Raw genomic sequence first — 69,507 nt, 5'->3', positions numbered from 1 at the left:
TTGTGGTGAGTATCTCCATTGTTGTTAATGGCCTTTGTTAAGGGCTTTATATTTACAGTACATTTTGTGGTAAACTATATTAAGTTATTTTTAGGTGAGGCTTACTGTGCGTGCCACTTTTATGACACATGCTGCTTCTATATCATCACATTTCCATCTGTCTTCAAGTGAAGATCACATCCAAGAATGTGAAGCTGATGAATGTTGAACTCTAGAGAACTTAAACTAGATTTATTTTAAAGAGGGAAGAAACACTACAAGACCATCACAGAGTCACATTTAAACGTGCAATAACTGATTCTTTTGGCAGTGGAAACCAGCAGTAAACACGACCTGGACATACAGTATTATCACCTTTTAAGTTGATATGGCAAACTGTTAGTAAACAGTTGCCTATTTACACATTCAATAGGCACGGAGCAACATCAGCAGGAATATTTGCCTCTTTAGCTGCTAAATGTTCCACTATGAACAGGTAGTGTACAGTGGGTTTATAGAGGTTTTTCTCTCAAAACAGCTGCCTGCTGCAGCCGAAAACATTTTTTTCACGTTTTAATGTTTTAACATTTACCCTTTTAATCCTTTTGCACTATATGAAGTGTCACAAACAAACATAATCGGGCTGTGGCAAGTACACACAAATTTGTTTGTGCAAATCTGTTGGTTTTGACTTCATGAATATACAGTCATCTTTAGGATTCAACATGCTTTTGAAATCAATTGAAATTGAAATCAAACTATCAAAAGCAGCATGAAAAATATTGCATCACTTGTCAACGTTTTGAGGGCTCAGAAGTTCCTCTGAGTGACACCTAAACTCATCTTTGACAGAAAAAAAAGCCACCACGCACAGAAACAATTCTGTTCAGACCAGAGAAAGTGATGATAAGAGCTGGCGACCTCAATGTGCATCTCACAGTTGAATTCCCTCAGGGTAGAGGGGCTCATCGCCCCTTCTTGTTCCCCCCATCAGCTATACACACACACGCACACACACACACCCCTGCAATACACACACTGACACACACATACACACAGGCTGGGAATGCTGGGGAAAATAGCCCTCATTTATTATTGCCACACTCCCTCGTCTCGTCCCCTCGGTTCAGCGGGTGCGCCGCCAAAGCACGTCTTCCACCGCCAATGTCACACAATTACCTCTTAACTGCTCAAACAAATAGAGCGACCCAGAGAGTGACATCAAATCAAAACTGTCACAGGTGATTGAGTCTAGTCATCAAGGCAGCCCGCCCGCTACCTGTCAGGAGAGTGAGGGAATGAAAGGAAGAGGGAGAGAAGAGGGAGAATGTGATAGCAGCTTTATAATAGACCCCTAATAATGTATAAACACCCCCGCTCTCTTTTTTGCTCCACTCATATTAAAGTTGGGCACAGAGTGCACGATGCCCTCCTTTTCAGCCGCTCCGTTCCCTCTCGGGACTCAGGATGGAGAGAAATGGCTGTGAATGGAGTAATGATAGGGAAAATGATAGAGGGGAGATTGAAATTTCCATCCTCTCTGAACCATGCCGGCTCTGCTGCTGAAAAGACATTGGCTGCTAATGGGGTTAGATCACACGCATGAGAGTTTGAGGCCTGAGTGATGTTAGCTGTTGATTCTCCAGACACATATTGAAACAACACTTTGAAGAGGAGAACTCCCTTAAGGTTTGGGCATAGAGTGATAGTCCCCAGACCCCAGATTCCAGCAAACAGTTTGGACTTCACTCTGCACAGGAAATCACAGGTGGATCCAGACAGCAACTGAAGGTCCTCGTGCAGCTGTGATACAGAGGACGCAGATAGGCGAATGGTGCAGCAGAGAGGAAAAAACAAACAAACAGAGAAATAAAGAGCCCGAGCAAAGGGTTGAGCAAGAGCAAGCCAAGGGGACATTAGGGACATGATGATGTTGTCAGTGTCTGATGTAAATTGGAGAATGACACAGTCAACAGACACGGCTGGCTGCTCGCCGTGGCAACACGCCGGGGCCGTGACACTGACAAATGGAATATTTCAAAGGACTTAATCAGAGGAAATGGGGTTTGGTCTGCAGGTGACACGAGTCCCGCTCCAGCGCTCACAAAAAGAAAACTGATTGCCTGCCTTGAAACCCCCACCATCTCTCTATTGCTCTGTGTGTCTGTCTGTCTCTGCTGCCCATCTGACTCTCACTGTTTCCCTGTCCTCACTTGCCTGTGTTACCATGAGCATGTAGTACAATTAGATTCAATCAGAGGTAGCCTGTGGAAGCTATGCCAATAAAGCCAGTGCAGAACTAGATTATACAGTAGATAGTTCTGCAGAAGTTCTGTATAGTTTGCTCTGTAGACTTGAAGTGGCTACATTTAAGCAAAAGTCAAAGAAGAAGAAAAGGGCGGCTCTGTGAGGTTATACTTAGACACAGTGGTGCTTTGAGCTAAATGCCAATGTCAACATGCTCACAATAACAATGCCAACAGCAATGATTCACCATCTTAGTTTAGTGTGTCAGCAACATTTGCTAATTTGCACTAAACACAAAGTACAGCTGAGGCTGATGGGGATGTCGTTAGATTTGCAGGCATTTGGTCAAAGTATCAGACATATGATCATTTTGAACTAATGATGGCGTGAGAGTAAAAGTCAGGAGATCACAAAAGTTAGTGCAATTCATTCCGACGGAGACATGAATGTATGTAGCAAATTTCATGTCAATGCATCCAACAGCTGCAGAGATATTTCGCTCAGAAACACAAATGTAAACCTCACGGCGGCGCTAGAGGAAAAGTCAGGGGGTCAGCAAATTCTGTAGGATACATCATCTGGGAACAATGAAAGTCTGTAGCAAATCAAGACCTCAAGCAGATGTTTACGTGTTTCACTAAATAAGTGAATAATTAGACCAGCTGGTGGCGCTGGATGTTCAGTCATGGGATAACTAAAGTCATTGGGATTAATATCTGCACCAAAGTTCACCACAATCCATCCAAAAGTTGTCAATACGTTTCACTAAAAACCAAAAATGTCAACCTCATGGTGGCATTTGAAGGAAAGACGGGATCACCAAAGTCACTACGGGACCATGTATGTACAAAATTTCATGGTGATTCACCCTAAAGTTGATATATATTATATATGATATTTCAGTCTGGAGAAAAGACATCCATCCCTACAGTCATGCTGCTAGCATAGCAGTTGTATTAGAAGTATTAAAAAGTCAACACAAAGCCACATATATTGTGGTACACTGACATGTACTTTGTGAGTACAATGCTAACGTAGTAATAAAGGATGCACAATAACATTGTGTCCCTACACACTGTGCTTTGCTCGTCTTACTGCGCCGCAGGTTACAACACAGAGGTAGATCAACAGTGATAGATCTCCCTGCTTATAACCCGGGGAGAGGTGGGGGCATCCTGGCCGACGCAGGGGAAGGACAGCAAGAGGAGGGGAAACAACATTAGCAATAACAGATGAGGAGATGGAGAGAACACCTCTAAAAAGAAAGTTTATTTAATTTATGCAGGCTACGAACTGAGAAGAACACAGTGTTAGTCCTGAGGATTTTAACATTGTTTAGACTCTCCTGCTGGTAATTAGCCTTGTTCAAAACTGCCACCCAGAAAGTAGCAGCAAAAACCCAAAAAACTGAAATCCATCTCCTAACTCCTTTGTTTCCAGGACCGGGCATGGCAGTGCCACCAGAAGCTGCATGCGTGTATGAGATTGGTGATTTGGTGCCTCAAGTCCAGTAGCCCCACGCCGGGTATGAATCACGGCAAGGGGCCGCTGCCCTGTCACAGCGGCTACAGATCAATGATAATTACCACCTTGACATGAGTACGCTTATTACTGAACAGGATCAGGGACAGGGGCCCGAGCTGTGGTGGCCGTAGGGCCCGATCGATACTCCAGGAATAATGGCTCTCTGGGGCCCTAGATTGGACTTTGCCACTAAACAAGCCATTACAGTCGCACGCATGACAGCTTAGGTCTAGATATGCGTCCTAACTCTCCTTCTCCTGGAGGCTTCTCTCTTAGAGCCCGCCTCACTATGGCTCCCACATGCCTCAGTACTCAATCTTGTCATGGACTGTTATGGGCAGGCGAGACACATGCCTCTGGCTTTGAGACGTGTTAACCAGAAGTGAGTGATTATGGGAAGCATGCTTCTACAACACAATGTGCTCCTGTGCCGGTGAAAAGGGCCTTGCAATGTGACCTGGTGATTGCCACTGAGTATAGAGATCAAACACAGCTGCACCGGTGTGTGTACACATGAACATACCCGCACACACACACAGGCACAGGCAAACAAAATACACACAAAAGCAAGCACATCAATGCGTATAAGTGATGCTGATCCGTCTATGGCAGCCCTCATCTTCTTTTCTCTTTGATTTTTACCATTTCCCTCCTCCAGATCCCTTGTTTTTTTCCCTCTCCTTTTTTAATCCGGTCATACCTGTAATCGGGCTCTGCGACAGGAAACTTCAGAGAATCAATTAGTCCTCGCCTCATCCGGGAGCCAAGACGATTCCTCTCGACTTGAGCCGCAAACTCCTTCTATCAGGAGTCATTCTGCCTGCCTAACACCCAGACTCCTCTCTCCTGAGCCCGGATAGGTTTGACTCTAAGCCTCTAAAACGTTGACAACCCAAAGCGCCTTTCTCTCGGCAAGCCCTAACCGCCTGCCTCACCCCGGCCCCTTCTCCTCTTTCTAACCGTCGTTGCTGCTAAATAAAGAAGGATTTGTTTTTCCTCCACAGCAGAACTGTGATAATGATGCAGCGTTGTGGTGTTTCATCCACAATTTAATAAACAGTCCCTTTTAAAAGAATACAAACTACATCTTGCGTTGAGGCTCGATAAGAGTGGATGTGATAGGAGAAGCTGGTGACTCCGGGCCTTCCTTTGTCCCGGAGAAGTTAGCCGCTGAAGAGGCAGCATTGTGGACGGTGTTGTTTTTAAATGCTGCCGCATAGCACAAAAGGAAATGCAAACCTGGGACTCTTCTGCTGGCTACAGCAGGCCCTCGAGTGGAGTCTGGAACAAACAGAACATTGAGGGGTCAGATTTAATCCCCCCGCCCCTGCCTTTTGTATTCAGATTAAAGACTAAGGAGGATTTGCAGGAGCCTGGAGTCTCTTGTTAAAAGACTGTGTTCTCCACTTAACCTGCAATTTACCTGTCACTTAAGCCTGCTGCAGCGATCATCCACACCTCTCGTAGTGAAAGCGGCTGTTATTTTTCTGGGTTTTTTTCTCCACAACTCTGATGAAAGGCTTTATGTTCACTTGAGCATAATGAATTCCCTGACAGATGCTGATTAAAGCAGCAGCGGTTTGTGAGAGATACTTAACACTTTAGAAATAAGCACTAGTGAGGTTGCCACTAGTGTGTACACACATGTACACACACGTCTACTTGTAATAAACCAGAAATCACTCCTTGACCACTCGGGCTGTTCTTGATGAGGTTGAGGCTTGTATTCTCTAGAGTGCCGTGAAAGAGATGCCTGCAGGACGCAGAGCCGAAACACATTGTGAAGCTTCTCGACTTGATTTGTATTGCCAACCCTCCTCATCTGCTCTACTGAAAAATCCTGCCATGGAAACCTGACCTTCTTTTTCCCTCCATAACCCTCTCCCAGAGGCCAAACATGATTCATCTCCCCGAAACTAAGTCAGGGGAATGAATGAAACTGCCGCCATCATTCTACCCCCACCTCATCCATTTCATCCTCTCCTGTGAGTTGTCTTGCCCTCCGCCGGACGGCCATAACGCCCCTCTAAATCTTCCTCCTGAACAGAACTTGCTGGGTCCACGGCAGCAGTAAAGTGGACCATTCATTTTCACAACACAGCCAAAAGGAGTAATGGAAGTGATGTTGAGACATTATCAGTCACTCACTGGCTGCCAAAGCTCTATGAGCCGCTCCTTTTTTTTTTTTTTAAAGCATGTGCAGATGCCCACCAAACAACCGCACAGCTCTTGATGGAGCTTTACACGAGTCTTTGATACGTCCCTTAATCTCCACTAAACTATCCCACTGGTTTTAACACCCTTACGCATTAGCCTATGTCTTATAACTTAAGAGTTTATCGTTACGCGCTAAATTTAGACGCCCTTTCTTAAGACTCAAGGCAGCTTGGAAGCTGTGTGCATACAGCGTGCAAAAATTATAAACCTTCCGAAACATAACAAAGGGTGTGAAAATGTTCATTGTTTTAGGAATCAGCACCTTCTGCCATTGAGCCACAACAGATTAAAACAGTTTGGAGGAACAATCATCTGGATGGAGGAGATAACTTTTCACTTGGTTTGCGTGGACATTCAAATCCAAAAGAAAGCAAAACTCTTGCAGTAAGCTGGAAATGAAGCGCAGGACCAAAAACAAAAGTCACTCATATGCTGAAACCCTCTTCTTGATTTCTTTGTGTTAAAGAGGATCACTGTCTGTGTGCCTTATTTATAGAACGTTTCCCGTCCTCTGTCTACTGCTCTCTCCTTTTCCTCATCCCCTTTTTTCTCCCCTCTCAACCAAGCCGGTTCTCTCTGGTGCCCCGTGAGAGTTGCCGTCTTTATTCTGGAGAAACCCACCTGTCCGCCTGCACATCAAACCCATCCCCGGTGGGCTTCAGTGTTAAATTCCAAACTTAAAACCCATTACTGAGCCATCAGCTCACTCGTAATGCTGTCTAACGACCTCATTTCCCTAAGTGTCAGCCCCGTCTGTCACCAGAGGCCCTGTCAGCTCGGCCGCCCATGTCCGAGGGTCCCGGGTGCTCTGAGGCATCACTGCCATCGCAGTGCACCTCGTCTCAGCCTGTCCTCATCAAAAACAGGATAGAACGCTCAATCTCTGAAAATATGTCAAGGCAAAGTGACTGGGGACACAGGGGGTAAGAGACTTTGGAATGAAAGTGCTGGGTATTTCATTTACCATATCCACTCTATTAGTCAGAGCGGCACAGTCAATCAGGGCCCCATTTTGATTCGAGGGGAGTCAGGGGAGAGAATTGGGACACAGCAAAATGGCTGACGGTCACGGCGTGGCTATTCCAGCTCAGCCGAAATCAGTTTGAGGAGTCGGTGTGTATAAAATGGATTATTACCATACGGATCCAAAAACGTCACCGCCTGTCCTTGTTAAGCGAGCAGGCAGCACTGAGCATGTGCAGGGAGGAAAAGTGACGAGAGGGGGCAAGGTTGAGCAGGAGAGGGTCGGAGCCGATCGTGTGTGTTCATGCATGTGTGTGTGTGTTCACTGTCTCCTCCCCAGGTGCCTTTCTGTGAAATGATTTGGTAAATATGGAAAGGGGCCCCTAGGCCACACAGGCCCGGCCCCTCTTTAGGAGTGGATAATTGACTCCTTTTCCTCCTTGATAATTCATTGCTTGCATATGCCAGCTAATACATCAGCTGAAAACTGCCCTGGCCCCTCATCTCCCTTGACAGACACACACACGCACACACACACACACACACACCACCACCACCACCCAGAGGAATGAGCGACTGCAGGGAGACTGAGCATAAAAAATGGGGATGACAAATGGGAGCACTTCTAGATCTATGAATGAATTATGTCTTCTAAATACCTTGAGCAGAGGCAACTGTCAGCCGGCGTCTATACTAATCTGGGACAAAATATGACCAGCTCCGCATTAAAAAGGAGGGAGCAGGGCTGCTAGAGAATGAGGCGAGAAATGAACGAGCAATCAGGCCATTAAAATGTGGTGTCTGATTCAGCTTTGGTGGACATTTGCACATTTATCATGAGATGGATATATCCTCCCCCTTTTGTCAGTTTAATACGGCCCCTTCCATTGAAATAGATTGGGATTATTCCAACAGGACAGAGATATCATTTGTTTTACAATAGCTGAGTCAGCACTCACAACAGTCATTAGGAATTAAATCATGCCGGCTGCTGTTTAGAGGGACAGTGAGAAGAAAGATAGAATTAATGGCACTTCATTTCAAGAGGTGGGACATGAAACGGCTGATCTACCCGACAACAGAGGTGGGACGGAAAGACAAATGGCTTATACAAGATGCAGCAGAAAACCAGATGCGAGCCGGGCCTGTGTACAGGAAGTTCAGCGTGCATGAAACACTTCGGGCCACTCACCTGGTGATGATTGTGTTCACAGAGGGGGTCAAAGACACTGTAACCTTGCTATTGTTCTATCTTCGGGTTATCTGGGAATGTAGTGTATTACCTGTGGGAAATGTATTTTTCAGGCAGCGGTTCAGAGACGACCTGGCTGCGGTTTCAGGGCCGCAGGAGGATCGTCGCATCCCTCTGCAACGCAGCGAGCTGCAGGCAGGCAGAGGCCCAAGGACGGCGCAGTGCGGCCAGGCACTTTGAACAAGCGCAGTTACAGGCCGTGATGCATTCAAGGCCAACACACTTTGGGATGTGGGAAAGAATGAGATAACCAATCAAGAATAAGGCAATAAGCACAACTTGCATGGCCTTAAAGAGTTCCTCATGTCACTCACAGAAACACGAACATTAAGGATTTTGATGATACAGTAGTTCACTTCTTTATACATTAAGAAACAAATTATGAGATGGTGTTAAACTTAGTGGTGATGGCTATTTAATTCCATAGTACATCATTCATTTATTTACATTAAGACACACTCTGTGCTGAATAATAATTTGTCTGATATGGTTTTTCCACAAAAAAATGTATTTGCTTAAAATGAAATCTACTCCTTTTCCCTCATTGAAAAATCCTGAACACATGAATATGCAATTATTTTCATTTCAAACATTTAACTACTAGTTGTCACCTACTTCACTGAAAAGTGCATTCTCAGTATGTGTGCACTGGAGGCTTCAAGTTTCTTAAGTGTAAACTGCATGTTGAACCACGATTGGTTTCCAAACTAGTTGTGACGTCACAATATCCTCCCGTATACGTACACGAGTCGAACTGAGGTTTAAGGTGAGCACAGAGAAACTTTCCCCCTTCAGCAGATGAATGTGAACACAGCCTTCGAGTGTCAAACTCTGCACATACATCATTCTGCACAGTGAAGCTCAAACAAACGTGAAGTAACAATAAGCAAAACATATTTTTGAGAGGAGGGGGACTTTAAATCTGCACTTTCTATGAGGGATTCAACACTTTGCTAGCTTAGCTATACCTAGCTGTCTCATACAACAACCCTGCAATGACACTGAGAGGTGTTTTTAATTCTCATTTACGTCAATGAGGGTAAATATTAGAAACATCTCTCAGTATGACGCAATACAATTCAACAGCAGCAAAAACTGCAGCCTCTGAAATGAACAAAGTTGATTCAGCACCTCTCAGTTTCAATAAAACTGAACAAATGACCTTCATGAAGGAAGCAGTTATTGCAGGACTGCGTTGGTCTAAGCTAGGTGTATCTAATAAAATGTAACAGAGTGCATTTTCTTGAGAGATTGATCCTTTTTGGACCAAAAGACGAAAGGTTTCTTGACAGGGTAATGTGTGAAATATTTTAAGACTATGCTTTAATTCAAAATTCATTATAATTCAAAATCATATCAAAGCCAAAGACTGCATCAAAACAAACCCAGTAAATGTCCTGTACCTCAACATGAACACACGGCCATCTTCACCTGGCTTGGAAACACCGTGTGAATGGCGATGCTGCCCTCTGATGGCATAACTCAGTACTGGAGACAGTGAACTACAGCAATATTTTCCCTGTTGTTTAATTTGGAAATAATCTATGTTTATAAGTGTATTTCTATTTATGGAGAATAACATGAAATATAATACTAAACTTTAACCCAAATGAAATTACCAAGATGTCTAATTAATGCATGAATGATAGTGAAAATGAGAGGAAACAAGAGGATGCGTCTCAAAATAAGAACATCTCTTAACTGGCATTATTATCTTGGTTAAGTTCCTTCTTTTGAAGCACCAGGATACAAGATGAATGATTCCTGTTTTACCACTGTAAAGCATTCCTTCATCAGTAGTCTTGCTCTTTATGAGCACTAATAGGGCCTACTGTCTTCTCTCCACAAGGTGGAGTCATAAGACCAGATACAGCCTGATCTCTGTCAATGGAGCTGAATTCTTTTGGGCTCATTTTCTGTCTTGAAATATAATGATGAAGCTCCACGGATAATAATTTATCAAACTGTTGCATTTGATCCCTGTTAATTGTTACGCTCACTGAACACGTTCCTCTTCTTCTATTAGCTATTAGCCTCAGCCTGAGCCTTTTGTGAATCATTCAGCTCTCACTGACACTTATGTGATTATGAGCCTTCAGCCTCACTATCATTATTAAATTCACAAATGATCACTTTCATGAGTGGGGTGGATTGGAATAAAGATTGCCTCGCAAATTACAGCCTTTTTATGTGTTTGTCAATGATCAAAGAGGTTATGCTGCCAGTGATATTTGAAGAATAGTGTATTAATCAATATGAAGAACAACAGAGAGCAAGATGCCGATGCGGCTGCAGCATGACGGTGTCTTTACAGGAAACACGAACATAAGGGTGACACAATTAATCTCTTGCTGTAAACACACAATACTTTTTTCGCTCAGAGCAACGTGACTTTGTTACTGCTTTGGTCAAATGAATTCAACACATGTAGCTTCGTACTGTAACGCTTAATCCTGTGAAATATGGTGAAATAACCCACAACAACGGCCTCTGCTTCGAGCTTGGACCAGAGCCCATGGTTGTTGTCACAGCAGCGTGTTTGTTGCTGTTAGAGTAGAGAAAGGATTCCCATAGGGAGTGTGAAGTACTGGGGACTGGCAGGGACCCGGGTCAGAACCTTGTCCTGCTTTCCAGAGTCATTTTGGAACATTGGAGTTTTTCTTTGTGCCTGGAAACTCTCTCAAATATATCACAACATTCAAGTAATGGTCAAAGTTGTTTTCTGTCTATGCAGAGCTGAAAGGATGGCTGTAAACCATGCAGCACTCGTGCTCGCTCACTTCTGACATATGTACATTTTACATTTCTACATACTGAAAAATTGCACAGCTCACCTACACATTGGGCTAATACACATTTTAGCCTTTTGATAATCATATTACATGCTGTGTATTCATATTTGTAGTCTTTCTGCACAACCTCAAAAGTATGCCACACTAGATTTCACAGCACATGTTGTTTAAGCATGTGACAAATAAAACCTTTCAAGAGCACATAATGATGTTCTGCCGAATATTACAGTATGTTTCCTGTTGGTGAATGTGAACAAAGGTGGTGTCAGTTATGAGAGAATAAGTCCTGAAACGTTTCAATGTCTTATTCATGTATGTAAAGTGCGAGTAAATGCTCAAAAATAAAAGTAGGATAACTGTGGAGGCTTAATAAAATATTGTTAGTGAAAAAATACAATAACCTGCACTAAATTGATTTCACTGTGCCATCCTTCAGAGCAACATGACCTCATTACTAGTTTAGTAAAACAAGTTCAGGTTGCCTAGACATGTCATCCTCTTTACAGAAACACTACCGGTCGTATTTCTGACTCACAGGTTAACTACAGACACCATTCATAAGGCTTGATCCACACACAAAACAGACCGCAATAACAGCAGGCGGCGGCTGTCCTGTTATCTTTTCCAGCGGTTGAGTTGTATGCGGGGATCACACTGTGTGTCTTGCCGTGTTTGTGGACAGCAGATGTATAATGGTGAGTAAACAAGGCTCTCGTCTTTGCCAGCAGCTGTTGGGTCCGATGCCAAGTGATGGGCAACGCGTTAGGAAGGAGCTGTTTGCTCTGCCGCCGCTGGCTTTTCTCAGATAACCGATGAATTATTTTCTCAGCCTGTGGAGCCTGACATGTATGTGCTATTGTGTTTTTCGTGGCTTTCTTTCGGTGCATGCTGCACAAAGTCTGTTTTAAATGATCAAATCCTCACCAAGCCATAGCTATTGATTTTACAAGGTTTTGAACAGAAACACGCCATGTAACTGACAATCAAACAAAATTTCAGCTTTATTTATAAAACGTATGGGTGCCCCGAACATGTACAGACAGTCTGCAGTAACATAATAACAATGGCACTACAACATGACCTACACTAATCACTAATTTAATATTCATCTAGACACCGACCTCGACTCGCTCACTGCAGTGGATGCAAAAAAAAAAGAAAAATCATAACAGTTCTGTCAAAGTGTGTGAACAATGGCTGATATTTACCAGGCTTACACAGGAACAGCTTTCATGACTCAGAGAAGCTTGGCTGGCTCATCTTCTCCCCCAAATGTTGTAAGATGACAAGCACTAACCGCAGTCCATCCATGGGGCGAGAATGCAGGATAATCTGCTTTAACTGGATGTTTTATACAACGAGAAGTATACAAACAGGCACTTGGATTAAGGTATTATCTTTCTGTTCTGGGAACATGTAATGTACATCCAGGGACTGAGCAATAAACAACGTATAACAACGTACTGTAACACACTGAATAAGCTACAACCAGGGAGGTTTTGCACAACACATTTTCATCATGTAAACAGCAAAACAACTAAACACTCAAACAGAGAGTGTGCAGAAGAGAGTCCTTGCTACGTAGAGGAAGTGTTCTGAGCGGGCAGCATCTGTGTGGGAGTGGGCTCCTTGCTGTCAGAGGTCAAGGTGGGGTTATCTCCGGGGTCACCCATGTCAGACATCTCTGATATGTGCAGCCCACCTGCTCCATCCTGACAGCCGGGCGGAGCTGTGTCGCCCCCGTGGTCGGAGCTGGATTTGTGAGAGGAGGTGGGGGAGTTGGTGGGGCTGAGCTGAACGGCCGTAGTGTCCTGCAGCGTGTGCTCGCTCGTCTCCACCTCGAACGCTGCCGTCCCCATCCGCATCAGCCCCCACTTCTCACCTCCTTTGGCCTTGTGGGCCATGTGGGCCGGGGGCCTCCTGCTGACCACACAGCAGGCCGCGAAGAAGGCAAGGGCTACCAATAAGAGCAGAGGCCCAATGACAATGAGGGGGTTGCCGGTAGGGATTAAGGTGCCAAAGGTGAAAGCTCCCACCAGGGTGATGTTGATGCCGGCCAGCATGATGCACAGGCCGCAGGCGCAGCACAGGGCCGGGGAGGGCAGGCTCTGGTGCTGCAGGACGCGCCGCTTGGGGACCTTCATAGGAACAGACGGTCTGGAGGGTTTTTCAGGTAGCACCATGTCTCATGGAGAGCTGTGTGAGGCCCAGAGAAGCTGAAGATCAATTCAATTCAATTTTATTTATATAGCGCAAAACCATAACAGACGTTATCTCAGGGACTGTACTCTTTACAATATTCTTTACAGAGAGCCAACAGTTCCCACCATGAGCAAGCACTTGGAAAGGAAAACCTCCCTTTTGTCAGGCAGAAACCTCAAGCAGAACCAGACTCTGGGTGGGCGGCCATCTGCCTCGACCTCGATCAGACGACTGACTGATCACTGAGCTCAACACCTCAGAGAGAGACAGAGAGAGATGAAGGTGAGGTGCCTGAAGAGGAAGAGCAAATGTGTGAGGTTTTAGAGGCTGTACAGCTTTTATACACTTTAAATGTTTCTGTGACATTTTATTTTCATTTTTACGTTTCATTTAAAAGTAATTCCTAAAATGCTACAAAAAAAAGGGAAAATGTGTTTCAGTCATAAATTTAACTCAGCAACTTTAATCAGTTACACCCTATGAGAAAGGTTTTCACATGCAAACAGCAATAAATAACAATAAAAACATGTAATGGATGAGGAATATACCACTAACACTATAAGTGTTATTCCTAGTGATAACACTGTCATTATCAAACAAAACGTAAGCGACTCTAAAATCACTAAACCACATCGTCCTTACTGCTGCTCACGCTACCAGACTTGCACAGACAATTTGCACTGAAAACAACCACACAGCAACATTATCACGTGATCTTATCTGAGTCACGTACCTTCAGATCAGACCCACTTTGGTGTTCGTCCCTCCATCATCTGGTGCAGGAGCCGCGGAGCTGGAGGTGATCTCTCCCTCCGGCAGGTGGACAGTGAAGTGAGCTGCTGCTGCTGCTGGCACATAACACATGCGAGTTATAACGAAGAGCGGCCACTGGGGGCGCTACTGGGCTCTGAAACAAACGGTCCAATCAAATCACAAGGCCCAATGAAGCGATGAAGTTTTGCATGTGTGAACTGAACACATCAACATCTGATACAACCAGGATTCTCTGAGACATCAGTGGAAACACAAAGACACAGGATGGGTGGTCTTGAATGTTACTTCTGCTTCTTGTTTCCATTTTTAAATTATGATGAAAGTTCAGTTGTTGTTTGGACATCTGGTGGAATGTAACTAAGTACATTTACACAAGTACAAACTAAAGTTAAGATTTTTGCATATGAAGTACTTAGAAAATATGATGTTTTGTTATGAATGAAACTACCCAACAGTTTATAAAAGTACAGCTGAAGCAATTAGTTGATTAACAGTTGGCAACTTTTTTGATAATCGTCATTTTTAAGCAAAAAAGTTGAAAGTTTCAGTGGCTCCAGCTTCTCAAATGTGAGGATTTGCTGCTTTTCCATCTAAATTTTTCATTTTAATGTATTTTTCATAATGTTGAGGTTTGGACTAATTTCTGGACAAAACAAGCATTGTGAAGGTGTAATTTTGGGCTCTGGGTAATTGTGACAGCATTTCACACTATTTTCTGAAGTTCAATCAGAAATCAATCAATTCAAATCAAAGAAATTAAAAATTAGCTGCAACTCAACCAGCTACAACAGCAAAAGCCTGCTTTTACATAATGAATGAGTAATATAATATATAACTTTTAATGCTTTTAACACTTTAAGTACGTTTTCCTGATTATACTTATTTATTCTTTTACTTCAGTAACATTTTGAATGCAGGACTTTTACTTGTAACAGTGTGGTGTTAGTACTTTCAGGTAAAGGATCTAAATACTTCCTCCACCTCTGCATCTGGGCCTTCTCAGCTCTTACACAGATTCAGTAGCCACATGCTGGATACACACACTTCTCCTCTGCTTTCAAACAAATCTTTACAAGGACACAGCTTCCGTCAGAGAGATGCTATCTCGTCAGCGTCTGAGCAGGTTAATCACACCCTCTTCCTGTTCCTCCACCTTCCTCTCACCCAGTACAAAAGGAGCCTCACTGAACAAAAGCTTCAGAATGAAACCACTTTTACTCGTACGGAGGAGAGAGCCATTTGCTCATAACTCCTGAATGAGATCGTGCAGTAAAAGGCAATAACTCGTTTAAATGATGTAACACAGATTAGATATGAGAAGATGTTGAGTATCTTTTTATTGAGAACACAGCATACCAGTGAAAACACGCTCCACACTGAGAGCATTATGCATAGGACCCCATAAGACAAATTTCAATGGGACTCCATAATTGCACACCAATTACTGTATCTCATTTTATGCCATTACAGGTTGATGGGGGGAAACAAACAACTCCTTGTATGATTCATAATGGGAGTGAGGGGGCTTTAAAATAGCAAGTGGTTGTTTCCTAATGTGTGTATTCACTCTGAGCACATCTCCGACAATTCCTGCCAGCCTATGAAGGCCGTTAGTTGCTATAGGGATGAGGTGTCCATGGCAACAGTGTGAAATCAGGGGACATGTCATTTAGCAGGCCACACATAAAGTTAACAGGGTCAGGGGAAATAGAAGTGATAAGATATAGACAGGGCCCTCAATGAATGAAACAATTACAAAAAGTACAAATTTTTTTTTTTAAAGAAAGGATCAAAAGTAAATACCAGAGACTTGATGGACCCAAGGAAATCTAGGACAGATAAGTCTTAGCATGGTTAGTCCATTATGCTTTCCATAGACACACTCAGAACCAGTCACAGAACCAAAGATACAAAACTGAACAACATACAAATACTTGTATAAAAATAAATCCCTTCAACCCCGGTCTGGAATCCTCTATCTTACTACAAGGTGTAACATCAACTATCCACAAACCCACTTTAAGTCTCATTAGCTACATAAAAGCAAAACAAATTCTCACATTTCAAGTCACTCAGACTAAAAACACTCCGAGACAACAAATCAATAAGACAATAAGACACTAAGCAAGTCTTTTTGGGATGGCGTTACATTTGTACAGTACAAAACGTGCAAAGACATGGTGCAAAAACAAGCCTGAGGTAATGCTGGACTCTAATGAGGATAAAAAGTTGTTAAAACTCCTTAAAAGATCATTATTACTGCAGGTGTCAAATTCACATTGCTGGACCAAACTGATTATTGACTAGAATATTCTCCTTTTCAGATAAACTAGATAACTGACTTGTGTTAAAGTACATCAGTGCTACAGGTAGCTTGTGTTGAAGTGAAAACTAGAAATGAAATACAAAACTATTTGATCAAAGGGGGTCTTCTCCAAGATCAATTCACATTCCTGCGCTTTCTGTAAGTTCTACATAGCCTCAACAAAATGCAGAAAAGCCCATTTCCAGAGATGGACAGTCTCTTCTAAGTGTAGTCCATTTTTTATCATTTGAACCACACACACACACACCCACACATCAAATCACATACACTGACGTGCTTAAACAAAACAGAAATAAAAAGATAGCTCATCCCTTTCCTCCAGTGACTGAGAAACAAATATAAATAAAATCTATCAAAATTAGATAATATTGCATGAGGACAGCAACAGCAGCAAACTGTGCTGAACCGATGTAATGCTGTGTTGATAATGATATGTACTGATTAGATATTTAATACAAACTGCTGGCATTAAGAGTGGTTCCTGCTTTATTGGGGTCATCTGAAATATTATCAACACTGAATAGAAAATAAATCAATCCGTGAAGACTAAGTGTAAAAGTCAACCCAAAGCTATTTGCAAATGAAACAGTTCTTGCTTTAAAAATCAGGCAGCTTAAAACAATTCCTGGACAAATCTCAGGAGTTTCAACTATGTTTTCAATTAGGAGGCGGTGGCAGAGGATTAACTGTCCTCTTGGTGATCCGACTCTGTCTAGGTGATAAGATTACTGGCCAATGGGAAAGAGCCTTAACACCAAGAGCAATTAGTAACCTCTGATACTGTGATCCTACAAGGCTCCCTGTGAAAACAAAAAACACGCACACACACACAAACAAACAAGGAGCAGGCAGAGGCTAAAATCAGTGGGAAATCATGAGGAGGAGGACTTGTACTGGTCCTTCAGGCTGCGAGGTCATCCGATGCAGGTGCGAAGTCCCTGGTGCGCAAGGCGTTGGACTGCGCCCGTCTGCGGGCCAGCCTGGAGTTGGAAGGAGGCGAAAGCCTCATGGAGCACACGATAGCTCCGACGTCCTCCTGCTGCTCGTCGTGCTGCGATAGCTGCCGGTTGAAGGCGATGGCTTCTGCTGCAAACTGGGTCAGGTCTTTGGTGCTGCTGTTCCTGGAAGAAGACAGGAGGCAGAAAAGGATTTTAGACACAGTTGAAGGTTTTTAATCATCTGTACCATCGACACACACTGTGTTCTTCCTGCCCCTTCTCATTCACTCAAACTCAGAAGTTTTCACACCTAAAAACATAAGCTTTATCGTCCTATCAAAAAAAAGAATACAGTTGAGTCTGTTGCTTTAATCTGTATTTTATTTCAAAATGCTAATATTCTGTTTAAATCACGGTACAAACTACATAAATACATTAGACTTGACTTACCTCTGTAGAACATGAGGAGTTGGAAGACCTCTCTCTGGAGCGTTCTGTAAAATGAGAAAATGAATAATTGACCTGAAATCACAGCTTTCAATAAAGTAAAATAGCACTGAGTGATACAGTGGTCTTGGTACAATGGTAGAGTACCAAGTACAAAACAGTGATTCTGGTGCACAGATGTAATGTTAACCCACCCCCTGCACCCAAGGGTGCTTGAGGACCTGAGCAGCACTGAGGCGCAGAGTTGCATCCCGAACCAACAGCTTGGATATGAGATCCTTGGCCCCCTCTGTGATGTGATCCCAGTCCTTGTCTGGAAACTCATACTTGCCCTGCTGGATGCTCTCGAACAGGTGACTCTGAGGAGACAAAATGACACAACAGCCTGTGAAGCTGAGGCAGAGGTAAAACTTCCTCCGTGGACCAGCATTAGAGTGCCTGTATGTGAGTGATATCTATCATGAAGCACACATCAGTCACCAATTATGCTGCTCCTCTAGTGTCTCCAGAGCCAAGAGATTACATATTAAAACCAGACTCAGGTGATAACAGAGGAAAATGATTCATGTCCAGAGCTACAGATGCAGTCACAGCCAAATCAAGCTGCACCGCCACACATGTGCATTTTGTCCCTGATGGCTTAAAAAAAATTAACTTAGGCGCATGTACTACGATTACTGTTTGTCTATGTACGACTATGATTACACATTGTTGGTTTGCAACTTCCCAAACCAACAATCCGCCATTGACAAGTACTTCATGCTGTGATTGGCCAGCTGTGTGGAAGTGAGAAAGTAAGCTGGGTTTGAACTTCTCCCTCTAGCTCTGTTTTTTTAATTTGTTACACAACTATACACAACTGTACACAACTGTCTATGGCACTTTCTGTGTGAGTAACCGAGTTAACACAATGAACACCTTTCAAGGGAGACTTTCAGAAAATGTGCGCCTTATATTTCCAATGTGGCTGTTTGGATCTAATCAGAACACTTTTGATTCCAGACATGGTGACACAACACAAAAACTGGGTGATGAAAGAAAGAAATAAGCAACCAAGTTTTGTTACTGCTGTTGTAAAACACAAAAACATTCATGTTGTACCTTCCCCGGCAAAAGCAGTAATATCATGACTGTGACCTGGTGAAATAACACTGTTTCAGGATGGTGACAGGGGAGGCATTCTGAATCTCTGAGCTGTAAACACTGCAGGAAGTGAACACTTAAAGGAGTGTCAGGTGAGACAGACACTGAGCGAGCAGAGAGGCTGAGAGGGCGAGTGTACCTGGCAGGTTCTGCAGGTTTCTCCTCTGTCCCAGCCACAGTCGGTGCCACAGTGGCCTGTGAATGGGGGGCTGCCGCTCAGCAGGATGTAGAGGATGACCCCGAGACTCCAGAGGTCACAGCGCTTGTCGTAGAAGGAAGCCTCATCAGTGAACACCTCCACTACTTCTGGAGCCATGTACTCTGCTGAGCCACACTAAGAGAAAAACACACCAGAGTCAGGTGACTGTTATCCATTAGATTCTGTTTGTTTGTTTGTATGTGCTATGAATTAAAAACTAGACTGTTACCGGTGTGGTGAGCTCTGGAGTTGTTATGGGCGTACAGGCACTGCTGAGCTTCACTCCACTTCCCAAGTCAAAATCACAGATCTTTACTGGGGAAACCTGAGTAGAAAGATAGAGGGAAAACATTATTATATTATTATACTCTATATCTCTAGGAACAACTAAAGTCCTTCTGAAAGCTTCCTGTCCTTTGAAAGCTACTTACCCGATCAGTGTATTCACAAAGGATGTTCTCCAGCTTAAGGTCTCTATGGGCAATGCCTGCAGAAAAGCACATCGTCATCATGACAGAACAAAACAAAATCCACTGTTCTTCTCTTTGCACTTTTGGATTTGCCGTTTGGATGTTGACTTACCTTTTGTGTGAAGGAAGTCAAGAGCTTGGGCAATGTCCCTGACCACCTTACTGGCCTCCAGCTCATCAAAGTGCTTTCTGTTCTGGATGTGTGTAAGAATGGAGCCTGAAGGAAGACAAGACAATCAGCAGCAATCAGCCTGTGTTTATAAAAACTAAGTGTATGCTGATGTGTAATTATTGAGTTATTCATTTATTCTTACCTCCACGCAGCTTTTCAAATACCAAATAAAAGCAGGAGCTGTCTTCAAAGAACTGGATCAATTCCAAAATGTTCCTGGATCAAGATATTTCCCAATGTTTAGAATCTGTTTCCCTCTGTGTTGGTTTTAATTTGGTAAAAAAAGAATCCCATCTAAACGCACTCACCTGTTTCCTTGACACTGGTAGAGAGTCTCCACTTCTCGAAAGACTCTGCTGCGGCTGTGCCCTGCACTCTTTTCTATAATCTTTGTGCCACAAAAACAGACAGAAAGCTATAAGCTGCCTGTAAACATTTTGATTTCACAGTATTAAACACAGCTGGCTTTCAATTATTATGCGTATAATTCTGTTCTGTTTGTGATTCTGTCTGTTCTTCTTAGTTTTATCTTTCAACACTGCGTTGCTATAAATAAGCTTTGTGTGCTCAACAAACCTAAGAAAATGCATATTATTTTTTTTGTTTTATATTTTAAACTTTGAAAAACTTCAAACTTAGAAAAAGTCTAAGAGTTTAAGTAAATAACCTTTCAATTGGTTTGATAACCCTTGTATTATTTATGCAAATAAATGTATCTAAAAGTATTTCCACAACTTTCTGTGCCAGAGTTCTCCATCTGGTACAACACAAGCCAGATTTTGCTAAAGATGGTGTTAATTTAGTACACATTTTACATCCAAGCCAAGTACAGAACAACTTTTTAAAAACTCTGAGAAACTGCATCCAACAAGCCGCCTCAGCATCGCCTCAATCATAATGACAAACTTTTATAAATGCCTTCCTTGGTTACCTTGTATAGTGTTGCCTACAAAATGTCCTTACTCACCTTCACAGCAAACTCCTGTCCATTCTGCAGACTTATACATCCTTGAACTTTAGCATAAGCCCCCTGACCAAGCACCTCATCTGTCAGTTTGTAGAGATCTGAAGAAAATGTGACAAATGAGACTGCAGTAGGTTTTGGGTTATCTTTTGAATAAAAGATAACATTTTCCTTTTTGTTTTTCATATACTGCACAGTATGTATCAATAATATCAGCTTCATTACCATCAAAAGTGCCTGTGAGGCTGTCTGTTGCTCTAGTTCTTTTCTTCTTCTTTCTTTTCGCTGCATCTGGGATGTTCACTGGCTGGCTTTTCTCAATTTCTGTAGCAACACAGAAGAACCCATATGCAAGCAAATTAGTTAAAACAGTACAGACTTTGCCAGCGTGTTACTGTGTGCACCATAAGTTTCAGTAGCTCCAGAGCTGTTGTACCTGCTGGGCCTTGTGAAAGGTGCTGTCTGTCCTCTGAAGCGACCCCCTTCTCCTGAATACCCCCACAGCTCTGCCCCACTTGGCCCACAGCCAGGGAGTTACCCTGTAAAAGAGAGAAGCAGGTCACATGGGAAGGGGGAGAGAGGGAGGGAAAGTGAGAGGGTAGCTAGACAGATCAGGTGGTGGTGCAGTAGAGAGAGTGCGCAGAGGATAGATAATTCTCACACTTTGTTCTTAGTGTTAAATAGTGACAAATTAAAAGTATCCACACATATAGTTCATAAAAACCTTCTTACAAAAAAATGACCCACTGTAATTATATGGTCGTATAACTGCCACTACAACCTGCTGATTATCTTCCCCTGTGGCAACCTGCCAAAACAGTGGCCTGACGAGAATACAGGAAACACAATGACAGGCCTAACCTCTCCCTGGATATTACCAGAAGCATTTACACAACCAGTCATAGTGCATGACATGACAGTGATGAAACTTCTACATTTGTGTTGATAATCTTGACAGTCTGCGGACTACTTTCTGGCAGCCTGACCGTATCTAACACAGCATGTTTGAGGAAGATAAAGGTTTTGAAATAACAGTCCATATCTTACCTGGAGAGAGTGCTGGAAGGCTTGCAACTCCGTCATCATGATGTGCCTCACCATATCTGCCAACTGAGAGTACATCACAAATACTGAGTTCATCTGGAACAAACTGCAGCAGCAGCGACATAAATATACACAATAACAAGTCAGTTCAGTTGGTGGTTTCTGTAAGAGGTCTCCCCCGTCTTTTCACTCTCAGTGTCAAATTGTGTTCAGATTTAGTTGCTGTTATTAAGTGACAGAAATGCCGCATGCGGTTCAAGTCCAGTCTGTTAAGGTAGGCTTATCCTTCTGCCAAGTAAAAGATGCTACGGTACGTTAATGCATTGGACTGCTGTTAAAGACGTTAGCATTTAGCTATAAGATCTAGCATTATACCAGCTCAAAGTTATAGTAAATTGGATATCCGTCTGTTAGCTTAACTTACTGTTGATGTCCTTAAGAAACTCGGCAGTTACCAAGTGTGTAATGTTACCGACAGCCAATACAGCAGCTAACAATAGCCATTCTGCTAACGTAACACAAATATAGGCACCCTTACCCAGAGAGAACAATGTATAAAAACTTAACCAGACCAAAGCTAGGGTTAGCGTTAACTGCTGACTGTGTAATCCGACGACGTTATGTTATTGTCGTTAGCCATAGCTAGCTAGCCAGACCCCGCTAGCTTGTCCTACGATTAACCTCAGTTCGCTACTTTGTTAAGAGGCCGGTCAGGTCTCGTTAAAACGATAATATAAATGCAATAAAAACACTCTTCTAACCTGGACTCTGTGTCCAAACCAGCCAAATCCCCTCCGTCAAAGCCTCGGACAGCTGATATAAACATCCATTGCTAGCTGAGATCCATCAGTCAGACAGCCAGTGACGTACCAGGCGGGAAACCACATGAACAGACGATTGCCCCGCCCCCTTCTGCATACCTCCGTCTCCCATTGGTCGAGAATACAGCTACCACTGCCACGTCACTTGGCTTGATTTCCCGCCACACCCCAATCCACGTAGTGGGGATTTTTTGTGCATGATGGTGACCTTTATTTACACATGCATATTAGAGGTTTGGCAGGTCAGCACTGAAAAGAAGAAGTACGGCTCACGCCACATACCTAACATATTTCATCATTATTATTTTGCAGTTTATGGTTTAGCACTGTCTGCATTTGAAGTCTGTGTTTGTCTGTGTTGGTTTTGGCCTGAAACTAAATTCAGCCTGCGTAGCAGACTAAATCTTAAAAGCATGTATATTATTAAAAGAGTTAAAAGAATAAGTATTCATCTTGTTAATATGCTGTCTGTTTATAGTGTTGACTTTGAAAATGAAAAAAAACAAATCGTGACCATGACCCAATATTTTTGTGGTGCAGTGCAATACATAAAAAAACACATTTGCAAAAACACTGATAATTTTTAGGTTGCATTTTTATGTTCAAATTACAAAAACACTGACATCAAATAAAAAACAAACTTTCATTCAACAAAATAAGACTGACAACACTGTATATAAAAGGTCAAACATAAACATACATGCACAGGAGGAAAGAAAAGGCATGAGTACAGAAGATGTAGTATTATAAACCAACACAAAGTCCTATAATAATGGCATCAACCATCGTACTTACGGTAAGTAAAAAACCTCTGTGAAGGCACAGTGCCACCATCTGAAGAAGTGTGGTAAGTCCCAGTTATGCCTAGAAAACCAACTTTATGTAAAATTGTCCTTTGTTTTGAGTGTTTTGAAGCCGATGATTTCTCACGGGGCTCAGATAATGCCAAAATGTAAACTCCTTTGTCCATGTGGTTTTGTTTAATTGCATATCTTCTCTGTCATCTCTTTCTGTAGGAAAGGAAAACAAAGGACATGTTCAACACATCAAATTCATATCGTATGAGGAGATGAATGCTTGTTATGAAGTGCAATCTACACTTTCAATACGAGGAACATTATTTCTTATTGTGAGAAAGAAAGCTATTGTTCTTATGAGACCAACAACAAAAAGAATTGCTATACTAAAGGTGGGACAATAAAACAGGGTCTGTTTACTCGATGTATCTCTTTCACAGTGTGTTGACATAAATGTCTTATCCCTGTTTCACTTTGGGAGGGGAGTTACACAGCCCGGGCTCCATAATGATGATAACTGAAGCCTTTTATTGATGCTCGGAGCCCCATTCTCCATCTGCTCATATGTGATGGAGGTCCCTTTGTTGGAACAAAGCAACAACTGCAAAAACTCATTACATGACTGCACACAAGTCTGCAACTTCTCTTATGAGGATTGTTGCTTCAAACCGAACCATTTTCTATAAAGCAGTTAACGAGTTTCTTTCATGATGGAAAATTGAGGGGAAAAGTGAACGCATATTCCATTCCTTGTGTCAAATGGAAATTATTATTATCTTTCGGAGAACACAGTTCATGCATTGTATGTCCACTGGAAAGCTGAGTGATCATGAAGTCTGTGTGGCTTCAGTAGTTAAAAACTGCTGTTACTTTCTTTGCGCTGCATGTGCACTGTCCAGGAAAACACACTGACATGAAGAGAAAACTCAGCCTCACTGCGCATGCTGCACGACAAGGCTATAGATGGCAGGAAGGCTAATATTTTCCACTAGACTGACAATTATGAGCGTGATACTGACAACCCTCCCTATACAAAAAACATCCATCTGACCCTCTTTCTGCTGCGTCCTGTCCTCACCCTCACACATCTGAGCTCATGCTATTGTCTCACCAGGGGCTCCAGTTCAGAGTGATCAATAAGGTTGAACTCTGAGATGAAGTAGTAGTAGTGCTTGTAGCAGGTATTGATGTGGGCCTCTGCACCCATGCTGCAGATGCTGTCAAAGTGATGGATGTAAACATGTACGAACACCCTGAAGAGACGGCTCAGGATCTTCTTGCACACCTGCTGGAAGTTCTTGGGGAAAGGTACACCTAGTGTGAAGAAAAGAGAAAAGTGTTACAGACATTAAGAGACTTCCACCTGAGAAATTGTTTAATTAGATCTGAGACAAAAATGAAATCGCTTTCTATAACTGAAACCATCATTTAGCAGATGTGATATACTGTAGTCTTTGAGAAGTAGTCAGTGTCTTAATGAAATCTTGCATGGACAATATATTTCACTGACAAGAAGTAATTCCAAGCACAACCTCTTTTCAGGTACTGGGTTGATAAAAGTGGACATGAAAGAGAAAAGGTAGAATAAATGTTAAATAATTCTCCATTGCACCTTTATTCAAAACAACATAATTTTTGGTTGCACGAGGCCTCAGACAGTCCAAAAATGCTCTCTATGCTTTGTGTGAACTAACAAAAGCTGAAGCTGAAATACTCTTTTATATATTTGTAAATTTGTATAATATATAAAGGTGCAGCGGAGCTGTGGTTTTCAGCCAGAGGTACATGGGGTTACGTCTGCAAGAAGCTCAGCCTATTTGACAAAAGAGAAACTAAGATTTGGGAAAAAAAGAAGATCAAAAATGACCCACGTATTTGTGTTTAGGAGGAAAATGAAGACACAACTAAGATTATAAATTGGTGTGAGTCTGATCTTTTGTATAGTTTCTGCCACAACAACCAATAACATGAAAAGTTGTGCAAAAGCTGTCAGAAAAGTCACTTTGAATGGTAGTAATACATACGTAAGATTGACAAAATCTACTGAAAAAAAGAAACAGGTCTAAACATGCCAACTGTAGGATCATTATGTCTTATGTGGATCAATGTTTCAGGAAGCCACCAAAGCCACTGTGTTTTCTCAGAACGGAAAAACTATCAATTCCTTGACGCTGTCCCATCTAAGGAAGTGGCACACTAATGAGGGGTTGAAAGGGCTGTGGGGGCACATAGCACAAAAACTACTGTGCTAGAGCACATTGTTCCACATCTTATGATAACTTTATCCATCCATTTTCTGTCCCTGTTTAGTCTTGTTCAGGGCCATGGGCGATTGTGCACACATGGGGCAAAAGGTAGAAAAACACCCTGGACATCTATCACAGGCTCGCCAATAGAAAAAACTCATTCACACCTATGGGAAATTTAGAGCTTTCATTTCACCTGACCGACACAGAGAAGCTCCTGATTGCTTCAAACACAGTGCCACTTTGGTTTCAGTGCTAACCGCTGAGCCTGAGCTCACTCCTCCATTATGCATGAAATTCTCACTTCTAATAAATGTTGATTGTCAAATCTGGTGCTGAGATAAAATAACACCACAGTTACCCATTCAATCTCCTCTAAATGTCAACCTTATTGTTTAATTAACCTCTGCTTGAACTTTATCATCCCATTTGAGATGTTAATGAAGGGGAACAGCACTGCACTGCAGGCTGACACTTCAGCATTGATGAAGCACAAGATCAGTGCAGGCAGCAATCAATCATATATTAGGTTACACACTCGATAATAGCCTGACGCCTTAATTTGCAGACTCCTCACACACCTACTCTGGTGGGGAAGATATACTCATTATTGATGAGCGACTCTATCCAGTCCATCAGCAGGTTCATGTACTTGAGAGCGGGCAGCTTGGTGGGTTTCTTGTAGTCGTCACCGTCCTGCCACCTGTACTCGTACCTCAGCCCCCCAGACATGATGGGACACGAGCGCTCGGTGCAGAACTCGCTCATCGTGCCATAGATCAAGTTGATCCTGTTAAAGAAATCCACCACATGAACGGCAATCCAGTCGTTGATGTTCTCTCCCTCCGGCAGCTGAACCACTTTCCTCAGGTCCAAGCCAGACTTGAGTGAGGCCTGGGCCTTCTTGTAGAGTTCGAAGCGCTGGGTGCCTGGCTCAAACCGTTTTCTTGGCCTGAATGTTTTGTCTTTGCTGAACACTTGTCCAAGACACAACGCCATCGACTCAGTCTCAGGGATAAGGGGAGAATAAGCTCTCCAGAATAATAATTAGTTTGGAGTTTGATAAAGTGTGACCTTCCTGAGAGATGGAACCAGGCTCGGAAACCAGGTCACAAGGGGTCAACGTCTGTCATGTAAAGATTGCAGGGAGCTCCTGTTTTCAGATGGCGGGACGTTTCTGTGAAGCAGAACAAAGAGAGAAGTCAGAGGCGTTTTCCTTTCCTGTCAAGCCACTGATTTTGGCCAGAATGATCCACATTTGCATATGACCAAAACATCAAAGGCATCAAACTACAAACCATACATATCATTGTCCGAGTGTTTATAAAGGGGGTTTGCAAAAAAAAGGCATCTGCCATAAAAACCACAAAGTAGGCATGACATTAAAGTTCACAAGCCAAATATTTTCAAGAACTAGATCATTAAAATGACTCATGAAGGCCAAAGTACATACTGCAAAGAAAACTATGGACAACTCCGTGAGTTCATCCCAAATGTGCCTTTACTGCCTCCACTGCTCTGTGTGACCAACATGACCTTATCACAAGATTGTCAGTTGCACCCATTGATAAAAATAGCCACAGTTTCAGTCGTTTGTGGTCAAATTCAGCCCACTAGAGCATCTAGAGCAAGCAGAATTGAGAAAATGAACGGCATGCTGTGTCGATGAAACAATTCTAGAGTACTGTGAGAGAAAAGGTCCACAGTGCATTGCTTGCTTTGCTCAGACACAGAGCTATGTGTCAGAACATTGGGGTATGAAGGTAGATGCTAAGGCAATGAAGCTTTAAGTTTGCTGTAAAAACACTGAACATTACAACTGATGAAAAACACAGACTGTCAGTTCCCCCTGTGGGAAACGAATCTTGGGATGTGAAACACAACCAAGACATCATTGACAGATAATCTTTTCCCTGATAGCTGTTAACCATCTGGCAGATAATAACACACTGATCAGGAGCATGAACTCACTGAATGGTTACGTGTTATCATAATAAAACATAAATGTCAGCATTTGAATATGAATTGAGTAGGTTATTATAGGAAAATAAGGTGGGCAGTTTATAAGGAATAAAGTCACAGAACTGAAAGGGTTACGTTTTATTGTGTTACACTGAGTTGCGTGTTTCCATTCAGTACTTTGGAAGACAGTAGTATGTGTTGCTGCCACAGATTTGACAGTGCAGTCACATTCAAGTGGCCGTGGTTGCAACATGATACTATATCCGCATTTGTGTCCCATTTTGAACTGCCGGCCTCAACATTTCCTGTGGTTGTTTCTCTGTGACTCAAATTAGCAGAAGTTTCTGTCTCTGTATTATCATCTGTGCTCACATTGTAGACCAAGCACTGATACTGGTGTTTGTGTTGAGTATCACATTTCAGACTCCTCATGCGTCTGCTTATAGCTTGTAGTTTTGCTGGGTTCTGGTCAACAATTAGAGCAACACTTAATGATTTCAAATGGAAACATCATTTGATATATGAGAAGAGTACTTTTTCTTTCCACTAGCTTTCACAGTCATAAAATTCACCACTGGGGGAGCATGAATACGTGGTCATGAGATAGCTATGAATGTGTCCATAACAAAAGGGCTTCTGAGAAAGGCTCATAGTGACAGTGTTTCATTCAGTACTCGATTCAGGGAGAGACAGCTCCAGCCAAACATTACATGTGGACACTTTAGTTTAGTTTAGTTTGTGTAAAAAGTGACAGCATGTGGGACAGAGTGACTTTAATTCTGATCACTTTACGTCCCCCTGCATGCCTGAACAGCCCCATACTTAAGCATGTCTGATCACGTACTGTTGGCATACTTTCGTGGTTGTTATGGAATTTGCCTCTCACTCTGCAGTCAAACAAAAATCCTCTCAAGAGTCGTCACATAAATGAGAGAGAGAAAAAAAGGAAGCATTGCAAGTCGCAGTAAGCAGAAATAAAGGAAGAGTCTGAGGGAGGACGAAAACAAGAGATTACAGAGTGGAAAAAGCTGTCTGCACTGTACCTGGCTGAAATCCCACAGCAGAGGGTCTGGAATGTGGTGGAACGTCGTGGGACGTTCGGGTAGGATTCAGGCTCCAGACCGCTTGACTTTAAACTTCCCTGTGGAGGACAGCTCCAGCTGCTCTGCCCCCCCTCTAGCTCCTCTGGATCCTCTCCTCTGCCGGACGGCAACAGACCGAGAGGCTCCAACTTCACTCAGCAGCACAGACAACACAGTAAAGAGAGAAAAAGTTGTTTGGCTTCTCTTCCTGTGGATGATGTCACATCCTGACTTTGTCTACTGGGCTCTGCTGTCTATGTGTGTATGTGTGTGTGTGTGTGTGTGCGTGTGTGTTTCTGTACGTGGGTGTGAGTATGGAGGACCTATAAAGTGAAAGAGTAGAAGGGCTGGAAAAGGCCTTTCCAAACCCCCACTCAGGCCTCCCTCTTTTCCATTTTTTCCCTTTCTTCTCATCCTGTAGGCAGAGCAGCCAGCCCACCAAAGGCCAGCCCACTGCTAAAGGTCCTGAGAAAACAACCCCTCCTCTTAAGCCACATATAGGACAGAAGGAGCAGAATGATCCCACAAACATTTCTGGATGTTTGGCACTCCATGCCGCTCATTTTTTTTTTTTTTTTGTGAAGTCTCAATAACATATCATTTAAATTCTTGGCCTTCTTAAGATATTGTCGTTGAACTCAGAGCTCACCCTTAAATAGAGAAAGTTCTACTCTCCAAAAACTACTCTTCAAAACATTGATACAAAAATCTGCATTCAAATCATGAACAAACAAGGCATGTTTGACTGAAACGGTCTATTTCCTGGTGCCCTTGGGGGCTGAGTGTTCTTATGATAGCTGTCCTGACTGTTCCCTTTGTCTGGGAGGTGAATGGGTGCTACTAAAATGACCAGGGTGTCTGTTTCTGTGCTGTGTAACGGCACCCAACCTGCAAAAAGAAGCTGTCGCCATAGACTCTTTGTGATATGATTCCCTCTAGTATGGTAGTGATAAAACTGCAGGACGAAGGATGAGATAAAGTCTTGTTTATGGAATGAAAGCTAATTCTAGGTTCTAATGTTTATGTTTGCTGGTTGGTAGAAAGCCGTGTCTTAGTTTGAGCAACGGCATCGCAAGCTAGCAGTGCAACTAGAACTAGATTCCTGATGACAGTTAGTTTCCTCCCCAGGATTAAAATATCAGAACAGGTTTCAGTGTGTGTCCTTGTCTGAACATGTGAACGAGTGTCTCATTGAACTGCAGCAATCAAGTCAGTAGTCAGTATACCAAGATACGATGGAGATTGTATTGCTTCCCTGACCTTTATCACAAGGCGCTTGATGTTGCTTAATTGGAAGGATTCTGATCCCCCATCTCACACTCACTGGATTCAAAATGCATTGCATTTTAGGATGTTAGAGAAGATAAAGTATTATTTGCAAGGAATACATTGGATTCATTTGGCTCCCTTTTTATAAAAGTTATTGCTTTATATGTTTGAGTATATATGAAGAGCCAAACATGCTAGAAAGAAAATATAATCTTATTATCTATATTTTCTTTCATTCATCTTTTTTTTTTTTTTAGCTTACTTAAAATGTTTATTTTCAGTGGGAGGGTGTCTGTACGTGTGTATACATGCATGTGTATACATACAAGGCATATATATTTTTTGTGTATATTTTCTTGAGTCTCATATTAATTTAATTCTGTATTTTACATTTTTATACTATTCAGTGCTTATACTGGAAACAAATTTATTGAAAATAAAAAGGCACATAGACTGAAGAAAGTAGTCCTGAGTTGCAGTAATCCAACATATCCACTTGGGGTCACCATGACTGTTAATATGAGTGCTGGACACCTCCTCTATTCAGGCTCACCAGTGGGTTATAAGCAAGAGTACAGTTTTTTAAGAGCAGCAGATGATTTTGTTTTGGAATATTAGTAAAATTGTTTTCAAGTGTCAAATCATTTACATTATGGGACGACAAAAACAAAACGGTTGGCGGTAGTTTTGGCTTAAATGCAATTGTAGCATTATCTACAATGCTATTCCGATTTTTCAAAAACTCCCAATGTGGGATATTTTCTTCTATACATTAACATGTAATAATGTGTAATAATGATCTTTATCAGTGATTAAACATGAACTTTTTAAGAATCTTGTAATGAGTTGAAAATATAATGGAAAACTCAAGGACACACTGAGCACACAGTGTACAGGATGAAGACTTGAGGAATGTTAGTTAGCACATCATTGACTCAGTGAGCCAATCGTTTTTGTTGTAACAAGCATGATACACATTATAATAGTGTCTGAATCAAGGGAGCATCAGTGAGCGTTGAAGCAGACAGGGTGAGCACTCTCATGGAGGGAGAGGATGATGTAGATACCAGCAAACACCTGACATGAGAGGAAACACTGATGTCTCAGAAAGCAGAATGTAACAGGCTAAGGGGTGGATACATGCTACGAGGCCCACAACAGGTGGAGCACAGTCTGTCGTATAAGAAAAGGCCCAGACACAGAGCCCCTTCAGTTGATCCCGGGACCAGCTTGATTTATTGAAGTCTGTTTTTGTTCTTCAATAAATCTACAATATAGCTGAGGGATACCTGAACCCATCTGGCCCTGGTGAAGGTTTCCTCCCACACCAGCATTGACAACATACATAGGAAACAATGGGTGAATCACAGAGAAGCAACACAACACATCAGATTTGGCCTGCTGCTGCCCCGTGCTCCAGTTTCGCTCTGAGTGTTAGTGTCATCAATGTGACACAGGAGGAAGTGATAGCAGTCAGGCATTTCTTCACCTTGGATCATCACTCAGCATAGTCCCCTGTCATTACTCACATAAGCCATGCTGCCTGTCGCTTTGAGCCCTTAAACCGGCATCACAAAGAGTCTAAACACACACAAAGCTTAATGAAGCAGTTATTCTGCTCGGGGAAAGTAGTATGCCTGTATATTGAATGGTAAATAGATTTTGTTCTCAGTTTAAGTAAAAGCGCAATTAGAAAAAGACATAATCTAGGCATTTTTATATCTTATATTTCTATTAGGTATGTATTTAACCAATATAAGAGAATCCAAGCATTTTACTGTCAATTCAATCTTCGTCTGGGTCACATTGAAGAGGCATTTTTGTGTATTTATGTGTCTTATCTGTGCTTAAACAAGTCACAGGTTACTGATGGTGTAGGAGAAGTTGTCGTCCCTGGTCCTGTGAGAGAGGACCCTGCACTTAGAACAGCAGGTGGACAGTTTTCATTTCTTCATAGGTGGATAATTTATGACCATGCAAGCAGAGCATGTAACATCTAACAGCCACCTCACTGCGAGTGTGGAATTACTTTACAATGTGTCAAACAAACTGACACATACCTGAGCCGAGGTATGGTTTATATAGTGTATGTAAAACATCTCGCTGCTGCTGTTACCCTTATCTTTACTGGGCATCAGATTCTGTCATTCATTGATTTGAAGCCTGAATAAACCATTGTATGGTGACAGGGCTGTGTAAATGATGTTGCTTTTATCCTACAGTGTGCCTGGTGGAAGATAAAAGCTGTATAAGAAATAAAAGGTGGAGCTCAGGTGTGTTTTTAGCCTATTATTATTATTTTGCTGTAAATATCATAGGGAGATTGTTTTATATGTGATAGTTTAATACCTAAAATAGTTTAATACCTAACTTTTTGTAGTTAAACGGTAAATTGCTGCATTTATATAATGCTTATATCCAAAACGCTTTACAGGTGTGCCTCTCATTCACCTATTCCCACACACACACACACACACACACACGGATGGCAGCGAGCTACCATGCAAGGTGCTGGCCTGACCATCCCGAGCAATTTGGGGTTCAGTGCCCAAGGACACTTGTGGATTCAATGCCCACCTTCTCGTAATGTAAAATAATCCCTTTCTGGACAACAGTGTTGATTTGACCCTGAGAGCGTGTAACCCCAGCAGAGTTTAGATATGAACACACTAACATCAGAGGTATCCCAATTAACGAGCATCAGTTGCCAATGAACAGCTGTTGCTACTGAAGCTGCGCTGACTGATGTTTTTGATACAGTCAGTTGATTACGTCCATATTAGGCGACCAACTCACAGCAGTGTAGAGAAGACTCCACCTTTCCACCGCTACTCGGGGCTGGGTCAGGCGGAGGCTTGAAGCGTAAAGGAAGAGGAAGCAGAGCTCACTTCACGCACGCGTTGGACCGCATTATCAGCCTGCGTTTGACAGTTTCTGCAGGTTTGTCGTCTCACACTGCTTTCATGCAATCTAACAGCCAGTCATATGTTGACTCTATTAGGTTTTACTTATTTTCAGGTACGTTTATCTTTTTTTGGTGGTGGAGAAGGGGTGGGGGTTGGGGTTGTTGGGGGCGCGCGCGCTGCCTAAGCGTCATATTCAAGTTATATACATTCATGTGGCTTAATTTCTTTTTTTGTCTTTATAACTAGAATATCTTAGATGTAGACTAAAAACACACACATTTTGGCGGTAAATTAAGAATAGGTGTTTGTTTAGTTTTTTCGAATTAAAGTTAAAGGCGTGAGTCACCCCGGACATCGTATCCGGTGTTGTGCCTAAATGTGTATCCCTTTGTAAACGTGTTGGAGATTCAATTTGCATGGCAACTAGCTTAGTTGTTTTGGGGCTATTGACGGTATTGTCCCACATCTGCCCGCTTCTCATCCTTCGCACCTGTGTGCTGCGGACAAAGAGCTCAGACAGCCGGACTTTGAAGGCAAATGCTAATGTTGACGGTCGTCTTTTTATTGATTGTAGCTGTCATACATAACGGAAGTGATAAGAGAAATCATTGATGTGTGCATGCATGTTTAACAGGTAGGCTAAGGATTATAGCAAAAATGTAGTTTCACCCTAGTGGATCAAAAGTGAAATTTACCTGCTGGCCAAACGTTATAACTGTGTGTAACGGTTCACTTTCAGCCAGAGATGATTCAGGCACATACATGGGTCTCCTACTTCCAGTTTGTGACTCGTGTATTTACCAGAGGCACAAATTGGAAGAACATACATACATACATACATACATACATACAGTGGGTCCAAAAGTCTGAGACCACTAGTCAAGATACTTCTATTTTGCATTTGTTTCGAATGTGTTTGGCTTTATGAGTCTTCATGTGCCCCCATGAACAGCTCAATGGGGTTGAGGTCAGGTGACTGTGGAGGAAAGTCCATGACAGTCACAACTCTGAGGTCTTCTTTGGTCTTCAAGTAGCTCTTGCAAAGCTTTGAGGTGTGTTTGGGGTCATTATCCTGCTGCAGTATGAATCCCTCTCCACAAAGATGCAAACCAAACTTGAATATTCCCACCACCATGTTTCACTGTTGGTTTGATAGACTGCGGTATCATTCTCTCTCCTGTTCGTCTCCTTACATACACTCTTCTGTTCCTGCCATAAATCTCAAACTTGGATTCATCAGTAAATAGGACTTTTCATCATCCACAGTAAAATGCTGGTATTTCTTAGCCCACCCCAAGTGTTGGGAAGAGAAGACTTTTAGAAACTGCTACTCGTCCTCTGAGACCACTACAAGACAGCCTGCGTTTGACAGTACTTGGGGTCTTGCGTTCTTTATTTAGCAGATTCTGTTCCATGCTTCACCCCCTTAAAAACCTTTAGTCTAGCCATGATTTGACTCTGAGAAAGCCCCTCTTAGCTCAGAATAACAATTTGACTTGTGACACTTTCACTTAGTTCGGATGCCATGTTTCCCACTATCACAATGCTACTTAGTAAGCAATGGCGTGCTGGAAACTTGAGGCAGCCATATTTATAACAGGTGAACACTGGCTGCAAGCTGAGTTCATTGAACAAGCCTCCAATGAGTAGATCAAATCCACTTGAGTGTCATCTGAGCGCATGCTTCAATGGAAGGGGTACAACTCAAAGAAATCTGCTTAAATTTGATTGCTGACCTAAAATATTGCAGAATCAAACATTTCTTAATTTTACATGTCATAACTTGTGTTTTTAAATGTTTCGGAATCCTCAAACTTTGATTATTTCCAGGTTAGATATTGACCACATTGAAAATATTTTCAGAGATTTTCAATATATATATATATATATATATGTATATATTTTTAGTAGCTGAGTATTTGTGTATTGACTAGGCTGCGGTTAATGTGGTTAGCCTGAGTCAGAGGTCATGTAACTGTCTACCACATGGTGTTTAATCATGCTGGAATCAGTTTGTGCTCATAAGTTGAAGTCAGTCAAGTAAAAAATGGTAACAAAGTGAAGATTATTACAAAGAATTGATCTGACCTTTACCATGGGCTTGACTAGAAGCATTTTGTTTTCAGCGTGCAGAGAACCTGCTTTATAATTGTGCCATAGGAGGTATTAGAGGGGTCACTGGATGATAATTCAGTATAATTGTTTATGGTATCACATAAGTTGTTATTCACAGTTTGTATGCAATCTGCTACAGCATATAGGCTGGTTTATTTCATGCATACATTTGTTTTTAGATTGTCAGATTTTATTCCACTAAAACACAAGAAACATTTGACTCGAGTTGAACTTGTGATTCTGAATACATGAGTAAATATTAACAATATAACATATCATAATGTTCTTGTTCGTCACCCGCCTCGTTTATTGGATGCAACCGTATTAGTCATGTCAAACTCTGGTTTAATTTCATCATCCTGCTAGAAAGGCAGAACCACTACTAACCACACCTCATTTGTGCAATGCACAGTGTGGAAAGAGTACTGTTAGGTTAAAACTGTGGGTTTTTAACGACACAAGTCATTTGCAGTTGACGGTACTGCACATGGACACATTTTGATAGGGAAAAAAACAATTCATACATTTTCTGCAATGCTTCAGTAACTGTTTGCACAAAGGGATAGAATAGGATAGGAGGTCTTTTATATTTTCACAAAAAAGTGAAAATGCTAAATATGTTGCAGCAGACTCTGAGCTCTTCTCTACATGGACTTAATGTTTTTTGAATGTCTCACACTAGCTGGCCCCTCATTGATGCCTTTCTTCTCATGATCGTCTCCTATGGCACATTATGGATCACTAACTCTGTGTGGACATGTAAACATTAGCCGTAACTAACAACTGTGGTATTGAGACAAAGGGCCTCAAGGTCAACAAGCCCAGGTGTAGTTCTGATAGTAATGTAAACACTGCAGCAGCATTGTGACTGTTAATGCTCCAGCACTGCGTGTTATGTCAATGTCAACACCCTCTCTGAAGGACTCGTATTTAAGGCAGGAGCTGATGATACAAGTATAAGCTTCAGCCAGTGGAAATGACATGGAAACCTTTTTATAAACCAGGTTTTTCCCCTAGAAAACGTTTGCAGGCTGAGCTGGGTGTGTTTATGCAGCAGTCACACTTCACACAGTTGACCACAGTCTGCTCCTGTTAGTCACTGTGCAGCTCTAGTAAAGTGCTTTGCTAGTAGGTAGAGGAAAATGTTAGTCGTTCACTTTTCCCTCACCACATATTCCCAACCACTCTGGTGTTTAAGGAATCCCCGTCAAAACACCATGTAACTTCTCTGACTCGGTTCACTGAAACACAAAGTCGTTGATAACTTTGAGAGTTTATGATCCTTACGTCTTCTTCAGTGTTCCCCCGGGGTGTTTGAACATCGTCTTAAACTCAATATGATTAATGCAAACTGTAAAACCGTTTCTGTTTACTTTAGAACTGTTGTCAGTTATCTTGGGGCCCATGTTAGCTTTGTATGGTAAATAAATCATTTAAATATTTTCAGTCGGTCAAAACCTTAGGGCATCTCTGATGTCACTATGGAGGTTTGTTAGTCTTTGATGGACAGAAGCTGCTCTAAGTGACACCAACATGTTTGCAGGCTCCAAAAGGCAGGGAGAGGTTACTGTAAACCATTTGAACTTTTGAGTCCAACTCTCTTTAAACAGAGTACTCCCTTGCTGATGTTGTCGGAGACCATTTGTAATTCATGCCTTAAGTTTAAGTTTGCTGTGTGTGAGGAGGAGCTGCCATACCAGCATTTCATCTGGGGAAATGTTGTGAATGAGTTATGGGGTCAGTTAAGGATGCTGAGACAGTGCTATTTTCATACACTATAAATCTTGTCTAGTGCTTTTAACCCGCAGCCTTTTGGTTGACAGAAAGTTTAGTGTAGAGGAAGTGTGAAGTTGTCCATTAACGCTGTCCGCTGGTCCACTGTTTCCCTGTTTTTAAAAACAGAAGCTGTGATGACATTGATTGGGATGTGACCAGAATTTCAACATGCTTAAGTTTGAACCCACATGAACGAATGCAGCAGTAGTTTTTTATACTATAGCATGTGCTTCAGTGGGATGTTTTATGCTTATCTAAGCTGCTTTTTAGTGGCTGTAACAGTTACATGTTAATCTACACAATCTAGGCACAGAGAACCAGAGAAGTGAGACTTGTTTTCTCACACACTCTCTGAAGTGATATTACTAAAGGTTTAGTTTTAGGTGTTGGTTAAATATGCACCAGTTCAGTTCAGTACTAGGCCATACTTACTAACTGACTATAATGTGGTTTAACTTGTTCTTGCCTAAACAGTGCTTGGATGAGTAAACTCAGTTCAGCAGCCAGTGTGAGCACTGACCTTGTTATGTCCTTAAACATGTCATGATGGCCTCAGAGATGACTGGTTGTGTATTTTAACCAGCATGCCTGGAAAGGTAGCTACAAGTTCAGGTGTGTTTTTAAGTTTAGTCAGTGACTGTTTGTGACTTTGTTTGTTTGGCCTTTAATTATTACTTTTCCTGTTGGGTAATGTTTTGATTTTTAATTTCTGCATAGCCATGAAGACTAGTTGTCGTTTTGAACTGCTGCACCATCAGTTTTTGGAAAATTAGGCCAAAGGTCAGATTGTAACACGGTTACTACAAATTATAAAATGATTCAACTGCTTAGGAGTCACTGGTGCAACTGGCTGCTGTTTTCCCTCTCTGCGTCAGTTATATCAGAAAGTTGTATCTTTACTGCAGTTTTTCAAGCGTTAACACGTTTGAATGTTTGACATTGATCAAGTCTGAAGTTGTTGTGTTGAGTTTTAGCATGCTCTCCCATGAGACACCTACAAGGGCACACCCTTGAGTGGCTACTGGGTGCTAGTGGGAAAATAATGATGATAAAGTGAAACAATGTTAAAGTTGGACTGGATATTGTAGCACAGATAGAAAACCAATAGCATACATTGCTTCCAGATGTGCAGCTTGGGAGTAGCATAGTTAGTTCCCTGATTCAAAAACTTTAAAAACTCATTCAGTTGCAGTTTTGTTTATTTTTATGAGCGTAATCATATCAGTTCAGGTGCTAATGGTACTTTCTTGTACCAAATACGAAACTACTAACTGTATTTAGTTTGACATGTGGGCCGTCTGTGAACCATAATTGCAGCAAAGTTCTGTAAGCGTTTACATTTTGTCTCAACATTCAGATGTCAGTAGGTTGTTTCGGGAGAGAAGGGGGTGTTTAAGTGTTTCAAGTCATGGCTTGTTTTCAAACAGGACCCTCCTATGTAAATCCCAGTTATCTGGGACTATACTTACGGTTGGAAACTACTCTCAGGCGACTGAACAGGCAGGATATTTTACACAGGGCTCCAGTCAGAACCTGTACATTTCCGCACAGTCTTGTCCCCCAATGTGCTATTGGTTCCTAACTATTTGTAACTTTTTTTGTAGGTTTGGCTGTCTTTTCATTTGGTTATTCAAACATTGTACTATCCCAGTTCCTTGCTGAGAACTCAGAACACAGTTACATCTCTAAAGAGAAATCAGAAGGGGCAAGAAACTCGAGCGATCAAATGATCATGCAGGTTTAAAAAAACAAATCCTGAGGTTAGCCAAATTTATTTGGAAGAGAAAACAAAGGCGAACAGTAAAATTCCTACCCAAAGTGTCTGTTGTAAATGTATATAAATAACAAATATACATCAGAGTTTACAGAGCGGCTTCCTGGTTCAACTTTGACCTACAGCACTTTCCAGAGTTGTGTGTAATCAATTTTCCTGTGCAAGGAAGAGATCGTCTGATAATCTGGTTAAACTGCTGGTTTATTACTTGTCTGAACAATCACGCTCCTTGTCCTGTTTGACTTTATTGTGATGATATCTCCATTCTCTGATCTCAGCAATGCAATTACTCTTGAGTACAATTCTGTCACAACTGATGGGAAAGTATGACTAAGTCATAACAGTTCCTGAGCATAATCATTTGCAACATCATATCTAACCAGTCGCAGCAGTTTTGCCCATAACTGAGGTGGGATCCTTAATTTATTCAGGTCCCCTTATTATATCTATAGATGGATGTCACTTTCTGTTTTACTTCATGCACCTGCTGAACTGCAGTTGCTTCTCCATGATCTGCATCAGCTTGAGCTCATTCATAAGGACGCGATGCACTATTGTTGTCTGTGGAAAGTTCCAGAAATCTGAGTCGCTGGTGGGTGAGACCTGCAGGGGGAACAGAGTGGGAGGGAGGAGCGTGAAGAGAATGAGACTAGTGTTGAACGGTCGGCCTTGTCTGAATACTTGCAGGTAGGGGTGATATTACTCCCCCACCACCACCCACCTACACCCACATACACACACACACACCCTCCCCCAAACACAATGAAGGGAAGATGGTGTAAACATGTCGGCCTCGAGGCAAGCCCAGCAACATTCCTGTGCTGGGGGGGGGGCTGACAGTTACCACCACTCTAGCGTTTGATTGTTAAAGTTTGTTTTTCCTAAATGTGTTTTAAAGTGGATGCATTGTGCTCAATTTGTTTATCATCAAGTCTCCGGTATTCACTTTTATCATACCACAAGTCTCCCATGCATGGCTGGAATTTGGGTTCCGGTTTTGGGTCTGTGTCATCCAATCATTCAATTATTCCATTCACGAAAAACAGAAAAACCCGTCACAATTTTTTTTTTTTTTAGTGTTTTCACCTTGAAATGGCTAATAAACAAGAAAACCAAAAAAAACAAGTCTTATTTGATCTGAAGCTTGCACTTACCTCAAGGAGGCACTGATATTTCCAACCAGGCAGCTGCTCTCAGTTTCACACTCTCTCTCCGCCAGTTTTGAATGAGTTTGATGATCCGGCAGTTTTTTTCTTTGAGTGACAAAGCAGCAAAACAAGTTTGGATGTGATTGAGTCATTATCAGTGTGGAATGAGACCAGCTTGTGTTTTAATTCAGATCTTTTTTTTTTCTTTTTTTTTTTAAATCTCTGTTGTTATCTTGATACACAGTTATATCAGACATATTTGGACTGAGAAGACCTGGGCCTCAGGTGACTCTGCTGTCCCTGGAGGCAGGAAGAGCACACTGACTAATGCCTTTGTTTTATCTCTAGTGTAGTTTGTCATCCTGCTGGCTTGATTGGAATGTGAGTTATTGTTTTTGCCCTGAGAGACTAGTATTCGCTTAGCTGATGGAATCTGTTTCAACTTGGCATTCGCTCAATGTTCAGTTTGAAGTTGCTGCCATTCAAGACTTTCTGTGCTGACTTGTTGAAAAAGTTGTTAGCAGGGGAGACTGTAAGAAATATTTCCTGTGGTCGGTAAACATAGCCTCAACTTTTGCATTTTTGCATTGACCTGGCATTTGTACAATTTCCCCCCGGGGATCAATAAAGTATTTCTGATTCTGATTGTGATTTCAGAGCAGAATCATTTCTTGCTAATCTGTGCACACGATGAACAATGGAAGTTTTTCAGATTGCATCGCTCGACCTGAGATTTGTACAGTGACAAGGCCTTGGCAGCAAAGTCAGACTCCTGACACCAGTGTGTGATATGCTGTTTGAGATTGTGGGAGACTTGTGCTCACTGCTATAATGCATCTGCCGCGCACACGTTCCTGCATTTACACTTTCCAAGTCAACAGATCAGCCATTGGGATTATACTGTTTTCATTTACCAAGATTATCAACAGTTCAGAATTAAGTTTAGGATGTTAGATGTCAAACATCCAGTAGACTTCAATTGATTTGATGTGGCTCTCATTCATTTCAAGATGAAGTTATAGATGTGATGTTACTCAGTACTGAATGTGATGAACTTATTTCAAGTCTAAAATGGGTGATGCATTTTGTTTGACACTGTGGCCTGGAAACAAGGTGTATCTACATGACATGTCTAGTCTCTGGGATTTTATTGACTTCTAAAGCATGTGTATATGTTTTTTTAAACAGTTTATAAACTGCTAATAATACTTTACACCACTGCGAAAGCATTAAGTATTCCTCTCTGAGGAACTTAGACTTTTACCCCACTCCACACATTGGATGAGAAAAGTGGGGCTAGTATGAAGCCAAATAGATTTCTAATAATAAGTTGAAATCTTTTCTCTCAGCTGTTATGACGACTAATTTTGGGCTAAAATGATTGAGAAATTTTGAATGTATCACTCATCATTTGGCAAATTCATCCAACAGTCATGAGTCACTTGAATGAATGAATGACTTTTGTTATATGTAGTTAGATGTTTACGTTTGAAATTATTTTGTACCTCAAAAGAAAAATGAAAGACTGAGAAAAACTTTAAAAAAATTATTCTATTAGTGTATATTTTTATTAATTGAGCGCAATTTACTTTGGCATGGGATTTTGGTTTTTACTTTGGTAAATTTTTTTAAATTTACCTTACCTTTTAACTTTTCCTAACATGACTGCATATGGTTTGTTTTGGTTTGACAGGTCCTCTGTCAGTCTGAAAGTCTGAAGGGCAGTTTAAATTAGAATCACATTTCAGAAGTCGGGGAGTTTAATGACCACTTTTGTAAACCATAAATGGCTTTTCAGCGTCCTTCCATCTTCACTTTGCTGTGTTGTTTATTTTGCAAGGTGGAAAGGGGTGTCGGTTTCACCGCACAAGATGACATATGTCATATTTTAAATGGCTCAGTCAGCAGCTGTAGCAGAGAACGATGATCTCTTCCGTTGTCAGGTGTGTTTCAGTATTTGGAGGAGGGGCTAACCCCCCAGGGACAGAGTGACAGGTAAAACCAGCCCAGTCGATCAGATACAGGGCAACACTGAAGAGGGCATTGATACAGTGACAAGATCACCTGTGCAAGGCTTTCAGACGTCTGTGATTTGAAAAGCCATGTTCAACTATTTATAAAAAATGTGTACATTTTTGAGCATGATCTGGCTTTGCAAAGTTATTTTACTTCTGTGTAAGTCTGCAATAGTAAACGCTGCCTTGTAGATTTATTACAAATATTTGACTTGATCTTGTAAAACGTTGTTTAAGCCATTGTGTGTAGTTTTACCAGACCATTAATTGCTAGTCATATTCACAAATCTGTAGAAACTGTGAATTAACCTACAGGGTTTCCCCATTCATTGCTCCCTGCAGTGGCCCTTTACCTGCAGCCAAAGGACTGAAATAATCCGTAAGCAGAAAATGTAACGATTACTATTATAATGTTTTGTTCTTCCTGGCACGGCTGGGCGTGGCAGTGAGATCAGAGTAAGTGATTTCCTATCTAGGAAGAAATCCTCATTACACAACACACTCTGAAGAATTTCAAGCATTACTGTACTCAGACATTGAGTCATGTCTTCCCTTTGCAGCAGTCTTTTTTGTCTGCCATTAGCCTTACTATCAGACTCTGAGGAAACATCAAGGTTTTATGGCTGTTCATGATGCTTCCTAGCTTGAATGTATCGTGTATTAATGTATTATTAGAATAGTAGGCTATCATGTGTTGTTACTCCTTGTAGTTACCAGTAAACTGGACATGTATGCTTAGATTTGGGGGTAATATGAAGCAAGAATCATGTGGATCTGTGCCAAACATTAAGCTACATTGTAATTGGAAATACACAACAAGAACTGAAACTTGGCTGCCAAAGGGAAGTCCACACAAGTTGAAAGAAATGCAACTACTTCTGACTTGTTTCAGGCATTTTAGCCATGACATTGATTGTCTCTTCGCACAGAGAGAGAAATGGACGCCAGTTTTGCTTAATGGGTGTTGGCCGGGTAGAGAGCCAATAAAGGCACAACAATGGCCCCCTTCATGATAACAGAGTCTCCACTGATTTCTCGCCCGCTGCCTGTGAATAATATTATCAGCCCACCCCTGAGAGAAAACTTACAGGGCGACTCCAGAGTCGTGTGTGTTTCGCTCTGTGTTTCAGTGGGTGGAGGGTGTGTCCAGGAGAGTAAAAGCAGGGGGGGGGGGGGCGCTGAGACTTGTTGAAGTCAGGGTGACAGTCACAAAGTAACAAGTCGCATTTTATTTTTGCAGTGTGGGTTTAAATGGGGGCCATCTCACTCTCACGCCAGTTGTACTCTCTCTTGGCCGCTCGCTTACACACAGTGCTCGCTCTCTCTGTCTCTCTGTCTCTCTCTCTCTCTGTCTCTCTCTCTGGCTCAGCCTATCTCCCTCCCTCTCCTTCTGTGAGCTAGTTATTCATCCACTGTGTGAGTCAGGGAGGGTGGGGATTTGGAAGACTTCTGTACCAGTCACACTTTGTCAGTTTACTTTCCCTTACCCCATCTCTCTCTCTCTCTGTGTTTCTCTCCCTGCTCTGCTGTTTCTCTTTTTGCTGCTGCCTCCTGCCCGTCCGCCCGCCCGCCTGCCCTTGTAGTTTGCAGAGAAGTTTTGCCGTGCTGTGAAAGAAGAATCCACGTTGTCTTTTGATGAGTTAAGGGGAAAATTCTAGTCTCGACAAGGTAAGTTGCTCAATGTTATGTAGAAGGTGACCTAACTTGAGTGTGGAGTCTGCCCACATGTTGAGCAGCTGGGTTTTGTTTATTTTTTTTTTAGCTTCTTTCCACAGGAACGGTTTCTGGTGTTTTTGGTGTTTGAGGATCTCTGTTCTGTTGAAAATAACGGATACTTTACTGTGTGTTTGACTAATGGGTTCCTGGCTGCCCCTCTGATTTTTTTTTTTTTTCATCTCAGCTCTAGTTTGTTCATCATTAACTCCTACCTCGTGAGTGTGAGATCCCTTTTTCCATCCCTATGATTCATTGACATGGCTCTCACAGGAAATGTCCCCCCTCCCTTTCCACCGTGCCATATCTCCTTGGTAGATGTAAACCAGCCTCCTTGTTAAGGTTCCTAATATTGAAAATTTGAGTGGTTGTGTTTGGGACATACAGAAGTGTAAACAACTTTTTTTGAGTTTGGTCACAAGAATGGACGGATGTAGGTAAGGGCTGTAAATCACGAAAACATCTTTTTAGAGGGGACAGAAGTCTTTGTTTAAAGGTGGACTGGTGGTCACGTGTCTCTAGCTAAATTCACTCTGTCACGGGAATAATACAGGAGACACTATTTGGACCCTCGCACAGTTAAGAGGAAGTTCCTCTTGTGGAATTGATGCTAATATTGCAATTGAGTTCAGCTGGGATTAGTTTATACTCCTGGTGAACACGTACGCCTTTAATTGGTGGATATTAGAAGCAGTTACGTGGTATCACTATGTATGAGTTCACTGATAAGATGCAATAAATGGTACTGAAGTGTCAGAGCCGTGGGGTTCAATAACTGCTGTTAGTGGTTCTTGTAAAATGGTCTTTGCCAGTTCATAGTAAGTTTTGTGGTTTCACTGAGCTGGAATGGAAGGGGCTTCATTTTCATTTTTCTTTAAACTTCTATCTTCATCTGGGACTGAGGATACAGAAATATATTGTTTTCCTTTTTCTTCTTAGTGTTCTCATGATCATGAGACTGTCCCCCTGACTTGCACAATCCCTTTTATTATTGGTCTGTATTCCCTAAAATAAACACTCTCCAGTGTGACTCTCACGTGTTGCATGTTCATACAGTAGTTTGAACATGAAAACTGGGAGGTTTAGATAACTTGTAGTATTACTTATTATATTTGACCTTGTGCACTGTTGCAGTGTCTGCAACATAATTTGATTGAACTCAGAAAAGTTGACACACAAACCAAAATCTCTTTTCTCATGTATACAAACCGACCCTAAACAATTTAAATTTAATGCATTACCAACATAACATTTTGGCTTTAAGGACTCCTTTAAGTTCCTACTGGAAACAAATTATGATCTCAAATTCAAGCCAAGTGACGTGATCAAACTTCCACTACACAATTCAAGGTCACTGCATTACAACAACCTGACCAGATGATCCTCTGGTCAATTTAACTGTTCAGCATTTTTCCTCAGAACAAGACAGACTCTGCACCAGAGACATGATGATACTCTTGTTGAAATCTGAGGCGTCCGACCAAATGCCTCATCGTTGGTTCAAAAACCGTAAGAGTTTTCTGAAATGTCATATATCTGCTCTGTTGTAAAACGTCACCATTTGCACTTTTGGTGATAACACTGAGGCCCGCAAGAAGACGAAACTCCAGTTAAAAGTTTTCACCTTGTCAACGGAAGGAAGTTAGTCAGCGCTGCCAAGTGCAGCTGTCGCAAATTGGTCTGGAATGCTGAACTCAATCACCTAGAAGCTGAACAAGACGATCAACCAGAGAGATATTGTGGCGTTGACGTTGTCTTGTGGTAAACAATTGAAAAACCCTGCGGTGAACAAACTGCAGGGGGTATCGACAAAAGGAAGAGGAAAGTCCAGTTTGTGCTATAATCTGTTTTGATGTGCTGTTCAGACTCAGATTCAACTTTGACACAATGAATGCACAAAATATTAAGGGCACTTTTTCATGAGATTCAAGGTGAATTTAGGCAAAAATTATACCTCTTTCTTTATTAATATAAAATCTAATCACAAAGGACATTATCATAAGCAGATCAAAGGCTATTATGTTTTGAGCCAATTGATTTGTATTATGCAAAAAGGGGTGCAACTCACTATCAGTGTGCCATTTTATGTTGTGCATTCAGTGCAGGTTAGTTTGTAATGATGTAAGATAATGTGTTTTCCATTCACTGACTTAAAGTAGTCAGTGAGTATCCTATATCTGATTTCCTTGCAAATTTATTTTCCTGCCATCCTGTTTGTTAGACAGCATTTTAAAAACTGAGTTGACCTCCTTAAACTTGGATCCAGCTCATTGTTGGCAAAATGCTTAGCTGAAGTTTTCACTTTAAATGTCTTTTAACACTGTATCCCTTCCTGCAGTTTTCCTGAGCAGCACCTGTGTGAGCTCTGCTCCCTGCCCTTCATTCCACAGCAGGCAATTATTAGCTTTTAATTATATTGGCTTAAGGAGGGCTGTTCTTTAGTCCTCAGGCTGTGAAAACTCAGAGCATTGTAGATTGTACGTCAAACAATAGCTCCCTCTGGGTCCAGTGTGGAGAGAGGAGACCACACCCTGCATGTCCTCTACTGTGTGAATACACTTTACAGTTTACACTTGATATGGTAAGCCTTTGTCAACAGAAAAATATGCAGGTCTGAAAACCAAAGCATGCTGCATGTCACAGCACTTTCCATTGGTGAAATACTACTCACTATATCTGTAGTTGAACTGATGGACTCAGTTTGCAGTGGCAGTTTTCCAACAAACGTGGTTGCCACATAACAAGAAGGAGCTCTTGTTGGTTTAAGGAACTTCAACATATCAAGGTCAAGGTTCTGCACTTTGTGTTTTAAGTTAATTGATCTAGAGCGTCCCCTTTTTTGCTCCCAGTGTTTTCGAGAGGGAAAGCAGTTTAGATATTGTGTCTCAAGTTCTGGCACGACTCCTGCAAACAACCAGCCAGCAGAGTGCCGCCTTACTGAGGGATGAGGGATGCCCTCCCTGTTCCCTGTAGCACCTCCTCTCTGATATCAGGCCATGTCTGATGAGACGTTGGAGCCGGGGCAAAGCATCCTGGGAGTTTTGGTGGGAGTGTTTGTTTGGAGAGTGATGAGCTGCTCTGTCCCAGTAATTGCATTTCAGTCCCGCTGAATCAGGAAATGTTACAAAATGCTCCTCCCCGAAGGCATTTGTTGGTCACCAGGACAACCCAAGCAATGAATGAGACGTGACTTTTATTTTTGTATTTATGTAATTCATTCTTGAAGGAGAATTCTATTGAATTTAATTTTTGATGTCTCTGGAAATTTCACTGTCTAGGAAAAGTGAACCACTTTTATAAGTCATAATGTTCCATAGAATGAATACAAACAGATGTGGAAGGAGACTGGTACACTTCAGCTTCTTTTACACATCCAAAAAGACCACATCTGGATTGAGAAAACCTGTCTGAGATATGCACCTTTTTTTTCTTTTGACATACAAAACTGGCCAAAATATTGTTTTCTTGAATTGAGTTATATTTCACAATTTGAATCACTGTCATGGGAGTGGTGGAAGGATTGCTGTTGTGTTTGGCTTTGACAAAAAAAACTAACAATGACCTTGTTGGGGTTCTTTTGCAGATAATTGGGTCACAACAATACAAGATGGCAAATATGCTTCAAGGGATTCGGGAGATTGGCTCACATGCCATGGACATCTATGACTACCTCTTGGCGGGAATTGGTAGGTGATTTACCTGACTAAATACAAAAAGATCACTCTATATATTTTGTTTGTTTAATGTAGTTGTGTATTTTTTTCCCTCTAGATCCACGGCTGAAGGAATATCCACTGATGCAGACTCCTATTCCCATGTCCGCCATATTGCTGTGCTACCTGTTCTTTGTACTGTACCTTGGACCCCGCATAATGGCCAATCGCAAGCCCTTCCAGCTAAAGGAAGCCATGATAGTCTACAACTTCATGCTAGTGGCACTGTCAATATTCATTGTCTATGAAGTAAGACACTGTTCTGTAATACTCACACATTTAAAGATCTGTAATGAATTTACCATCTGCACATTTTGAACATTTTGGAAGGGACATGGCTTAATTTGTGTAATTTCTGTCAGGATCACTTTTTTGTTATTAGCTATGACGACAAACTTAAATACAACGTTCCTTGTTATTTAGTTCTTGATGTCTGGGTGGGCCACAACGTATACCTGGCGATGTGACCCAGTTGATACGTCTGACAGTCCAGAAGCACTACGAGTAAGTCATACTCGTACTCAGTCATATACAATTCTTGATTAATATGAAGTTGTTGGCAACTCAAGTCTTTATTCCCTTCACCAGATGGTCCGAGTGGCCTGGCTGTTCTGGTTCTCCAAGATTATTGAGCTCATCGACACAGTAAGTTCAGCCCATTTTATTTGACAACCTTGCTGTACAATTTTGGTCACCACAGATTGCCCATAACTAAAAAAATATCCTCTTTCGGTCAGGTCTTCTTTGTGTTGAGGAAAAAGCACGGCCAGATCACCTTCCTACACATCTTTCACCACTCCTTCATGCCCTGGACCTGGTGGTGGGGAATTGTCTATGCTCCTGGTGAGTACATATTAACTAAATCTTGACTTGTTGAAGAGAAAAATTATTAATGGAGGAACAATAGCAGGTGGGGGGTGTGGCGTGGTCATCCTGCAAACCAATCTTGACCTGTACAATCAGCAACAATGTCTTGTTAAATAGTCCTTCAAGAAAGTTTGTGCAGGCTACCTATAAAGTACTGAATATCTTCTTGCAAGGTCAGAGGTTCTTTGGTTACACTGGTCTGAGGCGGCCTAATGTTGTTTATTACCTCAGGTGGAATGGGATCTTTCCATGCCATGGTGAATTCCTCCGTCCACGTCATCATGTATTTCTACTACGGCCTTGCTGCTGCTGGACCACGCTTCCAGAAGTTTTTGTGGTGGAAGAAATACATGACTGCCATTCAGCTGGTACGTTTGTTTCATCATTAATCAGAACTTTGCTACTTGTAGACGTCAGGGATCAGCTCTAACACAGCATGATGTAGCTTAAATGTATTTATTTCGAGTCATTCTCAGTGTCTTAATCTACTTCTGTCTCTGCCCCAAAGGCACCAAGACAAATTCCTCTACATTTATTTGTAGTAAGTCATAGCTGACCCCTGATTTCTTCCCAACAGACCCAGTTTGTCCTGGTATCTCTCCACGCTACCCAGTATTACTTCATGGACAGCTGCGACTACCAGTTCCCCGTGATCCTCCACCTCATCTGGATGTATGGAACCTTCTTCTTCGTGCTCTTCTCCAACTTCTGGGTCCAGGCCTACGTGAGGGGTAAGCGGTTGCCAAAACAGGACGTTAAGCAGTGTCAGAACGGCACAGCTGTCTACACCAATGGCAAACACCACGAAAACAGCAACAGCATCAAGCACGGAGCCACCAACGGCTCTGCTCGCCATGAGAACGGCAGCTCTCACATGGGCAAGATGAAGAAGGCCTAGGATCTTTGGAAGGAAACACCCGAGAAGTATGACCTAGAACTACTGCGGATTCCAAAGATAATTTTGGCTGTGTTTCTTTTCCTGTTTTTAGTTTTACATGCAAAACGTGGGGAAATGACGAGGTCAATGATTTCCACAGTTGGGGTTCCACATTTCGTCGGTTTGTTCGTCCGTTTCTTTGAGTTGGGGAACCTTTTTATGGAACACAATGTATGAAGAGAAGATGTTTTGCCCTAGTTATCTTCACTGATGTTCAAACAACCTCCTAGTTCAGTATCGCACTACCCCACTTGCCTTCACCACACTTGCCTTTGCTACTTATCTGACCCTCATGTCCTCCTGACCCCCTGTGGACAGATGACTGTACAGTTTCTATCAAACTTGAAAATACTTTTTGTAAATAGTTTTACAACACCAAAAAAAACAAAAAACTAATTGTATTGGTATGTTTTAGTCTTTCAAAATTTTGTTACATGTATTTAAAATTAAAATACCAATAAATTCCATTTTAAATTATCTTATACATCTTGTGTGTTGGTATTTTCACGCAGAACAATGCTGTATGTGTAACTTGCTGAAATGGGTTTCAGTTATAGTTTTCAGGTCCTCAGGGGAAGACGCTGACATTGTGCTGTGTGTGTGTGTGTGTGTGTGTGTGTGTGTGTGTGAGGGGAAAATATTTGCATTGCTTGCTTGTGCCTCTTGTCTTTGCCATCCAAAGTATGCGGAGCAAGTAGGAGGTGAACAAAAGTCCCATTCTGCTTTGTTTAAAAAGATTCATGGTAAGAGGCAGAGAGAGAGCATCCTGCGGACCGGATCTACACCCACACGACTCAGCCATCAGCTGGTTCATCAGGGTCAGAAAGGGGGTCATATTTTCATGTAGTACTCAGTGAAAAGGTGTTCTTTACATCCATTCCTCTGTCAGTGTTTATTATTGATAATATATAGTTTATTATTGATTTAAAATGTAAACACATTTAATGTAGCTGGTCGAGGCAGAGCTAATTTTAACTAATTTATATACAGTTTTACGGTTTAATTAGTTTAGGTTAGTTTAATCTATAGCAGTGATTCCCACCCAGGGAACTATTATGTTTTTGATGTGATTATAATTATGTTTATTTTTTAGACTTTTCTATAATCATTGCTACTGTCTTGTGAAATACTGGAGAGTTTTAAGCATTCAGGTTTCTACAAATCATTTAAATTAGATTCATTAATCTGAGAAGAGAATCATTTGTAGATTATTATGTACAATACTAAACCTATGACAAGGGGTCACAAGTAGACACAAGTCTAAACGGTTGGGAACCACTGATGTATAACAATGCATCAAATTTACCAAAACACTGATCATACACTCCCTGGCCACTTTATTAGGTACTCCTGCAAAATCTAATGTAATCCAATGCAATAGTTCAGCCATGAATTCTACCTTTTACAAAGATAATGTTTAGCTTTGATTGACACTGTCAGAGATGTATCACAACTAAATGTTTGTAGTGGTGTTGTAAACGACTGCATTATACTGAGCGCATGTTTTGTGTGTAAAATCTTAATCTGCAAAGTAGCTAGTAATTATAGTGTAAATGTAATAAATGTAGTGGAGGAAAAACTGGCATAAACTGGCAATACTAAAGTACAAGTACTCACATTGTACTTGAGTAAATGAGCGTTGAGCAGAGAGCAGTAACTCAGTCATTGTTGCAAGTTTAATTCCAGGCTGACATTAAATTTCATGAGCAGTCAATTAAAATACATCCAGTATGAAAACATTCTTTAGGCATTCATTCAGTGTGCATCATATTGCTACAGATCTACTACATACAGTTCGTCAAGTCATTCTCTTTTTCTCTTTGTTTTAAGGTCGTGGGGCTGAATCCAGCTCCCACTTTAAAGGTATTCTCCATATGGGGATTTGTATTGAACATTGTGACATGAATGATAATCAAGCTATGAAGTTGCTACTACTGTACAGAGCAGTACTGCGCCCTGATCTGATGAGCCATCCTAGGTTTCATGCGTACCCAGATTGTCTGCTGCAGGGCGGGGTGAGATCAGAAAACCACTAAGAGTCAGACCACTTCTCTCTACTCGTGAGTGGATGAGATGGATGCAGACCTTGGATGTGGTCTGGTTCGCCCTTTGAATGCTTTTATTGCCCTGAAACCGATGGCAGCACTGATGAGAAGTGCCAGGTTGTGGTCAGGGTCTAAAAGATGAAACGGTGGGGTGTTAGGGGTCTAAGTGATGTTCTCCAGGATGTAAAAGATAAGCTCCATCACAATAGGCTCGTCATCCCTCTTGCGCCCCCTGCTGTGTATGACGGGGATCAGCGTGCTATCCAGGGCGTTGAGGTACTGAGCTGGGAGGGGCTGCCCATTGCTCCCGGCCACAAATCCCACCTGACATTACAAAACAAACCACACATTAGTTTTAATATAGTCACACCCTTGAGCTTGTGTTGTAAACTTTACAACTATGTATTATGTGAGTCATATGTTACATGTTCTCCCCACCAAAGTCAGACCAACATGAGTTTTAACAATGAAAAGATTCCTGACTATTTTTCATAAACTTTTTGGCAAAATGGAAGAGCATATGAAACTTTTAGGAATCCTTTGGCACCAAAACCAATACTTTGTTCTATTTTATTGCCTATGTTATTGTTTTATTCCATTCTAATTTTAAAATATAATAATAATAATATTTGTTTAAATGTTTTTTTGAGTACGTAGCATGGTGGGCGCTACAGCTGCATTTCATTGAGCAATCCTGTATTGTATAATGACAATAAAGCTGGGCCTTGAACCTTGAATGTACAAATAAAATGTGTTATTTCAGCTTTCATGTCCGTTTCAACTAGTTTGTTTAAGAATATAAACTTCATTTTGATTATTTACAGTCCATAGTTCATATGGATTAACTTTTCCTATGTGTCTGTCCGGCCGTCTGCTAATCATTTTCATGTTGAAATCAATATAATGAATTAATTTACCGTTACATACATTTAAATATGTGAGTTAAAGGTAGCTTAACCTCACCAAATCACAGCCAGAGTGCAGTTAATGTGGCTTGGTTTGGTTTAAAGCTCTCTTTTGTAATTACCGCAAATGTTTCAGAAATTATACATTTCTATAGCATAATACTTTTCATATGGCAGAACAGACGTCAAAAAGTCACATTCCTGTTTTGACTCAATTCTGAACAAGCATGTAGTTACTGCTTTTTGCTTTGTAGGGCAGTATTCATGATGCAACCTTCTTATAGGAGGCAGATGAATGACATCTGGCACTGAAAAGGCCTATTCCATCCTGATGTACTAATAACAATATGTTGTTGTGACTCAGCTCACTGATACCAAACATCCTTTCTGACCTCTTGCGACTCAAAAGCGACTCGCAGCCCCAGTTTGGCCATCCCGTCCTCTTTCAGCAGTTTGAGGTGTGGACACAGAGCCAAGCAAAACGTCCGGGCGATGCGCTCCGTTAGCCGGTTGTGTTCAGCAGAGTCACTCGCTCCTCCTTTGGGATGATCCCCCCTCTGCAGGAAGAACACCTGTACAAAACACACACATGAATGCAAAGGGAGGGGACAGTTTCGGATGGACTTGTGTTGATATTTTAAGCAGATCATCGTATGTACTTCTGTCCAGCGGATGATCTTCCCGTTTTCTTTGTATTCTGACTTCTGGAACATCTTCATACTGCTGATAGACTCCATGGATTTCCCATCAATGGGGCTTATAACTCTAGGAGACACAAAGACACATTATGCATACCAGTAATTTACAACATAGACCAAACTGCCTTGGAGGCAGTTATGATCACTCTCCGCACATTATGCAGTATTGAAAATGTTCAAAGACTTATTTTTAAATATGATATTACAGTATATTGTTCTCTTCCAGCACAAAAGCTTTATTCTGAACTTCAGACACGTGGACACACTCACCCCTTATTCACAGTGCATTTCTCCTCCACCCACTGTACACAAACAAGCTCCTGGCTGTCTGATTGGTCAAGCCGTCCACAGGTGACGGTGTAGTCTTTCATCTCCCGTAGCGACCGGCGAAGCTCTGCCATGGTTTCCATGGTGATCTGCACCATTAGCCCATCTGGGGAGAGGGGACAGCGATACAGGAGAAACACACAAACAGACAAAAACAGGGAGACACACACACACTCACATGCATCAACATGTACACACGCCTAGACAAACAGTCTGTTAAAATGTACACAGACACACACATACAAAGATCAACACGTTCTGAATAAAACCAGTTTTGAAGCAGGGGTGTTAACATGCACTACTTAAAACAAATGTAAACAATGAACTTCCTGCAAGCGGGCAGGTGAAAGTCAAGGTGAGCCTGACTCCCCTGTGAGTCGACATCCTACCTTCTACGATGCTGGACTTGGCGAGGTATCCCGCAGACGCTTTCAGCGCACTACTGAATATAAAAAAGCATGATCCAGTAACTGCAATAAAAAAAAGAAATCATCAGAGAGAAACAGAGACACACTCTGTGGCTTCAGCCCTGTTACTATCGGTCTGTATAGTAATCATTTAGTGCCATCTAGTGTTGGGAAAGTGAACTTCTTTGAGTTCTTTTGACTTCACTTGAGCCCTTATTGCACTTTGCTTCTCTTAACTTTACCTTGGTGTCACTTCAAAGTTAAATCCTGTTTCTATCTGTATTCCTTATCTGCTTCTTCCAAAACAATTAAATCCATGTCAAATTTAAACTGAGTGCAATGTTTAAATCCAAGATCATCCAAGATTTTATTTTGTATGGCGGCACAATTACCTCAAATGGAAACTTCTCGCTAACTTTTATACATAATTCTTAGAATACAATGTCATGGGTTTGTACAATGTTCGGCTGCACATTTATTTGTAATGGTGGATTTTCTACTAATTTAAAAGGCTTAAAATTGAAATTACATATTTTTTTAAATAAAGATTAAGACATAAACATTAAATAAAGGCTTAATATCAGTAGACTGCACCAAATTCAAAAGTTTCTAATGAAAAATCTGAAAACTGAATATAGTCCTTGCACAGGAGCAGAGTGTGCTGATCTCTTTCTTTTTAGTGCACCAATTCAATTCAGACAATTATCAAAGTTTCCCTAAACAACAGATAAATGATCTTATCTGTCAATCAGGACTTCCTGATTGACAGATAAATGATCTTATCTGTCAATCAGGACTTCCTGATTGGGGGTTGATTGCAATGGATGTCCTCCGCTACTTGATTAGGCAACATTGAGTCCAGACTCTGATATCTTGATGTCCCTCACAGTATCCTGTTATGGCCCACCTTTGCGAGGCTGATTGTGGATGCTGATGGCTTGGGTCTGGTACTGGCCATCGTCTCCTTGTACGCAGATGAGGTGGGAGTCTGCAGTCTCATTGAAGCACGCCCCAATGGCCAGCACATGCTCATTAGACTTATTCAGAGCTGTCATTAGCTAACGGGAGACAAGTGGGCAGAGAGAGAAGGACGAAGATGGATGAGAAATAAATAAACATTAGCATTAACTCTGAGAGGCGTTTAAAGGCTCACCTCATTATACCCAGTGGTCGGTATCTTTATGCAGGTCCTCTGAGCCTCTAGATCCACAGTGAGCCCCGGCACCATTGGTAGGCTGTAACGGTAATTCCTAAAGTCCTGGAACAGGATGGGAGGAACAGGTCAACACCAACTATGGGAAGTTTGGTAAAGTTACGACACCCAACTTCTTGTTACTCATGGTAAATCTGGTTCTGTAACATTATACTCACCACTAGCAGTCTCATTATGGTGTGGCCTATTTCCCCAAACAAGGGCTTCCTAAAGCGCACGCTGTACAGAGGGCACGGGTAAACTGGAACAAGAAACAATGTGGGTAACTGAAGAGGAAACCTGTAGCAGTATTGAGGCAGCATTTCATACGAGGGCCTGGCTTACATCTGTATTCGGCCCCCAATCGCAGCATTAGGCGCAAGGGAAAGGCTTTGGCCCAGGCCACCTCTGCTCTGTGGACCAGCAGGCCAAAGAGGTAGGGCTGGTTTGGCAGAGGTAGACCTTGAAGGGACTGGAGAGTGGAGCGAATGTAAAGGAAGCCTGCATGATCCTCACTGCCCAGGAAACTACTGCCAAACAAGGACAGTGACAGGTGTTTCACGACCTTTCCTACAGACATACAGAGGAAAACGTGTAATTATAGCAGAAAAAACACTGGAGGTGGAGGAGGTGACAGCCAGTCCATGGTGGCAGTTTTTCAAAATTGATGGACGAGAGTCCCAAAGAGGGATAAATTCAACATAACACATCACGACACATCACGACTGCATGTAAGCATCTCATTGTGTGAGTGGCCCTGACCTGTGATGGTGTCCCTGTACAGCTGGATGAAGTGGCTGAAAATGTCTTTGGGGAAGCTTTTCTCTTCAGGCAGGCACTGCAGCAACACCACCACCTCCACCTGGCCCACAGCGTGCATTCCCTTTGTGGTCACACACCAGCACTTCCTGTTAACATCTGTCACACAATCAAGGCACAATCTCAGAGGTCTACAAGGACAGTTTTTCAACTGAAATCACGATTAGTCATCCCTTGTTGTAGTTAAAAAAAATGTCAATGTTTTTTTAAAAATTTAATTTAATTCAATTTAATGTATCTAATTGTATTTAATTAAGTTTTTATTATTAAAAGAAATAAAGGATAGTGTTCTATCTAATTGATGCAAAACTAACTATAAATTTCTCCCTTTTCATTTCTGGTTTCTGCTGTAGCAAACAAAACAATGCAATTTAATTTTAGTTGGTCTTTAAAGAGAATTTGAATTCCAAAATAGATAAATAGAAATAAATAGAAAAGTACAATGTAGGAATGTGGATGTATGAGATATAAAAAGTATAAAAGTAATGCTTTTCTACTTGGATTTTAATTCTGTACGCAGCATGGAGGAGGCTTGCAGGATCCCAACAGCCCTATATTTGATTGTAACTGTGTACAATATGTTGCCTATGTATCGTTTTCTATGCATTTTATGATGCACGATGAAAAGAAAAAGAGAAACGCACAGTTGACCAACTTGACCATAGCAAGTAGGTTGGCATTGAGGACAAACACCAGGGGCTTGGGCCTGCCACACTCCAACTCCTGAATAAGCAACATCTCAGAGGGCTGCTCCTCCACAGTGTAATCTGAGGAAAAAACACAGTAACACAGCTATTAGACCAACACCAAAAAATGAGCAAAGCACATTTCAAGGTCAGTAAAATACCAGCAAATGTGTTACAATGAACAAAAAATGCACAAAGTAATTTAGCAAAATCTTTGACTCTCACCCTCAAAACCTGTCTTACCTCCTTTGACTCCCGTGGAGGTGAGGATGGGTGGCAGGCCGTCCAGGGGGATGAGGTTGACAGAGCTGCTCACTAAAGCTGTGGTGCCCCAACCGTAAGGACCACAGGCCTCCTAGAGGAGGAGGGAGGCAGAGGAGTGAGACAAATCTATGTTGTACAAACTACAAACTTCATTCTCCAAGTTGTAGAACAACAAATATGTTCGGTGTTGTGTTTTGGGTGATCCTACATTGATATTCGTCCCATGTGGCCGCAAGGCCCTCCTGATCTGTGGTGAACCCACAGGACTTCTAACCAGCCCGCCCAGTGCTCGTCTCATCAGCGGTGAGAACGTGGGCCCTCTGACTGGTGTGGTCGGAGCAGACGCTGACTGCTTATTGAGGATTTCATCAGCAAACCACACCCTCCTTTTCCCCCTTGGAGGTGTCCCTGAGGAGAAGAAGTAAGAATGACTTTAAATTGAATTTAAATCTTAAAAGAAAAGTGAACTTTAAGTTACAAAAATAATCTGTGCTCACTTTTGATGAGGGTTGAATGACAGGAAACACAAACTCGCCCCTCCTTGCCATCCAGATGTGTGAGTCTGAACTTCAAATTGGAGCAAAGTGCACAAAAAACCTGATACACACATGCACACACCACACAAGGACAGACACACACATACATTTCACACGTCAACTACAAGTCACTTGTTATCAAGTTACCTGTGAACATCAAATTGAATCTTGTTATATGCTGCACAGCATATAAACTTTTATTTTATCCTCACCTTCCCACAAGCACGGCAGTGGTGCCTCCTCTTAGTAAACGTAAACTTGACCCCACACTTCATGCAGACCTGCGCCTGAGCATCAGGGACCCACACTGGAGCTACGTCCCCGAGGACAGTGCCTCGATCCTTGGACAGAATACCAACAGGGCTCAGCTGGGACTCATTGTCAGGGGAAGCTGCACAGTCCCCCATCGCTCCCTCCCCACTGGCTGCCTGGGCCTTGCCGCTGTCTGTCTCATCTCCATCATTGGATCTGACCATCTTAAACTGGCTCTGGAGCTCCCTGGACCCCCTGCCACATGTCTCCTCGTGTGAGAAAGTAGAGGGTGCTGCAGTCGCCTCTGAGCTGCAGGACTGCTCTTGCTGCTCCAGCCTGCTCTCCTCCAGCTCCTTCTCCTCAATCACAGAGTCCTCCTTTGATGGGAGTACCTGGGGCTTCTTCTTCTCCTCCACCGCCTCCTCTTCCTCCTCTGGCCATGCAGCCTCAGCAGGGCTCAGCACCAAGGGGCTGGAAGACTCCCCGAAACAACTCTCACCCCATGTTGAGATGGTGGTCACAGTGCAGCTGCCTTCCTCCAGCTGGGAGGGTGAGGCTGCTTTGGCAGGATGTTCAGATGGTTTCTGCTCACATGGGCCAAAGCTGCTTCTGACTGATGCGTCTGAGGAGGTCTTGGATGGAGATTCTGGTCTTATTTGGCCGCATCCCAATCCTGGTTTGGACACATCCCCATCTTTGAGCACCAGCAGGCAGGGTCTGTTCAGCCAGTGGTGCTTGGTGTCCTGAAGAGACGGATTATCTCCTTCATCTGTTTCGAGGGGGGAGCATGATGATATCATCAACACTTAATGTCTCTATCTCTGTCAAGCACACACACACTTACACAGTCCATGCATGCAAGCTCATGAATAATGACTCATTAAGTGGAAAAGCTGTGTTCACATGTGCTAAGTGGCCATTTAGCAACATGTGATCATTTATTTCATCACCCTGAACATACCTCATAGCTTTCAATCATCACTCAAGGCAGCATTAGCGCTCAGTTGCCCTTGAGAGGTGTGTCTGAGCTGATCACAGAACAGACATGGTTAACAACAGAGGAAGAGAAGAGGTTTGCCGTGGAGTAAATATTGATGTAAAACCAATAGTAGCTGTAAAGGCAATCAGTGGTCGGCTACCACATAGCTGCTGGTTCCCCAGAGAACAAAAAGTTCAATAGTGGTTCTGTTTTTTAATTGGCTCTGCATCTCACATTGAGTGCCCAGATAGGCTACATATTACCATGAGGATCTTTTATTATTATTTTGCAGTGATTCTGTGCATTGGCCCATTTGTTGTGTGCCTTTAGTGGTAGACCAAAAATAAATGAACAAATGCTTATGGTAATAAAATGGTTTTGGCACATTTGAGTTTGGATCCGAGTTTTCCACTGATCACCTGAATGTGCGCATCATGTTCAGTTGAGCCTACACTGTAAATGACAAACATAGTCAAAGAAGCCATTTGCTTCCATTCATAATCTCGTCATGAGTTTCTACATAAAGGCAATTAAGCTCTCTGATTACAGCCAATTACTGTTTCAGCACCCTTCTTTCCTCTTATGGCAGTCACGTAATAACCATGACTGCAAATTACCAACCCCCACTGCAAATGCAGTTAATGTGTCCATAGCCGGTGTTTCATTGAGCTGTAACACCCAGTGATGAGTCAGTTTACACTATTTTATTGCACTGTAGGATATGTGGTGTGGCACACTAACGCAAATTACAATGTTTGATGGACAGGGTCTAGTCTCAGTTTGTAAAAAAAAAATCAGGTAAAATAACTCATTTTCCAGGTTGAACTGCATTGCAGCTCCTTCACAAAAACCATAAAAGGAAAGGCGCGCCGTGTCGCTCCTGCTGCGGGCTACAGAGGGAAGGCGTCCCGAAGCGGCGGCTGGGCTGCACCGATCCGGCTGACTGGAGCGACCGACCGACCGCTTCCCGGGACAGTGACGCATTCAACACACGTGCAAATGTTTAATCCGCTCGCAGGCACCGAGGCCGGCGGCAATGCGACACTCACCGCGCATCCCGTTACATCACACCAAGCAGGACACTTCACCGAGGTGGTGTTTACCGAGACATGTGAGGAGTCTGCGGGACAACGCGTGTATGTGCGGTCTTCACAGGGGAATGTGCGCAACACACACACACGCGCGCGCTTCAGATGATGCGGACTATGCGCGCTGCCAAATGCTGTATCAGCGGTTTTCTGTGACAAACTGTATCATCATCATCCTGTAACGCGCAGGCGATGAATGGAGAGCAAAAGCATCCCCACCCCATTGCGATCAATGCATTTCTTACCCTCTGTTATTGCTCCCAAAAGCCGTTCATTCTCGTCATCCCGCGCAGAGAAGAACTTCAGCATTTTATCCTTTTACATGTGAGTGCCGAGGAAGACACGTATTCAAGCAGCAGTGCCTTGCTCACAAGCGGAGGATGGGATGATTTCGCCTCTCTCTACCCCCTCTCTGTGATCTCCCTCCTCCCCTGTGTCTCTCTGCAGCTCTTTGAAGAAACTCAAGAGGTGTGCAGAAATGTCCCTCCCCAGTTTGCGGTCTATATACAGCCTGCAGGACCGCGTGCAGGCCAACGCAACAGAGCTATGATGCCAGATATGAAAAACCTGCCTGCATCCTACAGCACATACTGTAGGACATCTCTAAGGTTTCAGCAAGTCAGCATCATTGAATTAGTAGGTCGTTACAATGCAGAACTGCATAGAAAAATCCTCAGATTTTATGAGAAGCATCTTTTTTTTTTTTTTTTTTACAAAATCTTGTCAATGACCACAGCACCATCTAAAAAATGTTAATCGCCTTTATTTTGTTTCATAAACAAAAAGTCTTAAGACTGTAGCTTTAATGACCACTGTAATCCTGACCATGACTGACAATGTGGTGAAGGGGTTTAACCATTTACCAGAAGGGAATATTTCTTTTTTTTTTATAGAAGTGCACAAGCCAGTCTGACTCTGACATCCGCGGGCCATCGTAAAATAGAAAAGTCTCTGGTTTCTGGGGATAGTGTCTGGTGTGTCTGGATGACTAGACTTAAAAACACCGGAGAGGGTTTCTGGCTTCATCGCAGTCCAGTCCGTGTGCACATGAGCTTCACGTGCGTCAGTTTGCCTCGTTCTTTGAGGCTTCATCGAAGTTCTCCACCAGATCTGCAGAACAACAACACATTGTGAATTATTACATTGGAGGAAAACAGCTTTGCATGATACTGTATTTACTCTACTACTGTCCAAAATTATATCAAATGCACTCAGCTGAATTTATTTTTTCAAGGATTGCAGTAGACAAAATCCCACTTCTGCATAGTGGATCTTCTTTATTTAACTAAATAATAGACCTTTGCTGCATTTTGAAAATGTATTGACCATTTAAAAAAGTTATCAAGTTCTGAGATAGCATTATGAGAATTAGCTGAAATGTGTGAGTAAAACAACATTTAACTGTCTGACTTTTATACATCTAAGAGTCCATACCTGGAACATCATCATCCTCTTCCTCAATGTCCTCTGCCTTTGGAGCCTTGCTGTCGAGAGCTGGCATAAATGTACAAATAAAAAGAAACATATTATAGCTTTAGCTTTGGCAATTAAATGATTGTAACAAGATATATAATATTTTCTTAAAGTCTAAGTCTGGAGATATTCTATATTTTTCTTATGTATCCTACTAACAAATATTTTCTGTGAGGCCAAAGCCTGATATATTTATTATTCCTCTGTGACATAGAGCTCCACTGTTGTCTCAGAACTATTAAAAACACATCAGTGAGCCACACATTTACACATTTTGAAGATGACAGCACTGTAGTTTACTTTGAGCTGATCCCACATGCACCATCCTGCTGCTGTAAATACTCACTAAGGCACCAAATGTGTATTAATCCACCACTGAAAATAGTCCCCAACAAACACACTACTTACTCCTGTTTGAGCAGAGTTGGCTAGAAACTACAGTGCCCAGCTATTTCAGACATTATTTTCCCTTTAAAAAAAAATTGTAATTGTGAGCCGTTTTTAAACATTTACTATACGTCTTCAGCAGGAACGAAAGCGTTTGTGTCTCAGAACCAGAGAGGCTGGGAAAAGCATTGAGAGGTGGACTGCCACCTTGTTGGTTTTGGTCTTTTCATGGCATTTGTTGGCAATGAGAGATATATAGAATATCGCCAACCCTATCTTATCATGTACAAAGAAAACACTGGCCCCGAAAAAAGCTAAACCTATGCTTCTGTAACATGGCTGAGAGGGTGTGATGTGAAAAAGGATATATACTTTTTAACCAAAACACTTTACTTGAATGGGACATGAGAATGGAAAGGAAACCCAATAGAGGACAAATTAACTTTACAGACAACAGAATGATGCTGAACTTTGCCTTTCTATTAGTCAATGACCATCAGTTAAAGCTGTGACCTGACCGGGATAATATATTCCTTTTTCTGACCTTACTGCATACAATAAAACAACCCCTAGTCAAGTCAAGTCATTTATTTCTAAAGCCTTAAGTCATAAATTTGTCTCATAGGGATTTCCAAAGTGTACAACATACAACACCCTCTCTCCTAATCATGAAAACTCTTCTTCTTGAGAAAAAGTTGATTTCGACTGACATTGGACATTTTAATACATGAATGGCTTCAGACCAAATCATTCCATCACATGGTAGCAGGTTGCACTATCAAGCTGCACTAGGCAAGACACATATGTAAATAAACACCACACTTATTACCCTAAAGCACAAAGGAGGTGTTGTGAAAACATATCTTTCCTTGGAATTAAATTGTAATCAAACTGTGGTGTCAGTTACGGACGCTGACTAATCTTAACTAAAAGGCAAAATATAAACGGACTACTTAACAGCTACCTCTCACCTTTTGAAGCCACCAACCTGCAAATCTGCTTAGTGCAGCCTTAAATCAAGACTCATTACACAACTATAACACACCCGATTGTTGGTAAGACGGAACTCCTCACCCTCCACCTTTAAAAGTGATTGTGAAATGTCTAAGAGGTCCAGGCACACACACCTTGCCGAGGGAACTGTTCTGCCAGTTTGCGCAGGCTGCTGAGGCTGTCCGCTCCCAGCTGACTGAGGATGCCGGGAAGCATCTCTGTCAGCTGCTTGTTCTCAGCGTGGCCCGTGATGGCGAAGGTGTTGGCGGACAGAGAGGCCTGAACTTTGGGGTTGTTGAAGTGGATCACAGTCCCGTCATCCTTGATCATGTTCACCTGAGAAGAGAGGACCACTCAGTTTTTACGGTCATGGCTAAATGCTCTGGTGCTATGGAAAAACCTGAAAGCAGTCTGGTCCACACGGCCACGCAAGAATGCATTCATGCTCACATCAGAACAGACACAATCACATTGATGTGAAGGTTAAAACAACATTCAGGGTTTCCTTATACAGAAGACCCAGACCAATTTACCTCCTCAATTCCAGCAATATTGTTGACAGCCAACTTCTTTAGTGAACTCTGAAGCTTTTTGTCATCCGCTGTTGCAGTTCTGTGTACCACCTTCTTCTTCCTGCGCGCAGAGCCCTGAAACCAAAGCAGACATAAGACTCCTAATTGACAGCAGCTTGACGCTACCTATGACTTACAAGAGCGACAGCATTAGGAGAAAAAGAAATGGCTACAAGGGCAACATAGCATTTGTTGTACAAGGCTCTCAAAATCAATACACATATGAAACACACGTGATTCTGTTTAAATCTGTATTCTGTATTCAGTGCTGCAGTCTACAGCTGGATTTGAGTTTTCTGATATCTGCCTATATATTGATTCTGCCAATTTTACATCAATGTATAAACACAAAGTATTAAAGAAGACCCCTTAAATCTGAAAATGGCACCACCCTAACAGACCAAATCCATCAATGAATACTAAGTACTTTATATGCATGTTTTGGAGTAGCATAGTATTTGACATAATGACACACACACACACACACACACACACACACACACACACACACACACACACCTCTCCAACCAAAACAACTTGCTGGGTGTCAGCTTACCTTTCCTCCTATCCGGACCTGGGCTTGAAGTTTGGCCAGTTTTTCTTGATTCATGTTGTTACCTACAATATGAGAACATTGTAGATAAAGTTGAAAACAAATGTGTAACTAGCTAAACAACTAGCGTGCTGCTTGCTTGCTTTCTTTCCCTGTCGACTGTGAGCTGCAACATTAGCTGGAACAACAACACGAGCTAACCAGGAGTCCAGTTTCCAAAGATGTAGCTGATTAAAAACACAGTAACAGGAAAGGCATGTCTTACCAACAAGACGCGCCAATAAAAAACGTTAAAGAGACAAATTAGATCACGCCGATGCAATAACAATAAATCAGACGAGCTTCAACTTATCAGCAGACAGTCTGCTGTGTTTGTTTGTGTGTGTGTGTGTCTGTGTGCAGCTGCAGGGATGAAAACACAACACAGGGCCTGCAGACTGAACACACAGCGTGTCACTGCCCCGCGCGGTCCGACAGCTCCGCTCCGACCACACGCCAACACCCACGCACCCCGCAAACACCGCACATTACACACAAATCAACATGTATCATCCCAAACCTGCTCAGATATCCACAGAGGCATGCGGTACTGAAAGATGGAGGTTATGAGGAAGAGATTACGTCACATACCATAGGGGTTTTTCTTCTTCGTCGTTTCCGACCAGCTGGTGGGATTTGGGCGTCCTGCTGCCACCTATAGGACGCTTTATGGATTACACTAACAAACCCCACTGCACACAATTTTAATGTTAAAATGATTTTATGGGAAAAGGTATGTGAAGGGCCAAAGAAAAGTTTCAAACCACTCCTGCAGCATTTTATTCATTCATATGGAGCCAGAATATGCCTCTGAAATAATGTTTTTTCAGCACTTAATAAATAATTAATAAATTGACGCATTTTTACAAAGCTATTGTAAAATGATTAAATTAGTGTTGGAATTATGCATTTTAAAACTCGTAGTAAACTAAATGTAAAAACAATTTAATTGTAATAATTCTCTTTCCTTATTCTGCCTTTAAATAATAAGTGGATTTTAAGTGGAATCCTAATATTATTGTTTTTATTTTCTTTTTTATGTTCACTTATTGTTTTCCCATTTCTGTGTCAGCCTATTATACTCCACCTCACCATGGTTGATTAATTATAATTAATATAATTGATTGGAATTAAATCATTATATTTGATTATAATTGAGCACTGAAAAAGTCTATAATTACGCCTGTGCCACACTCCAGACTCCATAGAGACAAAATATGTTTTAAGAGAGAATAACTCCTTCCTAACACACGTTGCCCTGACCCATTGTAACAGAATATTTTTAAGGAATCTAATTTGCTCTGTACTATTTTTTATTTGTTTTTCCATTTTCACCTTTATTACACAGTTCAGCCGAAACAAATTGAAACAATTTCATGAGTGAGAGAGAGAAAGAGATGACATGCTACAAAAGCACTTGTACAGAACATTACATTTATAGTAATTACCTACAGGCACACTGACAGGCACGTTACATTCTGTCTGATTTCTCTCTGTTGTATGAAAATGTCTGGAAACAAGGGAGCATGATCTTCTATTGAAAGACAGCATTATGTACTTGCATCAAAAAGCCAAGATAGATAGATGCTCAAAACTGGACTGGGATAATTCACTTATAGGCATAGATATTTCTGTAGATTGGTCAAAAGTGATTATGAGCTCAGTTATCTGTTCAACCTACACTGCACCAACCATCTATTCACATTATAATCCAGAGAAATGCTGAGATCTCACATGTACATGCCTGTATTAACTGATTTGATCATAATCATGAATCCATATCACCTTACTGTTCACATATCAGGGCTACTGCCAGTACCAGCAACAACAAAATAAGACAAAGAGAATCAAACACATTCAGTAAAAACCCTTAGATGAGGTTAAGGGCACAGACTGGAGCTGCCATATGGACATTTCAGCAGCATTAAGAACAAAGACGGAAACTTTTCCAAAAGAAAAGGAGCAATAAAGGAATAACAGCCAACTGTGGCTGTAAAATTTTCGGCGCACTGTGAACATTTCAGACAGATTTTGTTCAGAGACGCTGATGTATAAAACAGAGCTGAAAGTTCAGAACAAAAAGTTAATCCAACCTTATACAATAGACCACAGTACTTCCACTTCATGGTGATCATTTTACAACTCCAAAGAGAGCATGAAAACCAACGTTTTTCTCACACCAGGGACCAGGGCTCAGGTGATGTATTTGATCGCAGTGTCTGGCAGAGGTAATCTACCGAGGCAGCGGCAGTCAGATGGACCGGCGCCAGAGTTGCTGGTCTCCATGGAGCTGCGGAGCATACTGCGCTGCCAGTGGTGTCGGTTATGAGACTTTGGGCCCCAGAAGCTGTGGAACAACATGAAGATTTTCCTCAGAACAGCCTTCCTCAGCAGGATGTAGACCCAGGGGTCCAGGATCTGGTTCCACGTGGCCATACGTACCACCATCAGGAGACTGAAAGACGCAGGTTCGTCCTTGGCTCTGGTGCTCAGCATGATGATATGGATCTGGCGGAGTGGTCATAAAACAATGGAAAGAGACAGGAAAACTTACTGCAGCTTCAAAAATAACAGGGTCAATTAAATTTGTGTTTTAAGAGGCGGTTTGTGGGCAAATTCTTCGATGAATACCTTAATAGACAAATAAATGATGAAGTGTGTTATTTAATATGACTCATGTCTTTCACTAATTCTTCATTTAAGAAATATTAAACTTTCACTGGCAGCATTTATGTTTTCTTTTGAAGAGTGATGGTGTCCATCCCTCACTGTCTTTTTTCCCCACAAATGTTCAATGATTCAATACAGCTGATGAATGTAAAGTTGTAAATAAATAGTTAGTGAAAGAAAGTGTTTCTCAAGCCCCTCTCCACGGTATATGTGTTGTACCATGTTTGGTGCAAATTGGTCATCAACAAAACTGTTGTTGTTTTAAGTAACCAGTGTTTTGCCCTGTAACTGTGGTGGATGAGGAGTGTACTGAGCTGCTGGTGTAGATCACTGTGTGCTTTTGGAGCAGCAATAAGAGGTATGAAGGGAGCTTGTTATAGAGAGCGGGAGAGGGAGCTTGAAACGCATGTCACCAGGAGTGAGTGGATATTTTTGAAGGACAGGGGTGTGTGTAGGTGCTCCAGAGGTCTGAGGAGTTTAGAGGAGAAAATGTCTGTATGCCGTAAACAGTTAATGGGATGGAGGGATTGAAAATGAGAAGCAGCCATGCAAAAAACAACTATTCTTGAGTCATCTTTTCCTCACACATATTGGATAATAAAACCTGCCAGGTTTCTGTCTCATTTCAAAACCCATTTCACTGTCTCTGAAAGTCACTTTGTACTTACCAATGGTCAAATTCCCTGACAGGCACACTGGTAAATAGGAGCTGTGGTTTGAAGATCAGAAAAGTGATTGTACATGGAGATGTAAATGTAATGATAGATGGGTAATTACTTACACATTGAGATGAATTTATATCAGTCAATTAATATATATATAGGAACATAAACTTGGATTATTAAGGAGTTCTCATTCTCATGGCTTCGGGCAGCAGGAATGTGCAACTCTCAGCGGACACAACACCTGGAAAGAGCTCCTGCAATGTCAACCTGTGATATTTTAAAGTCATACAGCACAGTTACAGGTCTGCTGAGGAGACATTCTTACCAGTAATGGGCCCCAGCACACGCAGGACACCAGCATGATAGCCAGCAGCTGGCAGATCATTTCTATGTGGTAGGACGTGCCTCTGCAGTGATGCTTGCGGCGCAGTTTGGCCTGCAGCAGAGCACAGCTTGTCAGAGTATTGCACACAATGGAGAGTAGTAGGGCCAGCAGTCCCAACATAGAGAAAAGCAGAGGCAGGAGCACATCCAGCCAGTCTTTGGGTTCCTCCATGGGGAAGAAGCACCAGCTCCTGGAGCTCTGAACCTTGTATGGCCTCCACAGCAGTACAGGCAGGACAGCCACCAGGGCGGCGAGCAGCCAGGTGAGTCCTAGCAGCCTTTTCATGTGGTGGGAAACCAGTGTTGTGGAGTGGAAGATAGGCCTGGTGACTCCAATGCAGCGCTCCACCGCCATGGCACTCCCCAGGAACAAGGGGCTGAGGCCGAAGAACACCATGCACGCCCCAAAGACGCTGCACACGATGCGATGAGGGTCAAACGTCTCCCATTTCTTGTGGGAGCCGTAGACAAAAAGCACCAGGGAGCCGTTGATGAGGTGACCCAGCAGGTCTGTGACCACCAGGCTGCTGGCAAACAGCAGGAAGGACGCCTTGGACTTGATCCGGATGCGGTTGTAGGACTTGACGAGGATGAAGAGGGCGAGGCTGTTGGAGAGGATGCCCACGGACATTGAGATGGCAGAGGCGGTGACAGACAGTTCCTTCTGGCTGCAGGTGTTGTTACTTGGTCTGACCTCTGACCTGCAACCTGACTCTGAGCTCCCATTAGCCGACATGCTGGAAATTAAATCTGAAAGAGAGGATAAATGGCAGATGGGATGATTCATTTGTACCGAAATATTCGGAATAAAACTTCTGATGCTAAAATATGGCTTTTATACATTTAGTCTGGTGAGAGATTTACTTAACATGATCACTTAAACCAGAAACTATAGCTTCACTGATCTGGATCAGATGCTCAGTTTTATACTTAAGTGTTTACCACATTTTACTATAAAGCTCACCTGCAGTTTTGGGTGCGAATAAACTTCCTTTGTGACGTAAATATACAATTAATAGTGATGCATATTTTCCATCCACATTTCCAAGAATTATTTCTGGAGCGTACAACTCAAGTGCAGTGACCGCTTTCATCATAAATCAATGAAAAAATACTATCTTAATATGAAAAATGTCCCACGTGTTCTCATAAACTAATAACTTGTGTTAACGGTCGCGAGAGGTCAAAATGTAACCCAGTTCCTTACCTCAGGTTTGGTCTCCTTTCACACAACTCGCCATAAGTCAACTCATTCTCTTCTACGTCTTTTATGACAGTCAGTAAAACAAAGCGACGTCATATCAGCCCGGCAGTAAACACCATTTAAAGTCCCGAAGCTGCTCCTCAGTGTTCCTGTCGAGGCAACGATGTGTGCAGCTCGTTCCGTCTGCGCTCCGCTGGTGCCAAGTCAGTGAGCTTCAGTCTGCGAGGAGTCAGTTCAAACTCAAATCCACCTTGGAGGCTGCACATATTTGTCGCATTCTGCAAAAAAAGTCAGCAAGAGTCTGCTCTGTTGTTTTGTGCCGACCCTGGCCAGGTACTGGTAAACTGTTTCCAAATTACGCATGCCATTAATTCTTCAAATTACGCAGGACATGTTTTCTTGAAGGCAACACATTTTCTGTATCTTTGTATAAAATATTATTTTCTGTTTGTAGACTCTTATCTTTACAGGCTCTCCATGGATTCACTGACTTTCACTTCCCATGATGTGGTGGAAGTGCAGGCTGCGTCTGTGACAGCATGAGCAAGTCTTTCTGTTTGTACTATGTTATATAAACTGAACAAAAGATTGAGAAGTAACCCCCCCCCCCCAAAACCCCCCCCCACCAAATTCAAATTTCACAATAAAGTTTATAAAACAAGAAATATCCAACATGTACCAAGTGTTATTACTTTGCTATGGTGCCTTTTTTATTTTTATTTTTAATTTCCTATCATTCATGCATTGGTTCTATCACCTACTGGCTATTTCATTTTGAAGCAATCTTTTAAAACCGAAAAACAGCGAGAAAGAAGATTATCCACTGCCAAATTTAAGGAGTTTAAACATGCATTATCCAATGCTAAACTTCACTACTAAGGTGCATTTAGATATAGAAAGCACATAACCTGACCAAATAGTTTTTCCAGTTCTGAGGATCTAACAATGCAACATATGAAGAAAATATCGGCGCAAGATTTTACCAGTGAGAGAACAAAATGTCTGGTTTCTTGGCAACACCAAGACCTGGACTGGACATTGCTGGGCTGTGGTTAAAAGCAATATCCTTTTACTCCAGGCAGGCTGACTTATTAGTCACACTTTTTGTGTTTTCTGACGTCATACTATACAGCCAGCCTTTACATCCGACCATTGTGCTTAACTAAAAGGATGGGGCCAGGCATGCTTCACTAACAGATGCTGGTTTTCCAGTCCATTTGTTGTTAATGGTATTGATTCTTTTTCCAAAAGTAGAGGTGTCCAGCAGGTCTATGCAGGACCTTGTCATCTGATTTTCTTCTCCTGATTTCTGAATGATGAAGAAACAGCTCTCAATGTAAACTGTGATGTTGCTCTGTGGAGATCAGTCGGTATGAAGTGTTACAGAGTCAACTGTTCATACTGAATTATCAGACAGGATTTGTCTGTCTTCACTGGTGTCTAAACAAATGTCATATGAACTATACTGTGTGTAATAATTTATGTAATTTTTAACTGTTACAGATTTTGAACCTGGCTTACTGGGAGACCTGGGTGAAAAAGCAAACACGGACTCAAACACTGCAGAGAGACTAG

At 42.0% G+C, this 69,507-nt stretch overlaps 7 protein-coding genes across 10 annotated transcripts; 1 reads left to right on the top strand and 6 right to left on the bottom strand.

The window, feature by feature from the left end:
• Positions 1 to 12,551: 12,551 nt before the first annotated feature.
• LOC139287399 (transmembrane protein 275-like) lies at positions 12,552 to 13,157 on the bottom strand. The gene has a single exon (XM_070908411.1). The coding sequence runs from the start codon at positions 13,155 to 13,157 to the stop codon at positions 12,552 to 12,554; it is 606 nt and encodes a 201-aa protein (XP_070764512.1).
• A 2,100-nt stretch (positions 13,158 to 15,257) lies between these two features.
• mknk1 (MAPK interacting serine/threonine kinase 1) lies at positions 15,258 to 22,505 on the bottom strand. The gene is made up of 14 exons (XM_070908410.1): positions 22,415 to 22,505; positions 21,657 to 21,719; positions 21,046 to 21,148; positions 20,835 to 20,933; positions 20,613 to 20,710; positions 19,954 to 20,033; positions 19,788 to 19,861; positions 19,586 to 19,690; positions 19,435 to 19,490; positions 19,233 to 19,328; positions 18,944 to 19,138; positions 17,856 to 18,020; positions 17,665 to 17,708; positions 15,258 to 17,397 (listed from the first exon to the last, which is right to left on the bottom strand). Exons 2-14 carry the CDS (start codon positions 21,708 to 21,710, stop codon positions 17,178 to 17,180), a joined length of 1,389 nt encoding a protein of 462 aa, XP_070764511.1. The 5' UTR covers positions 21,711 to 21,719; positions 22,415 to 22,505; the 3' UTR covers positions 15,258 to 17,177.
• Positions 22,506 to 23,098: 593 nt separating this feature from the next.
• Positions 23,099 to 28,663, bottom strand: mob3c (MOB kinase activator 3C). The gene is made up of 4 exons (XM_070908957.1): positions 28,523 to 28,663; positions 26,099 to 26,694; positions 24,383 to 24,585; positions 23,099 to 23,484 (listed from the first exon to the last, which is right to left on the bottom strand). Exons 2-4 carry the CDS (start codon positions 26,514 to 26,516, stop codon positions 23,455 to 23,457), a joined length of 651 nt encoding a protein of 216 aa, XP_070765058.1. The 5' UTR covers positions 26,517 to 26,694; positions 28,523 to 28,663; the 3' UTR covers positions 23,099 to 23,454.
• Positions 28,664 to 32,689: 4,026 nt separating this feature from the next.
• elovl1b (ELOVL fatty acid elongase 1b) lies at positions 32,690 to 49,251 on the top strand. 3 transcript variants are annotated; one of them, XM_070908260.1, is made up of 9 exons: positions 32,702 to 32,770; positions 43,148 to 43,232; positions 46,861 to 46,963; positions 47,049 to 47,239; positions 47,414 to 47,494; positions 47,579 to 47,635; positions 47,728 to 47,833; positions 48,089 to 48,225; positions 48,435 to 49,251. In XM_070908260.1, the coding sequence occupies exons 3-9, from the start codon at positions 46,885 to 46,887 to the stop codon at positions 48,753 to 48,755; spliced, it is 972 nt and encodes a 323-aa protein (XP_070764361.1). In that variant the 5' UTR covers positions 32,702 to 32,770; positions 43,148 to 43,232; positions 46,861 to 46,884; the 3' UTR covers positions 48,756 to 49,251. The 3 variants fall into 3 exon arrangements, with proteins under 3 accessions (XP_070764362.1, XP_070764361.1, XP_070764360.1); XM_070908261.1 differs by lacking the exon at positions 43,148 to 43,232 and having other exon boundaries at positions 32,690 to 32,770; XM_070908259.1 differs by lacking the exons at positions 32,702 to 32,770; positions 43,148 to 43,232 and adding an exon at positions 43,538 to 43,591.
• Positions 49,252 to 50,470: 1,219 nt separating this feature from the next.
• zfyve9b (zinc finger, FYVE domain containing 9b) lies at positions 50,471 to 59,301 on the bottom strand. Its single transcript, XM_070908899.1, has 16 exons — positions 59,238 to 59,301; positions 56,886 to 57,694; positions 56,635 to 56,704; positions 56,346 to 56,545; positions 56,117 to 56,228; positions 55,832 to 55,954; positions 55,131 to 55,286; positions 54,714 to 54,938; positions 54,548 to 54,630; positions 54,330 to 54,434; positions 54,084 to 54,234; positions 53,159 to 53,239; positions 52,713 to 52,875; positions 52,404 to 52,509; positions 52,137 to 52,316; positions 50,471 to 51,163 (listed from the first exon to the last, which is right to left on the bottom strand). The coding sequence occupies exons 1-16, from the start codon at positions 59,299 to 59,301 to the stop codon at positions 51,002 to 51,004; spliced, it is 2,790 nt and encodes a 929-aa protein (XP_070765000.1). The 3' UTR covers positions 50,471 to 51,001.
• Positions 59,302 to 59,907: 606 nt separating this feature from the next.
• On the bottom strand, positions 59,908 to 63,591 carry btf3l4 (basic transcription factor 3-like 4). 2 transcript variants are annotated; one of them, XM_070908500.1, is made up of 6 exons: positions 63,530 to 63,591; positions 62,974 to 63,035; positions 62,379 to 62,492; positions 61,980 to 62,181; positions 60,427 to 60,486; positions 59,908 to 60,102 (listed from the first exon to the last, which is right to left on the bottom strand). In XM_070908500.1, the coding sequence occupies exons 2-6, from the start codon at positions 63,025 to 63,027 to the stop codon at positions 60,056 to 60,058; spliced, it is 477 nt and encodes a 158-aa protein (XP_070764601.1). In that variant the 5' UTR covers positions 63,028 to 63,035; positions 63,530 to 63,591; the 3' UTR covers positions 59,908 to 60,055. The 2 variants fall into 2 exon arrangements, with proteins under 2 accessions (XP_070764601.1, XP_070764602.1); XM_070908501.1 differs by lacking the exon at positions 63,530 to 63,591 and having other exon boundaries at positions 62,974 to 63,036.
• A 1,611-nt stretch (positions 63,592 to 65,202) lies between these two features.
• ptgfr (prostaglandin F receptor (FP)) lies at positions 65,203 to 67,464 on the bottom strand. The gene is made up of 2 exons (XM_070909477.1): positions 66,670 to 67,464; positions 65,203 to 65,517 (listed from the first exon to the last, which is right to left on the bottom strand). Exons 1-2 carry the CDS (start codon positions 67,462 to 67,464, stop codon positions 65,203 to 65,205), a joined length of 1,110 nt encoding a protein of 369 aa, XP_070765578.1.
• Positions 67,465 to 69,507: the final 2,043 nt, after the last annotated feature.

This window comes from Enoplosus armatus, chromosome 7 (assembly GCF_043641665.1).
Source record: "Enoplosus armatus isolate fEnoArm2 chromosome 7, fEnoArm2.hap1, whole genome shotgun sequence".
In the NCBI taxonomy this organism is placed as follows: domain Eukaryota; kingdom Metazoa; phylum Chordata; class Actinopteri; order Centrarchiformes; family Enoplosidae; genus Enoplosus; species Enoplosus armatus.
The sequence above is the reverse complement of the archived record's forward strand: the minus strand, read 5'-3'. Positions and strand labels throughout refer to the sequence as shown.

Bases quoted from the DNA above. Each gene is read 5' to 3' on its own strand.
- ptgfr (XM_070909477.1), bottom strand. From the start codon at position 67,464: ATGTCGGCTAATGGGAGCTCAGAGTCAGGTTGCAGGTCAGAGGTCAGA. The intron at 65,518-66,669 runs GTAAGAATGTCT...CCACTCCGCCAG, and splicing joins TGTGCTGGGGCCCATTACTG to ATCCATATCATCATGCTGAG.
- mob3c (XM_070908957.1), bottom strand. From the start codon at position 26,516: ATGGCGTTGTGTCTTGGACAAGTGTTCAGCAAAGACAAAACATTCAGG. The intron at 24,586-26,098 runs GTGTGTGAGGAG...TCTTCACACTAG, and splicing joins TATCTTCCCCACCAGAGTAG to GTGTACCTTTCCCCAAGAAC. The intron at 23,485-24,382 runs GTGAGACAATAG...CCTTTCCTACAG, and splicing joins ACTCTGAACTGGAGCCCCTG to AAAGAGATGACAGAGAAGAT.
- btf3l4 (XM_070908500.1), bottom strand. From the start codon at position 63,027: ATGAATCAAGAAAAACTGGCCAAACTTCAAGCCCAGGTCCGGATAGGA. The intron at 62,493-62,973 runs GTAAGCTGACAC...CTTTGGTTTCAG, and splicing joins AGGTCCGGATAGGAGGAAAG to GGCTCTGCGCGCAGGAAGAA. The intron at 60,103-60,426 runs GTATGGACTCTT...GTTGTTCTGCAG, and splicing joins AGAGGATGATGATGTTCCAG to ATCTGGTGGAGAACTTCGAT.
- mknk1 (XM_070908410.1), bottom strand. From the start codon at position 21,710: ATGGTGAGGCACATCATGATGACGGAGTTGCAAGCCTTCCAGCACTCT. The intron at 20,711-20,834 runs GTAATGAAGCTG...CATTTTCTTCAG, and splicing joins CCTCACAGGCACTTTTGATG to ATCTCTACAAACTGACAGAT. The intron at 19,862-19,953 runs GTGAGTGCGTTT...ATCTTGATCCAG, and splicing joins TACCAGTGTCAAGGAAACAG to GAACATTTTGGAATTGATCC.
- zfyve9b (XM_070908899.1), bottom strand. From the start codon at position 59,301: ATGCTGAAGTTCTTCTCTGCGCGGGATGACGAGAATGAACGGCTTTTG. The intron at 57,695-59,237 runs GTAAGAAATGCA...CCCTCGAAACAG, and splicing joins TTTGGGAGCAATAACAGAGG to ATGAAGGAGATAATCCGTCT. The intron at 52,876-53,158 runs GTAGGATGTCGA...CCCTCTCCCCAG, and splicing joins CAAGTCCAGCATCGTAGAAG to ATGGGCTAATGGTGCAGATC.
- LOC139287399 (XM_070908411.1), bottom strand. From the start codon at position 13,157: ATGGTGCTACCTGAAAAACCCTCCAGACCGTCTGTTCCTATGAAGGTC.
- elovl1b (XM_070908259.1), top strand. From the start codon at position 43,538: ATGGCTCTCACAGGAAATGTCCCCCCTCCCTTTCCACCGTGCCATATC. The intron at 46,964-47,048 runs GTAGGTGATTTA...TTTTCCCTCTAG, and splicing joins CTACCTCTTGGCGGGAATTG to ATCCACGGCTGAAGGAATAT. The intron at 47,636-47,727 runs GTAAGTTCAGCC...TCTTTCGGTCAG, and splicing joins TTATTGAGCTCATCGACACA to GTCTTCTTTGTGTTGAGGAA.